The 72,089-nt window shown below is 37.9% G+C and overlaps 3 protein-coding genes and 1 long non-coding RNA gene across 6 annotated transcripts; 2 read left to right on the plus strand and 2 right to left on the minus strand.

Annotated features, from left to right (window-relative positions):
* The first annotated feature begins 4,081 nt into the window (after positions 1-4,081).
* Positions 4,082-9,796, plus strand: LOC137716306 (uncharacterized). 3 transcript variants are annotated; one of them, XR_015960755.1, is made up of 7 exons: positions 4,082-4,355; positions 4,435-4,489; positions 5,952-6,053; positions 6,158-6,348; positions 7,365-7,486; positions 8,147-8,280; positions 8,445-9,418. It is a non-coding gene; the product is annotated as an uncharacterized LOC137716306 (long non-coding RNA). The 3 variants fall into 3 exon arrangements; XR_015960754.1 differs by having other exon boundaries at positions 8,147-9,796; XR_015960756.1 differs by having other exon boundaries at positions 5,955-6,053; positions 8,147-9,796.
* Positions 8,208-9,290, minus strand: LOC148697956 (uncharacterized). The gene has a single exon (XM_088691047.1). It carries the CDS (start codon positions 9,288-9,290, stop codon positions 8,208-8,210), a length of 1,083 nt encoding a protein of 360 aa, XP_088547173.1.
* Positions 9,797-32,816: 23,020 nt separating the features above from the next.
* LOC148697957 (uncharacterized) lies at positions 32,817-34,279 on the minus strand. Its single transcript, XM_088690243.1, has one exon. The coding sequence runs from the start codon at positions 34,277-34,279 to the stop codon at positions 33,107-33,109; it is 1,173 nt and encodes a 390-aa protein (XP_088546369.1). The 3' UTR covers positions 32,817-33,106.
* A 7,196-nt stretch (positions 34,280-41,475) lies between these two features.
* Positions 41,476-45,663, plus strand: LOC148697958 (Holliday junction resolvase MOC1, chloroplastic-like). Its single transcript, XM_088691048.1, has 6 exons — positions 41,476-42,206; positions 42,565-42,670; positions 42,738-42,790; positions 43,764-43,895; positions 44,255-44,327; positions 45,255-45,663. The coding sequence occupies exons 1-6, from the start codon at positions 41,841-41,843 to the stop codon at positions 45,344-45,346; spliced, it is 822 nt and encodes a 273-aa protein (XP_088547174.1). The 5' UTR covers positions 41,476-41,840; the 3' UTR covers positions 45,347-45,663.
* The last annotated feature ends 26,426 nt before the right edge of the window (positions 45,664-72,089 follow it).

Consider the following 72,089-nt stretch of genomic DNA (forward strand, 5'->3'; position numbering starts at 1 on the left):
TCTCAAAGTCACGTAGAGAATCCTAATGGCTGGCTAATTTCTTTATACTACTACAAAATAAAATCCTTCCTAGAAAAGGTCTTCTAAAAACTGAGAAACAAAATAATAAAAGGATAACTTAAAATCATAATTCAAATCAAGGTAGGAAATCTGTCCAGCAAAGAAATCCTCACGTTCCCGGACCTTCAAGACTCCAAATCAGGCCCAAAAGAACTTATATTAAAGCTTGGGCGTTTCTGAGGTATGGATAGTGCAGACAAAGATCTAACAGCTGAGAAGGGACGAGCTCATGAGTAGAATCGATTTGTTGTGACTCGGTGCACTTAGAAAATTCTAAATTTTTTTATTCAGTTGGTACCTTTTGACCGAGAGAGGGAAACAGGGAGCAAGTGGGAAATAGGGGTTGCCCGTTGTGCGCATTGAAGAGGGAAAGAGAAAGGAAGAGAGGCAGAGAGAGAGAGAAAGCTGGCGTAAGGGAACAAATTTGAGGCAGATTGAAGCTAGGTTGTGGCGGCGACTTGGTAACCCCACAACTTTTTTTTGGTTGCTCAATGGATGTGTTTTAGACGGCGAAGGATGAGTATATTAGGGTTGTCTCCACGGGGAAAAAAGGGCAGAGAAAGGGAGGTGTTGAACAGTGTGTGCAAGCGCTCGATTTATTGTAGATTGAAGTTATGCTTGGATTGGAGTTGACATGGTTGGTTCATCCACAACCTCAGAAGAAACCCAGATATTGAAGGTGAGTCTTTGAATAATTCCAAAACCTATGTTATAATCCATTTCCATTCCAATGTGGTTTTTAAAATTTGAGATTTGAAGCTATGATGGTGGGTGGTTAGCACTGGATTTGGTTGAAATTATGAACTTGGATTTTAGATATATAGCTGTAAAAGTTGGGATGAGTTATGATAAGTTGAACTTGAGGAGGCTTTCTTGTGATTAGTAATTGTAATTTCACCTAAGACGAACATCACGCTTGGTTGCTTGGTTTTTCAAAAGGTGTTCACAAAACTTAATGAGTCTTGTAGGGGTGGGCAAATGGGTATAGGAACCGCAGGTCGAGGCAGGTAATCAAGGTTCGTGGTGGGTACGGGTCGATTCCAAATTTTTAATAAGAGAAACGGGGTGGGGCGGGGTGGGACAATGAAATTTTAGGGGCAGGCTGGTTCCTGAAGTATAGAAAAACATGTACCCGGATCGGCCCGTTTGCAATAGAATTATGCCTATGTATTGGGCTATTTTATTACCAAACAAGGCCTAAGCATTGGACTATTTACATCAATAAACAAAGGCCCAAACTCCACTATCAGACTCACGCCCATAGCCCATGCCTCTCAACGCCTAATACCAAACAGGGCCTAGAACCTTCCATCATCTTTACAACTTAATCAACAAGCAGCAGTTGTCTTCTTCCCCCAAACCGTAAACCTAGTAGCTTCAATGTTCTCAGAGACCCAATGGCAAGGCGTTTTATCCCAACTCTCAACTGCATCCTGATCGAGAAAATCATTCGCCTTCTAAAACCACCACCGGCATTCTTCCCCTCGAGTCCTCCACCAAGGTAAATTCTATGACATAATCTTCTTCTTTGCATAAATGTAATTAGGGTTTAGGGTTTTATCTTGATTTGAATTTTAAAGGTTACGACTTACGATTGGTCCAATCAGTGCAGCTAAACTCAGGGAAGGTGGTTGATGTGGGACAAGGAGCCAAAGACAAGGCCGGGAATCTGATGCCGTTGCAGACGTAGCCGTCGGTGACTAGGTGGTGTTGTAGTGGTTGTAGCAGTCGAGCTACTTGTTATCAACTAGCAGCGCCGTTGAGTTGTCACCAGGAGCGCCATCGAGTCGTCGAGGGTTAATCGGTCTCCATGAGCAACCTCTTTGTTGTTCTTTGGTTACCCTCGCTACTGTAGGACTCGTGGGTACCCGTGGGAACTGATCCATTTGAAAAAGGTCGGGGTAGGTCTGGATCTCATTTTGAACAATCCAAAACCCGCTCCACCCCACCCTGTGTTATTTACAAATAGGCTAGGTCTGGTCCCTTCAATTTTGGGCCCAGCCTGACCAGTGCCCACCCCTAGAGTCTTGCATGTTTATATTTGACCTGAACATCACAGACATATTGCATGTTAGATATACGTTTTCACTTGAACATCACGAGAAACATATGTATTAGGAAAACCTAACCTTCAAAGCATATATGTTGAAATTCATAAGTAATTGTTAATGTTGACGACTAAACCCTAGTCTTTCCCATAATTGTTTTATTCCAAAAACGTTTTTCTTGCTTTGCTATTGTTTTTCCCCAACTTTCAGATTAGTTTACTACAAATTTTAGTCTTTAAATTTCAGAATCTCAAATCTTTGCTAAAACCTGTTTTTAAATTATTAATTAAGGGTTAGTTTAATTACAATTATTTATTCAATCCTTGTAGAGAATAACCTTACACGAGCGATTATACTACAATTAGCTTGTACTCTTACAAGTATTTTAACCCATTTGTGCATGCACTAAAAGTCATATAATGTAGTACTACAATTTAAGATATTTCTCTACTTATAAGTAAGAGGTCTTAAGTTCAACTCTTGTTAATGGCAAATTCGATACCATACTATTATGGCCGCCAGTAATTTCACTTTATAAATATTCTCGTTCGGTACCATATGTTAAGATATTCTCATGTTTGTCGTAGTCGCGTCAAACCCATTATTCTAATGGATCTGTTGTCACACCCTAATTATCTTAACAGGTTACCTGACTCGACTTGACCCATTTATACCCATTAAGAACAATATATGCTTTATTAGACCTTATCCCTGTTTTGTTTTGTTTTCCCTTATTTTGCTAAATAAGGGCTCGTTTGGAAGTACTTTTGAAATAACTGAAAGCGTTTTTTATGAGAGTGCTTTTGGACCCAATCCTTAGTAAAAGTGCAAAGGAATTCTGAAAAAGCACTTAAAATGCTTCATACAAGGTGCACTTTAAGTGCTTTTGGAATCCAAATACACTTTCACCAAAAGTGTTTTCTGTCATTTTAAAAGCACTTCCAAACAAGTAGTAAATCTCTTATCAAATAAAAAATTTCATACGAAATTACTAAATATTAACATTTGAATTCGTAAGTTCAGTTTTATTCAACAATAAGACTATAATAACTCCGTTAAGCACTACAAGTTTATATCTACGTGCATAGATGTTACTTTCAAAACAAACCTCAAGAAACTAATAGCCTTGGGACCAAGGAAAATCTATTAATCTAGGGTAATAATTTAACAGTTATTTAATAAATGATTAATTTACCAAATTATTCCTTATTTCTTAAATATTGTATATTGTATTTAGTTTCTCGTTTTACGAACTAATAATCCTATATGTTTGTTTAACCAAGTAAACTTCATGAATCTACGGTAGGAAAAAAAGAAAAAACTTCATGAATCTACCTATTATTCTAGAAATAGATTATACATTGTTCAACGTAATACATTATTTCATTTTATGAGCATTTAACCAAGCAAAAACTTTATTTAAATAATCAAAAGCTATAGTAACACAACACATCAAACGTACAACATTGGCATTTGATCTCAAAGGTGTAAAGAAATCAGAAAATTATTATTTTATATATTATGTTGGATCTGTAAGAATTTTATATAATATAGCGAATTATTAAATTAGCACATTATCTCCAAGTCAAAACCTATCAAAAATATTATATAACCGAGTCATTTATTCATCGGGTATTAAATTATCAAAGTTCTGCTGTATATTACTACAAAATATCAAATGTTTAATGATGTAACACGTCCCTAATTTCCTCTTTAATTGTGTCCTCATAAATGTAAAATGACCAAAATCCTCCAAGAAGGGTAAATGTTGAATTTGCATTGACTTTCATTCTTGTGACACATATGAATTATTCTTTTGACATATTCTTGTAATGCTCGTAGATAGAAATGCATTAGAGCAAGGAAATCGGAATTTGGAGATAAAGTAAATAGTGACTTTTAATTTAACAGGTTACTCACGGCTAAACCTGAATTAATCCGTTATTTAAGGAATATTTAAGGGTTGACCAGACAACACACCCAACCACTTATTCTTTAACCTGAAACACATTATTTCCGTGTTGATTCGAGTTAGATTCACGGATCGGGTGTGAAATTGGCAAGTTAAGGCACCGTACACTTGAAACGACGAATGTGCCCCATCATGTGAAGTATCACTTGCAGTACTTTAACAACTCTATGGAATTTTCAATTTTGTGCTGCATGGAAATGTTTTGGTGACTGATCCAACTGCTTGGCGCAACTCATGATATCTGGTGTTTGGATTTCATATTTGACAATCAAAAGGTATAGATGTTGCTTCCTTTAATGGTCTTCTCTTTCTCTTCAGTACTCATCTTTTTAACTTTACTTTTGCTCTCAATAGGTGTTTGGAGCGGAGCTTCTTCTACGCAACAATGGAGGACGTGATCTTCACTGAGGTATACTACTAATACTATTATTGATTTGTGGTTACGAGCTTCTGAATTTGTAATCACAATTTAGCAGTATTCTTGTTGTAGTTGTTCAAATTAGATATTGGTGTGGCACGCCATGTGTTTGATGAAATGTCTCCGAGAAAATCTCGTACTGAAATCGAATTCAGGATGGATGAGAATAAAAAGTTCAAAACATAATAGAAACAAACAATCCAGTCATCAAACTTCACGGAAAATTAAAACATGGTTTAAGAATTCCAAAAATAAAACATCGAAAATGGCAGGTATCTCTCTAGATACTTGCAGGGGCAACTACCAACTACCAAGTCAAATGCCTACTTGATGCTTTTGATGATAGAAGAAATAGCCTCCGCCTTTATATCCAACTTAGTTGAAGGGCTGCCCTTTATTTCGGCACTGCTAGTAAGCGTTGTTGCTTGCTCACAAGCCATATCTTTTTTTTCTCGATCCTCACTCGAAGCCATTGTTATCTGAATTTGGGTAAGATGCTTCCAGTTTCTGCCCAGTTAAATGTTCTAGATTCCAGATGAATTGTGAATGAACCAAGGGGCATTCAGAGCCGATCAACCTAGATGCAGAGTCCAAGCTTCTCATCCTATTAGTTTGATCTTCTATCCTCTGGTGCTCTGACATATGAGCATCCAGGTTTTCAGAAAATACAAATTCACAGGGGCATTTAGGACATATGTAGTGAGCGTATTTGCTCTTGTTCAAATTCCTTTTTGTCCCTATTCCGTCAGTTGGGCTTGGATTGCAACCCACTTTTTTATCTTGCTGAGGAGCTAGGAGATTTACACTAGGATTGCTCCCTTTGTAGCTTCGTAGTTCAGACAAGTTTGATCTTTCCATGTAAAGATGAGGTTCATTCCAAGTGAAGAAGGAGAAGTTTGAGTCAGGATAAGATACGCTTACCGGTGTACGAGCAAATTCCTTATTGCCTCTAAACTCAATTGTATTGAGATTGATAGGATCTCTGAGCTGGTTATGAGATGAGGGATCATAAGAACAATACTGAGAAACCTCAGAAGCTGCAAAATGAACGAAGTCATTGAACGTTATTAAACATAGTCCCATGGATCTTGCTTTCTAAAAAATTAAAAAAAATATACATACACATAAAGTTAATTGGTTTCCAAGTTTTTAAGGGGTTGTTTGTTGTACTTCTTGGATTCTAGTTTTTGTTTTGAAACTAATGAGTATTACTTTCATTCATCATATTTTAAAATTAGTGAGTAATGAGTATTAAGAAAATTGTGGATTAATCCAAATAGAATGGGTTGGGCTTGATAGTTTTCCTTAAAATCGGTATATTCCCTTAACACCTATATTAGAGTCGGTATTTAATTCACTTCAAAAACAAAATTGGTACTTAATCTGAATTTGCTTGGTTTTTATTTCATCTACAAAAAATAATAATAATAAATAAATTATCTGACTGACAAAGAAGTTGAAAAGTGACATCTCTGAAAAATGCAATTCGACTGAAATTACCCGGAGAAAAAGATGGCTGCATAAACCAAAGAAGGCTATTCTCATTCTTTTGAAGGTGAATCGTTCGTGACCGATCTGCATTGACTTGAGTTCTTCTGGATGCTGCAACAAATTGACTCAGAGTAAGTTGGCTCATGCCTTGCATTGGCTGCTTTTCAGAGGGTGGACGGTCATTTGATCCTGAAGATCGAGAAGTAGTCACTGTTGTGGCAAAATGGACAGTGTGGTTTCTTTCCCTACAGTTTTCCGCGGGGTTTTCTGGAGGAGTGTCACTGCTGGTACATTGGAAATGCAAACCGAAGGGAATTGAAGCATAAACTGGTTTTTCCATGAAGAGAGAAGGACAAAAGGTAACTGCTATGAGGTAATTGCACTGAAAGATGAATGAATAACACACGAAGTAATTATATCATTGGGAGTCTTTAGATTGAGTTCAAATATCCAAGTCCAAATTCTAAAATGGAAAATTACCTTGAGCACATAAAATGAATCCGGCCATTTAACATATAACGTAATGAATTGAATACCTTTTCTCTACAAAGAAATTTATTTAATGTGCACAATTATATGGGAAGAAGTGTTTTGAAATGAGAAATATTTTCAAGGATCGGGGGTGTCAGCCTAAGTATTTTTTTTTTTTTTCAATTGTGTACATATTAAAGTTTTCCAGAAAAATTGTACCTGGTTATATATAATGAGCTCAAGAAGATTTGCTTTTGTGCAACTCCAATTGTCATACTCTGAATTTTACATTAGGAATGCGCTGCCAAGATCTGTCGTAGATAAGTAATGCACTGTCAACTTCTGGACTCTTAACTACAAAGTTAACTTCAGGTAACGCTTTTGGATGAGGCTTTGGGCCGTTACTGATGGTATCCAATTCCAACCCACCCCATTGCCCATATAGATTCACTGCCCATGGTCATGATGATGATTGCTTGACAATGAATGAAAGAGCACTGCCCTCTCGGCACAAGGAGGGGAGAAATGTGATGCCCCGAATCTTGTATTCGGTGATGCACTGGAAAGACCTAGGATATTGTTAGGCTTAAGAATCCAGAAGTTACTTTAGCTGGCAATTTTGGATGTGTCCTTGGATAGTTACATTGGAATTTATGGACCTTCTGCAGTTACACATTACATCTATTCTGAAGTCTGGAACTGTTATATAATGAAGAGTTTATCTCAGTTTTGCATGCTGATAATGTTGGAAATGAAAAAGCATGGTATATTTTATCCTAATTTCAGTATGCCTGCTGATCCTCGTTATGTTATACCTGCTTTATGCTTATTCTATCGAATGGGTGTTATAACTAATTCTTCTCTTACTACTAAGCCTTCAATATTTCAAATTTTCTTTGTGCAGGAGTCCCACTCTGACTCATTCAATAAACTCAATGTCGGTGACTGCAGAAGAGGTGAGGGTCATATCAGTGCTGCTGGTATCATTTGTGATAGTAATGAAGGATGGACCGCAGTGTTTTGCAGGTAATCTTGGGATGGGAGAGGTATTAACTGCCAATGCTTAGGGTTTGTTTTATAGCCTCCATTTAGCCTGGAATAAGGTTATTAAGAAGCTGAAAAATGAAAGAGCTTCAGCTATATATAGAAGTTACTTTGATGCTGCAAAGTTTAGAAGTATGTATAAAAGAAATAATGTAAATATTGACTGTGAAGATACATCAAATAATTATTAAAGAAGCCAAACTGAATTTCACCTCAAAATTTTCTGTAGTTCCTTCTAAAGATTGGTCAATAGATTGAGCTTGTTCGGAAGTGCTTTTAAAATGACTAGAAGCGTTTTTGGTGAAATTGATTTTGAGTTCCACAAGCACTTTAAGCGCTTTTTGGAAGAAGCACCAGATATATGCTTTTTGCAAGAAGCACTTATAGTGCTTTTCGAGGATCCATTTGGATTTTTACTAAGGATTGGGTTCAAGAACATTTTCACTAGAAGCACTTTCAGTTATCTGAAAAGCACAAACGACTTTTCATTTACAAGCAAGTCTTTTTTTTTATTTATTTTTTTTATTTTTTATTTTTTTTAATCTGTTTGATGTGTTGAAAGATTAGTTTCATTAATATGGTTCTACAGTTTACTTCATTATATAAACGACAATAATAACTTCTTTTTTTCTCCTTTGGCAGTTGAAGACAGAATGCAGGAGCTTGAAGTAGAAAATATTTTTTTGCTACAACACTGGATGGTTCACCCTGGATACCTTGCCCTGTAACCCATACAGAGCAAGAGCCTTGGCCTGAATTGTACTAGCGTTGTCTTGGTGAGTTGGTTAGATATCCTCTTCTCGGCTTTGCAGCTGGTTGATCTTCCTGACTTAAAGCTTAGTCTCCTTAGAAATGTTGGCTTTTTCAATATTTCAGAAGTTTGATCTTTCCTCTTTTTGTCTTCATCATCTGGTTTCCCAAACGACGCACTCAATAAAAGCCTTCTGATTTTCTGCCCCTTGGTTTGCTTTTTACAAGGCCCCCCACTTTCTTGAGCAATGTTATTCTTAGGCATCTCCATCTCCAATTTGGGGCGACTGGGTCTCTCAGAATGATCCAATTCCATTCCGATGAGTCTAACTTGTCTTGCAAACTCCAGTCCTCTGGGAAGAGCCAGCCTAGTTGGACTTTGTAGCAGACTTGGGGAGTTCACAGAAGGTGAGTGAATTGGTGTTTGCAGGCCAGTTTGTTTATTCTGTTGGTCATTCAAGTCAGATATGTCACGAGCCTCTGTCTCAGCTATCCCTCTCTTTTCCTCCTCCCTGACATGCTGCAGCGCCACCATGAACGGATCAAAATCATCATTCCACAACCTCCTATGCAAAACCCGCATTTTGATCCCTGAACTCGGTGACCTTGGGGTAGATGGGGTCGGGCTTTGGTTGGTATATCTATTCTGACCAAGACGGGGTGGAAGTTTGAGTGGAGGTGCAAGCGGCATAACTTTTCCCTCGCAGAAAAGGTCATCAGCAAATGCCATGGTCTGCCTTTGTTCGTGCTGCTTGCGATCAAACAAGTCTTTCACCTGCTGGCTAGTCAAATTATCAACCGAACCAAGATTGAAACTGTTACTGGTGTCGAATTCAAAGTCTCCGAGTTTGGAATTGGCATCATGATATGGTGTCATGGGTGGTGTTGGGTAGTCGTCATAAGTTGATGATATGGTCCTTCTCCTAGGACTAGTTGGGACACTAAAGAAGAAGACGTTGTTATTGGCAGAGCTGCAATATCTTCCAGGGGTAGCAGGTGCACTGACATGGGAGCAGAAATCATCTGGGATTTCCATTTCCGTTCAATTTCAGAGAGAGAGAGAGATTAATTTGGAATTGAGTGTAGAGATTCACTCCCGAATTGAAGGAAAGCCCGACTGACTGGGTTATATTTATAAACAAGGATTGATTTCCATCTTCCAAACTAATCTTCAAACATTCTTTTCTTGTTTTGAAAGGAGGACAACTGGCGGCGAACCACGGTTATCCACCTCTTCCAGGCCCGGAGAAGACTTGTTGGAAATTTCCCCCTCAGTGGCTATTATCAAGCAGATTCATAGCTTACAAAGTATCAAACTCAGGACCTCTCATTTTTTCTTTAGGAAGCTGATGTTCGCACTTGTCCACTGGGCCACTTGTCATGGTTTTTAAACATTAATTTAGCAACAGAATTAATATCAAATAACATATTTATTCTTGGTTCTTGTCTCTTCCTATCGTCAGTTAGGGGTCAAATAGGAGTCTTCTAAACAGAATTGTGAGCATAATTTTGTTTCTTTCTAATCAACCCTCCCTCATCCAAGTATTTGTCTTTTCTAATATTTACGAGTGTTTGTTTTATTTCAATTTTTTGGGTAGAAGTAGCTTTTGTTTTTCTTGAAGAAATATTTACTTGTTCTTAAATAATAATTATTATTGTGCGTAACAGTCAGAAAAGTGAATCAAGTGCCGCAACTTGGTATTCTATCCGGATCTTCTTTGTGAGGATTGCAGAATCACTTTATCGTGTCCATTCATTCATCATTCAGCTGTCAGAAATCATTTTAAATTTTTTTATTTAAAATTGAACACAAATAACACTTTACGAAAGCTGATTACACAATGTATAATAAATGGACACAATGAAGTGATCTTCATAATTCTCACAAAGAGAATCCAGAGAAGATCCTCATCCCAACCTTTGTACAATGATTTTATTTATAAGTCAAGTCACGGATTAGATTGTGGTTGAAATAAGCCCTTCTTAAGGTTCAAGATAACTAAAGAGGGAAAGCAAATGGATAGTACTTGGCAATATACATAGAGGTGACATCATTTTACCATCATTAGGCAAGACTTTGTGGGCCTTGAGACACCTTAATTTTCCTTAGTAAAGTTTTCGCACCAGGTCCTAAAACACCTTGAAAGAAAACAAGTGCCTTAAAGAGATATTCCAGTGAAATAATGGCACCAAATACAGATAAATGAATAACATAAAAAAACTATGACTTGGTTGAGTAATTCATGGTGTGGACTGCTACAAAAGTCTACCAAGCTTATGAGAAATATAAGCTTGTGAAGGTTTTTGGGCTGCTTGGGAGTAAGCCCACAACTTTAATCTCATGAGGTTTGGATCCAGTTAAACATGTCGGGTGAAGAAAAGCTTGTTTCACCAGCTTTGTCAGCGTGGCACAAATTTAGCATGATTTTTTTTCCGAATGCTTGAGTTATGAATTATTATATATTTTAGCGTGGCATGACTGTGGATTTGCATAGGTTCTTTTAATTGACCTTTCATCTTGCAATTTTCGCATTAGTGTGAGTTCAGTTTGCTACAAATATGTGCTGGTTGGGCTTCCACACGCAGTTGGACTTTTAATGAATTATTTGTGCCCTAACATTGGCGTTGGTCTCATTGATTATTTGGGGCATGAAAGGCTGAATTGTGCCAAAATATCAAACCTAGCCCACAAAACTTAAACGTGACATTTGGTGGGACTTCTCCTTTCTTGCATGTGATGACGACAACATTGTGATTGCTTTTTCTGGTTTCCCGTGCTTGTTCGCTCTCCCAAAGTCCCAAAGAATCTTTTAGCACGTTTACTAATCCGTTTGAGAGAAATTAAATTGAGGAGGAATTGGAATGAGGTAAAATTAAAATCAGATTCCTATTGAAATTGTTTACTAAAACTGTATGGAATCGGAGTGCAAATGATACATATTCTATATTAGCTATTTACCAATTCACATGAATTGGAATCAAAACTAGTTTGATTACTAAAATACCCTTGTACAAAACAGATTTAAAACCGATTCAACGGTTCAAAGGGTAACAAATATGGGATGGTGGACCTTACAAGATTGGAGTTAAGAGTTGAAAATTGAAGTGGTAGAGACTAACACATAAATTAAACCCTATAAATTATGCAATCGTAGTATGATTAAGTAGGGATCGTTCTAAGCCGGGGATTAGGAGGGATGCTAATCAACACAAATTAAACTTAAAAACTAAAAACTAAACTAGACAAACACAAAATAAGAACTGAGGGGGATTTTTGGACGAATTTTAACAAAAATAAAGTAAATTGCAACAAACAAATTAAGTCTTGTACTAGATATAAGTGAAAGGCTAGCTAGAAGATTATTCTCCACACATGAAACATATGCTTACAAATTGATTTCCAGTTATTATTCCTATAAACCATGAATAACAATGCCCTAAATTAATCGTGAACAGCACTAATTAACTCTCAGATTTTCCTAATTTCATTGAATTGGACTCAGCGACGCAATCAAATTATTCTTATCAAGTTCCCTATATGAACAACATGATAGAGATGCATATCAAAGATCATTCAGTTCTATGAAAATCATAAGTATTGACAAGTCATTCATAACTATGAAAAGCATGATACTCCTGCCAGGAATTTACTTAACACAATCATGACTAGTGACTTTTACTACTTGTGAATATAAGTTCATAACAATTAGGTAAAATTCCCTTATACTCTAGAATCAAATCCCTGCATGCATACTAAGTAGGCCTCCTTAAAAAACATACAAGAATAAGTTCTTTATAAAATAGATAAGTAAATCGCATTCATGCTTTATGAAACAATAACTGGAGGAAATCAATTCATATAGAACATATGTCCATGGCTTCGAATTCACCTCTTACTAAAATGAACTTAGCCACTCATGTTCATTGTATTTGAAAAGCAATATAAAATAACCATTGAAACTAAGAAAGGATAGAAAGAACTTTGGAAATCTCTAAGGCTTGATTGCAATTTGCAGCACAAGACTTGGGTGTATCTCTGCACGACACAAGCTCTCCTTTTCCTAATTGCAGGTCACAACACACTTGATTTCTTCTTTGAATGCTCCTATAACCTGCGCCCCCCCCCCCCCTAAATGTTGCGGCACAATACAATTTATAAGGCAAGGGTGCGACTAAAACCAAGGAGGAAAATGATTGATGTGTTTAGATGGATTAGTACTCCTAAATTCAGATGAGAAGGATTTAGAATAGGATAAGGACTCATTTTGCAGCTGGAGATAAGTTTAGATAATGTTGGATTAAATAGGATAATGTTTGGATAATATGGGATACGAGAAAATAAAACTGGATAAGATAGGATAAGATTGGATAAGGTTAGATAAGGTTGGATAAGATAATGTTTTTCCTTGTCTTCCAAGCTTCAATTCTGATTTCTCTAGATCTTAAGCACATGTTTAACACATGTTAAACACCTTTTAAACCTCAAAAACGTCCATCCCACTTGTTCTCCATGCATGCTATCCACTCCAAATCCAAAACTGCTCCAAATTGCTTCTTTTGTCCATTTATTGTCATCTTCACCAATTGAACCTACAATAATGCGAAAATAAACTAAATCATTATAATAAATGGAAATTAACTAAGTAAATGCAAAGAAATAAGATGACAAAGTATCATAAATATGCTCCTATCAAAAATTCTCTGAGGGGAGAAAACCCATTTGCCAGAGCTGTGATTGGAGGGCTGTGAAGTGAGACTTGGCATTTGTACGTAGCAAAGTAGCTTAGAGAAGCAAAAGGGTGAATAGTGCCTTGTGATGGTAGGTGATGAGAATTAATCCAATGGTTTAATGGGTGTTGACGTTGATGTTTCGACTGGAATCTAAAACCTGAAGGTGTTGTGTTACTGGAGACGAGGGAAAGAGATAAGGGTATATTGGGTAGAAAAAATTGATTATGGGTTAAGGGCTTTCTTATGGAATCCAAATACCACCTATTCGTTGGTAATCTGATTCCAAGCAAATCAGGGATCTGATTCCCTATTTTTGGTGGACCCCACATACAATTTCATTTCCCTAAGTGTTAGTAAACACATGAATCACTTGGAAGGAATGCAATTCCCATTCCTCTCACTCCATTCCCCTTACGTAAACACGCCCTTTGTGTATTCTTGATTGATTGAAGAGTGTATTAATGCTTTCTCTTCGCCTCTTTTTTTAACAATACTCTTATTGGGCATTTCTATGGTGCTCACTTTGCATGCAGACGAGAATTCACAGTTGTGAGCTGACCAGTTCACGTGTAGAACCAGGTTTTTGTGATACGGTGTAATTCATACCTTTTTTTTTTTGTTCATTGGGTATGTTTTTGTCGAAGAGGGAGGGAGAATTGAGAGTTTATTTGCGGCTTAGAAAAGGAAAAAGAGATAGAGAGGGTTGGTGTGAGGAGTTGAATGAGGTAAATTGAAGCTTCGTTTCGATTGTGATCCAGTGATCTTATACCTTTAATTATTTATTGGGTTCACTAGCTATTTTTTTGTTGGAGAGAAGGATAGCTGAGGGTTGTATTTGTGAGCATATAGGTAGAGAGGGAGCTGGGGAAGTGTGTGAGTGCTCAATTTTAGGTGGATTGAAGATCAGTTTAGACTGGAGTTGACAAGCATGGTTCGTCCACAACCTTTGAAGAAACCTAGATTATGAAGGCATGTTTTGTGGTGTTAGTTCATCCAAATCCCACATCTGCAAAGATGTTGTGTTAAGAAACCATGTGGTTAGAGCTCTGTCACCGTTGCATTCGTCTTGGCAGCAGTTGGTTTAATCATTTGGTTGAAGTGTTGCGGGATGTACATTTCCCTTACATTTCCATTCCATTTTTTAGTCTGGAAACCAACTTCGAGTACATGTGTAAGATATTTGTAATTATGGATTTTTGAATGCATAATGCTTGGGGGTTACCACTAGACTTCGTTAAAATCTTGAAATTCGATTTTAGATGTATACGCTTAAAACTTGTGCTAAGTTTTGATAATTTAAAGATTTGTAGCAGGTAGTTATTAAATTGTAATTTGATGGGGGATGAGTTAAAAATAGATGAAATTATCAAGGAAGGAGAGGATGTAGATGCAAGAGATCAATTTGGTGCAAGAAGGAATGTAGACAATGAGTTGAAACCCAAATTGAAAGTGGAGTTTTATTCATTGAATGAATGATATATTTTTTCCAACAATTATTACTTGTATCTGGGTTTGGGATTCTGTAGCAAAGCAGCAAAAAGTGCAATGATGGTAATTGTTTGGTAAGGAAAGAATTTGTTTGTTGCAAACAAGGCAAAAAGATGGTGGATGCCAATCTCAAACCCAATCGGAAAGGTAGGAGGGGAGATGCTAGAAGTGACCACAAGGCAATAATTGGTTGTATAAGAGAATTGGTTGTGATAAATTTGTTGTAAAAGTTTTCAACAAAGGACACAACCACCTTATGGAAAATGCCTCGCATTTATTTAGATCTCATCATCGAGTTTCGGAGGCAAAGGAGATGATGATTGAACAATGTGCGCTGATGAATATTTTCAAAAGTAAACAAGTGGTTTTATTGGAGCTGAAAAGTGAAGGGATTGGAAATATTGATTATATCTCCAAGAATATGTATAATATTGAACAGCAATTGCGAGCTCATCTAATCAGGTATGATGCAGAAATTTTGAGGATGAGAAAGAGAAAAATGAGCCATTCTATTTCAAGATGGAGATTGACGAAGCCGGAACACTTGGCAATTTCTTTTGGGCGGATGCTAAGTCATGACATGGTTATGGCCATTTTGGTGATGTGATTGTTTTTGACACCACGTTCAACACCAATGTGTACAAGATGATGTTTGCTCCTTTGTTAGAAGTTAATAACCATGGTCACACCACAGTATTGAGTTGTGCATTTTCCTGAAAAATGAAAAAAGTAAGAACTTTGAGTGGTTATTTGAAGAATTCCTTAAAGCTATGTCGGTTGATTCATCGAAAGTCATAATTAAGGATCAAGATAAAGTCATAGCAAAGACGATTGGCAGCAAACTACCAACAATCTTTATTTGGTATTGCATATGGATATTATAAAAAAATGCAATAACAAGGGTTAGGTTGAGGGCATTTTCAATGATTTGCATGAGTGTATATGAGATATTGAACGTAAAGAAGAATTTAAGGCAAAGTGGAAAGCATTGGTAGAACAACTTGAATTGGTTGATAAATCTTGGCTTGATGACATTTATTTCTTGCGTGAAAATTAAGTTCTGGCATTTTGCAAGCAGGTTTTTTCTGTCGGAATGTCGAGCAATCAACGCATGGAGAATTCTCATTCCTTTTTGAAGTAGTATGTGCATAGAAATCACTTTTTGATTGAATTTGTCCTTTGTTTTAATCGAGCTCTTGGGAGACAGCGTTAGAAAGAGGTGGTTGATGACCATAATGGAAAAAATTATGCCCATTCTGTGTGGCTTCGCATCCCAATGGAAGCTCAAATTGCCAAATTGTACACCTGGTTTATGTTTGAAAATTTTCAAATGGAAGAATTGTAGAGTGTGACTTGGTTCTTACGGGAGAAGTCAGCATGTGAGAATAAAGAGGTGAATGAAGTACTTAAGAGGGCTGCATGGGTGACAAAGATGAAAGGTTAGTGATTGATACGGTCTCGGATTATGCTAAATAAAGCTGCAAAGAGATGAAGTTTTAGGGAGTTTCTTGTTGGCACATATTGGCCTATTTAAGAATGAAACAACTAGAACTCCTACCTTCACATTACATACTGAAAAGGTGGTGTCAATGATGCGAACCAATTAAGCACACAAATTAAAACCCTCTTTTGACAATTGTAGTAAAGATGCAAGTAGGGATCGTTCTAGACCGGGGATTAGGAGGGATTACTAAATCACTTGGAAACTGACTCAAAAACGTAAAACAAACGTTAAAAACACTAAACTAGACTCAAAGAATGCAAAACTAAACAATAAAACACTAAAACAAATCAAAAGACTCAAAGAATACAAAACACTTATAAACACAAACTAAGACACTTTCTAACTAAATTAGACACTAAAGTAAAGGGGGATTGAGGGTTTGACGAAATTAAACTAAATGCACAGATTGTAATTTAAAGACAGAATGTAAATATGAATGTGATGAAGATATGGATGAATGCTAGCTAGAAGGTTCTTCTCCACACATGTTACACTTGCATACAAGATGATTTTCAGTTGGTCTTTCGATCAATTATGAAACTCAACACCCCGGGTTAATTAGGTCCGCTTAAATTAACCGTCAAGTTTTCCTTAAGTTAATGAATTGGATGGGTTAGCGCAACGCAATTCAAAACATTCTCCAAAAGTCCTTTACGTGAAAAGCACAATAAAGATACAATCAAAGATCATTAAGCATCATGAAAACTATAAGTGTTGACGAGGCATTCGTTACTATGATGAACATGAAACTAGTGCCAAGAATTCATTTAACGCGATTGTTTATAAGCAACCTCCACTACTTGTGAATATAAGTTCATAACTATTAGGTGAAACTCACTTATATTCTAGCGCCATATTCATGCATGAAAATTAAGCGTGCACTCTCAATCAACATACATAAATAAGTTATCGATCAAGCAGTTAAACAAATTGAATTCACCATTCATGAAATTCCAACCAAAAGTAATCAATTCATATTGCAAGCATAAACATGGTTTCGAATCACCCCCTAGCTAAATAGGGGGTTTAGCCTCTCATGTTCACAAAAAGAGAAATACAATTGAATTTAAACATAAAGCACAAAGGATTGATTACACCTAGAACGCACAACGAATCCACTTGAATTTCTGCGCGTCGAAGCTCCTCTTTCCTCTTCTCCTTGCTGCGGGAGAGAGTGTTTAGGGAATTGCTGGATAGTTTTCTGGGTTAGGGATGGATTTAGGGAGGTTGGGTGGTGCGGCAAGGTTGGTAGATGGTGTGTGAAGGTGTGGAAGGTGGCTGGGAAGGTGGAGATAGCTGCGGCAGTGATGGGGGAAGGCTGGAATTGGTTGTGGCTGATGGTTTTTGGGTGATGGAATGCACAGGTTTTTGGGAGAGAATTGGATAGAATGGGTGATGGTGGCTGCGTGAAACAATATGTGTATGAATGGAATGAAATTAGGGTGAATATGCTACGGCTTAGGGTCAAAATTAGGTTTAATCATCCTGGAATGCACGGCAAAGGTGAATAATATTGTATGGTGGCTGCGGCCATATTTTTTATTTTATTAGGGTCAATGGTAAATGGGGGGTGGGGGGGGGGGGCACGGCTTATGGTGGAAAAATGGGAGAGAACGGCTTATGGGATTTTTGGGTGAATATTAGGGTGAATGAATATGGAATGAAAGGTGAATCAATATGAATTAAGGTGCGGCTGCAAGGTTGTAGAACTAGGGTTATTAGGGTTTAGGGTTTAAATGCATAAAATGAGACAAAACTACCCCCCCCTTGCACGGCAAGGGAAGGGAATTGGGCTAGGGCCTTGGTCTTGTGTACTAAAGTGTATACAAGGCCTACAAAGTGGCTAGAAAATACGGACGTTTAAGTTTAGGAAAGTTTACCAAAACGGGAAACTTAGGGTTAACTTTCCTACTTCAAGTAGGAAACCTTGTTTGAGTAGGATTCCTCGTTTTGGTAAGAATTCATCGTTGGAGTAGGAATTCGTCGTTTCTTCAAATCTTCAACTCATTCATTCCTCTTTCGCTCCAAAAGACTCCAATTTGCATCTTCTTGCACACTTTGGCCTTATAATCTGAAAATACACAAAAGTAGCCTTAAACACTAAAATAGCTAAGTAAACACAACATAAATGCACGAGAACAAGCTAATTAAGTCGCATGAATATGCTCCTATCAAATTCCCCCACACTTAACTTTTGCTAGTCCTCGAGCAAAACAAAACAACTAAAGTAAACAAGACAAAACAAAACAAACGAAACATAACCTAAACCTTCCAACGTTGCCTCAGGGATTTCCAATAAAACATGACATGTCAAAGATCATTACTCACATAGCTTTTAGTCTTCCTTCCCCTCAAGCACATACTTAATCATAGTCATAGTTCACTAGTTCGCATTTAATCAATTAAAACACATTTTGAATGTAGTAACATGCCTTAGAGAATTCCCTCAATTCCTCACTAGTTATTCACTAAATTTTCACTCAGATTTTCTGACTACACACCCTACACTAGTTATATGTGAGAAGATTGATGTAAACATGAAAGACTAGTACTCACATACGTTATAACAAAGAAAGCAATTTCTGGAGTAATTAACCGTGTTTAGATATGATCTCATGAATGGAACGCTACTACATAGATGCGAGAACCAGTGACACCATATGCTCATACCAAATTCAAACTCCACAATTGAAATGCAGAACACTCAAGATAGAAGTCAAGGGTTGTAACGAGGCTTGGGGTGTTGGCTAACAAGGAAAGATAGGGATAAACAAAAGTTCCTTAAGCAATAGCAAGCAAAGTAATGAAATTGAGACTTAGAATTCACTTAGAATGCAGAAATCAACTTTTAGACATAAAGGGGAGATTCAACAACTCTTAGGGCCTAATTCATTGTTTTGGGCCCTTACTTCAACAAACAATACTTTTCAACTCTTTTTTTTTCACTTTTTTTTTTCTTTTCTTTTTTTTTTTTTTCCTTCTTTTCTTTTTGTTTTTCTTTTTTTTTTTTGTTTTTTTTTTCTTTCTAGCCGTGCCTATGACACATAACTCACATCCATCATCCTTCCCCCACACTTATTTTCTGCAACACATTAATCAAAAGGAATTCATTCATGCTTACTATGCTTCAAGAACAAGGGTACAGATGGTCCTAATCTAGGCTAGGTGAGGATAATGTGGGTTAACAAAGAACATGGGCTAACACGGCTCAATGGGGTTAAACTTAAACACAAAATGAGTGAAGGGCACATGGCTGTTTGGCTTTGATGGTGGTCACTACACAACTTCATCTTGAATATGTGTTATGCAAATCAATGACATGCTTTGAATGAAATGGGCATGAGTTCTAGCATTTGGAACTAAGTGATGAAACGCCTTCTAAGTAGTAACCAAGCAAAGAATAATGAGATCATGCAACGACTTCAGAAAACAATAATGCACAGATTTTAACTCTCCAAATAACGTTTAGGCTCAAGTCTCAAAGGGATGTAGCTTTTGTTTAAGTTCCTTCCTTCAAGCATGCTACAAAAACTAATTTTTTCTTTTGTGATTACATGTGAATTCGTAAACTATAACTACAAACAAGCATAAACCAAAGAGTATATCAAACGTCCATCCATGTTTGTAACTTCTTTTAACCATCATGCACTTAAAAACCAAATCCTCATCATTGTGTTGGAAGGTGACCTACGACACAAACAAACACACAAAAACAACTCTTTTTGGGTTTTTCAAAACAATTTTTCAAATTTTTATGGTATTTTCGGATTTTTAAGTCAACACACTCTAAAAAAGCTTAAAAACACTTAAAAATAGTGGGAAACAAGTTTAGACATGTTAGGTGGTAATACCCTACGAATTTCATGCAAAAATATCTCAAAACAGAATGTTACCCCCCCCCCACACTTAAACTCAACATTGTCCTCAATGTTTTAGACACAATTAAACACAATACACATAACATAAAGTAAGCAACAAAGGAAAGGGTTTAGGGACGCAAATCTGAGTGTGGAGCGATTCCCAATTTTTTCCTTTGTTGATTGCATGGGTTGCCTCCCACGTAGCGCTTTCTTTTACGTCTTGCAGCCAGACGACGTTATGCTCATTCCCCATTGGAGCCCACGGCATGCAATGGGATCTCCTCCACAACATGCTCAACAAAGTTCTAGTAGTAGGGTTTCATCCTATGGCCATTCACCTTGAATTTTTGTCCAGTTTTCAAACTTTGTATTTGGACTGCACCATGCACAAAAACATTAGTGATAACAAATGGACCAACCCACTTAGAACGTAACTTACCAGGGAATAATCGAAGACGGGAATTGAATAACAACACTTTCTGCCCGATTGAGAAGGTTTTGCCTCGAATCATCTTGTCATGGACGGCCTTGGTCTTCTCCTTGTAAATCCGGGCATTCTCATACGCTTCATGCCTAATCTCTTCAAGCTCGCTCAATTGTAGCTTCCTATGGTTTCCCGCCGCGTCCACATCCATATTGAAGGTCTTGACCGCCCAATGTGCCTTATGCTCAAGCTCTACGGGTAGATGGCACGGCTTGCCATAGACTAGCCGAAATAGGGACATACCAATGGGCGTTTTGTAAGCCGTTCGATAGGCCCACAGTGCATCCTCCAAACGCAAGCTCCAATCCTTTCTATTCGGCCCAACAGTCTTTTCTAGGATTTGCTTGATTTCTCGATTTGAAACTTCGGCTTGCCACTAGTTTGGGGGTGATAAGGTGTGGAAACCTTATGCAACACGTTGTACTTCTTGAGCAACGCCGCAATGGTACGGTTGCAGAAATGAGATCCACCATCGCTTATGAGTACTCGAGGCATCCCAAATCTAGAGAAAATGTTAGATTTTACAAAATCTGCAACAACTCTAGAATCGTTAGTTCGGGTGGCTTTAGCTTCCACCCACTTTGACACATAATCAACGGCAAGTAAAATGTACGTAAAACCAAAAGACATAGGGAACGGACCCATAAAATCAATACCCCAAACATCAAAGATTTCAACAACAAGGATTGGGGTTTGTGGCATCTGGTCTCTTTGGCCTAAACTTCCGGTCTTTTGAAATCTATCACATGTTAAGCAAAAAGCCCTAGCATCTCTAAACAATGTAGGCCAATAAAAACCACTTTCAAGAACCTTAAACGCTGTGCGTTGTGTGCCAAAGTGTCCACCACATGCATATGTATGGCAAAAACTCAAAATGGAATTAAATTCAGATTCATGAACACAACGACGCACAATCTGATCCGGGCCTATTTTCCACAAATAAGGGTCGTCCCACACATAAAAACGTGCATCTTTTTTTAATTTATCACGTTGCGCCTTGCTTAAGGTGTTAGGAACTTGCTTAGACACCAAAAAATTAACCAAATCGGCATACCAAGGGGTACTTACCTCAACTGACAGAAGTTGTTCATCCGGAAATGTTTCCAAAATTGGCAATGCTTCCTCATGCACCATTCGACTTAGGTGGTCAGCCACCACGTTCTCCACGCCCTTCTTATCCCGAATCTCAATGTCAAACTCTTGTAGAAGCAACATCCATCGAATGAGTCTAGGCTTGGCCTCCTTTTTCGTGAGCAAATACTTGAGAGCTGCATGATCAGTAAAAATAATAACTTTAGTACCAAGTAAGTATGATCGAAACTTATCTAATGCAAATACCACAGCAAATAATTCTTTTTCAGTGGTTGAGTAATTTAATTGAGCATCATTTAGTGTCCTAGATGCATAATAAATAACATGAGGTTGTTTGTTCTTTCGCTGCCCCAAAACAGCACCAATCGCATAGTCCGAAGCATCGCACATCAACTCGAATGGAAGGCTCCAATCTGGAGGTGTGATAATGGGAGCCGAAGTGAGAGCCTCCTTGAAGTGGTTGAATGCTTTCTCACACGCCTCGTTGAACTCGAAAACCACCTCCTTTTGAAGCAATCGGCATAGTGGCTGCGCAATCTTGGAGAAATCCTTTATGAAGTGCCTATAAAAACCTGCATGACCAAGAAACGAACGAACCTCTCTAACCGAAGTTGGAGAGGGTAAGTGACGAACAAGGTCTACCTTAGATTTATCTACTTCAATACCTTTTTCAGAAATAATATGTCCTAAAACAATACCTTGCTTAACCATGAAGTGACACTTCTCCCAATTTAACACAAGGTTTGTTTCAACACAACGGTTCAAAATCACACTAAGATTATTCAAACAACCATCAAATGAGTTACCAAAAACACTGAAATCATCCATAAAAACCTCAATAATTTTCTCAACATAATCTGAAAATATGCTCATCATGCATCTTTGAAATGTGGCAGGTGCATTACATAAACCAAATGGCATACGACGATAAGCAAATGTACCAAAGGGGCATGTAAACGTAGTCTTTTCTTAATCATCCGGGGCAATAACAATTTGATTATAACCAGAATATCCATCAAGAAAACAATAAAATGAATGACCCGCTAACCTTTCCAACATTTGATCTAGGAACGGCAATGGGAAGTGGTCCTTCCTCGTGGTGGCATTTATCTTCCTATAATTAGTGCATACGCGCCAACCAGTTTGGATTCGAGTGGGTACCAGCTCATTCTCCGCATTTTCTACCACTGTCACTCCAGATTTCTTCGACACACATTGGATAGGTGACACCCACTTACTATCCGAGATTGGATAAATGACTCCACAATCAAGGAGTTTGATTATCTCCTTCTTCACTACTTCCATCATCGGAGGGTTAAGACGGCGTTGAGCCTCTCTAGTTGGTTTGGCCCCCTCCTCAAGAAATATATGATGCATGCATGTGGCGGGACTAATACCTTTGATATCGGCCAACGTCCAACCTAGGGCAGATTTGAACTCCTTCAAAACACGCACTAGTTTCTCCTCTTCTTGTGCCGTGAGTGATGAAGAAATAATGGCCGGTAGTGTCTCCTCTTCCCCCAAGAAAATGTACTTCAAATGGCTTGGTAATGGTTTGAGATCAAGGATGGGTGCCTGAATTATGGATGGAAGCAACTTATTAGTCGAAATGGGAATTGACTCAAAGTTAGAAAACTTACTCTCGTGCTTAGGCAATGACTCCAGGGCAGCAACCAACTCAAGGCACTCCTCACTAGGAGGCACGGCATGGAGTAAAGAGTGTGTGCCGTGGGCTAACATCAATCCCTCTTGCACGGTTTTGAGTTCCATGCTTCTTGAAATGACGTTTTCAAGTGCATCGGCGTTCAAATCTTCAAAGTGTCCATGCGCCAATGAGTCAACTATATCAATGGAGAAACATGAATGATCCTCACTAAGATACTTAATAGAATCAGAAAGACTAAAATTAACAACTTCCCCATCAAATTCCATGGACAACGTTCCATTAAACACATCAATCTTTGTCCGAGCCGTCTTCATGAATGGCCGGCCAAGTAGGATTGGCAATGTAGGGGCATGGTCAGATTCATCCATCTCCAACACATAGAAGTCCGCCGGAAAGATTAAATGATTTACCTGCACTAACACATCTTCCAAAACACCCTTGGGATAGGCGTTAGATCTATCGGCCAATTGTATGATTACACCATCATTTTTCAATACTCCTAGGTTCATAGATGCATAAATTGAATATGGCATAACATTTATAGAGGCACCTAAGTCTAGCATGGCAGATTCAAATTTAGTATTTCCAATGACACAAGGAATGGTAAAACTACCCAGATCTTTGCATTTGGGGGGGTAGTTTGCGTTGCAAGATGGCGGAGACATTTTCACCTACCTTTACCACTTCTTTGGTCGACATCCTCTTCCTTGTGGTGCAAAGCTCCTTGAGAAACTTGGCGTACCTCGGGACTTGCTTGATTGCATCCAAAAGGGGTATGTTTACTTAAACTTTCCGGAATCTCTCAAGGATGTCCTTTTCAGCCTCCTCCTTCTTTGTTTGCATGAACCTACTAGGAAAAGGAACATTCGAAGGAAAAACATTAGTAGGAACTGAATTTGACACATTTTTACCTTTATTGGCCGAATTGGACACTTTTGGATCATTTGAAGCTTGCGGCAAAGGTGTTTCCACCTTTGCCTTGGGTTGCCTTGATTCCTCCTCTTCAATTCTTCGGTTTTCATCCTCTTCAGGGCTTAATGGTGATGGTGTAGGACCTGCCCCGACTTCTTTTCCACTTCTCAAGAGTATGGCCTTTGCACTTTTGAAGCCTCCCTTGGGGTTTGGAATGGTAGAACTAGGGAGTTGGCCTTGCTCACGAAACTTCCCTACAAAATCTGCAATCTGCCCAATTTGTTTCTCCAATTGTTCCACCCTCTTATCTTGGTTTTGCATGGCTTTGGCTTGATTTTCTTGCCCCTGAGACAAATTCGTTAGTAACTTAAGAAGTGTATCATTATCTAAAGTGTTACCTGAACTTGTTTGGGCAGATTGTAGAGGTGCTTGTGTGGGGACGTATGGCTTGTTGTAGAAGCCCGGGGGTTGTTGCCTAAAGCCTCCTTGTTGTGGTGGTTGTTGGGGCTCCCTCCATTTGAAGTTCGGGTGGTCTCTCCATCCTGGATTATAAGTGTTCGAGTACGGATCGTCCCTTGGTTGGTTCTGGCCCTGAAATCCAATGGCATTAGCGCTTTCCCATCCACCATTTTCAATGAGTTGTGGGCACTTCTCAGAAGCATGTCCTTGGATAGAACACACTCCGCATACAATCGGTCCTTGTACCCTCATTCCTTCGGCCATCTGAGACACAATGAAAGTAAGATTAGCTAATTGTGAATGAATATCGGGTGTGGAACTTACCTCATGAACTTATTGCCGTGGGGGTCCTCTTTGGCCTATGATGCGAACTAATTAAGCACTCAAATTAAAACCCTCTTGTGACAATTGTAGTAAAGATGCAAGTAGGGATCGTTCTAGACCGGGGATTAGGAGGGATTGCTAAACACTTGGAAACTGACTTAAAAACTCAAAAACAAGGTTTAAAACACTAAACTCGACTCAAAGAATGCAAAACTAAAAGTTAAAACACTTAAACAAACCTAAAACCCAAAACAGCAACTAGAAGACTCAAAACTGCCTAAAAACCACTTTCTGGGCAGTTTTGAGCACCTACACTAATTTGGACGAAATTGGGTGAAAACTTGAATCAAAATACTTAGAAACATAAATCAAAACACTTTCTAACTAATCTAAGACTTCAAATTAAAAGGGGATTTGTTTTAGACGAAAATTTAACATAAAACAGAAACTTTAAACTAAACAGATTGTAGAATGTTTTTGGATAAAAAGGATGGATAAAAGGCTAGTTAGGAGGTTCTTCTCCACACATGTCACACTTGCAAACAAAACGATTTTCAGTTGTTCTTCCAATAAATTATAAATACTCAACGCCCCAGATTAACCGTGAATTGCACTAATTAACCCTCAGTTTTTCCACAAGTTATTAAGTTGGATGATTGCATACGACAACTCAAAACATTCCCTACAAGTTCCCTACATGAATTGCATAATAGAGATACAAGCAAGAATCATTAAGTTCTATGAAAAACATAAGCATTGACGAAGCATTCGTTACTATGAATTGCATGAAACTTATGCTAAGAATTCATTCAACGCGATCATTTTCAAGCGACCTTCACTACTTGTGATTATAAGATTGTAACTATTAGGTGAAACTCCCTCATAATCTAGCATCATATCCATGCATGAAAACTAAGCGTGCACTCTCAATCAACATACACAAATAAGTTATCAATCAAATAGATGAACGAATTGAATCCACAACTTATGAAATAACAACTGAATGTAATCAAATCATATTGCAAGCATGTACATGGTTTCGAATTCCCCCCTAACCAAGGGGGTTTAGTTCCTCATACTCACAACACAAAGAATATCAAAATTAAACATGGAATTCAACGGAAAGACAACACCTAAAACGTTCCAGCAATCCTCAATAGAATGGCATGAACGTCCCAAGCTTTTTCTCCTCCTCTTGTCTGCGGCATAAGAACTAGGACAGGTTCTAGGGGTTATTTAGATGGATGAGTAGGTAAGGAATGATATGGTAGTGTTTAGGGGACATGGGGGTTGCGGCAAAGTGTGAAAATATGGCAGATTGGTGGTGGAAGGCTGCGGCAAAGAGGGCTGAATATATTTTGACGAATTTCTGATTTTGTGGAGAGGGTTATATCTGCGGCAAGGTGGTAAAACATATATATATAGGCAGCCAAACCCTAAAGAAATCAGGTTAGACAAATGGGCTAGGGTTTGGGTGCGGCAAGGGTTTGGAAATCCACCAGAAAATAGGGTTTCTAGAACATTAGGTGCGGCATGGGCTTAGGGTAGATGGATTAGGGTTTAACTTGGCAAAAATTAAATGATTAGGCCCTAGGGTGCAGCTGATTAAGTGGGCTTGGATTAGGGTTTAGGTCATCTAAAAGCCCAAAGCCAAGAATAGAAACTCACGAAAATGGAAACCTCCAAGAATAGAAACTTCCAACTTTAGAAACTTTGGTTGCCAATTCCGACTTCTTTGCTCTTCACTTTCATTTCTTCATTTCTTAAGCTCCTTTGACCTTCAACCTCGTCCATTCCTCGTGCTCCATTTGCATACACCACATTCCAGCTCAGTTTTGCTCCAAAAGCTCCAAATTGCATCATTTCATGTAATATGTCCTTTAAACCTGAAAACACATGAAAGTAGCTTAAAAGACTACTTTAACGAAGAAAACATAACAAAAATACATAAGAACTAGCTAACTAAGGCGCATAAATATGCTCCTATCAAATTCCCCCACACTTAGCTTTTGCTAGTCCTCGAGCAAAACAAACAAAAGAAAGAAAACAAAATGAAACAAACTAACCAAAACAAAACCTAAACCTTCCAACGTTTGCCTCAGGGATTTCCAATGCACATGACATGTTAAAGATCATTATCCCCACAGATTTGAGTCCTCTTTACACAAGCACATACTTGATTAAAGCCATTACTCACTTGTTCACAAGTAATCAATTAAAACACATTTTGAATGTAGTAACATGCCTTAGAGAATTCCCTCAATTCCTCACTAGTTATGCACTCAATTTTCACTCAGATTTTTTGACTACACTCCCTACACTAGTTATATGTGAGAAGATTGATGTAAACATGACAGACTAGTACTCACATATGTTATAACAAAGAACGCAATTTCTGGAGTAATTAAACGTGTTTAGATATGATCTCATGAATGGACTGCTACTACTTAGATGCGAGAACCAGTGACACCATATTCTCATACCAAATTCAAACTCCACAAATTGACACACATAACACTCAAGATAGAAGTTAAGGGTTGTAATGGGGCTTGGGGTGTTGGTTAACAAGGAAAGGATAGGGAAAACAAACGTTCTTCAAGCAATAGTAAGCAAAGCAATGAAATTGAGACTTAGAATTCACTTAGATTGCAGAAATTAACTTTAAAACACAAGGGAAAGATTTAGACAACTCCTTAGGGCCGAATTCATTGTTTTGGACCCTTACTTCAACAAACAATACTTTGGAACTCTTTTTCTCAACTTTTCAACTTTTTCTTCATTTTTTTTTTCTTTTTCCACGTTTTTTTTTTTTTTTTTTTTTTTTTTTTTTTTTTTCCGTGCCTATAGCACACAATTCCTCATGAAAAACACTTCCCCCACACTTGTTTTCTGCCAACATAAATCAAAAGGACTTCAATTTGAATCATGCTTTGCTATGCTTCAAGAACAAGAGTATGGATAGTCCTAATCTAGGCTAGGTGAGGAACACATGAGTTAACAAATAATGAAGGCTAACAAGGCTCAATGGGGTTAAAAACCTACAAAACATAAGGACATAGGGCACACGGCTTTTTGGCTAAGGTGGTGGTCACTACACAACTTCATCTTGAATGTGTGTTATGCAAATCAATAACATGCTTTGAATGAAATGGGCATGAGTTCTAGCATTTGGAACTAAATGATGAAACGCCTTCTAAGTAGCAACCAAGCAACGAATAATGAGATCATGCAACGACTTTAGAAAACAAAGAATGCACAGATTTTAACTCTCCAAATAAATGTTTAGGCTCAAGTCTCACAGGGATGTAGCGTTAGTTTGAGTTCATTCCTTCAAGCATGTTACAAAAACTGATTTTTATCATTTGTGATTACATGTGCATTCGTAAATTATAACTACAACCAAGCATAAACCAAAGAGTATATCAAACGTCCATCCATGTTTGTAACGTTCTTTAACCATCATGCAATTAAAAACCAAATCCTCATCATTGCGTTGGAAGGTGACCTACGACACAAACAAACACACAAAAACAACTCTTTTTGGGTTTTTCAAAACAATTTTTCAAATTTTTATGGTATTTTCGGATTTTTAAGTCAACACACACTAAAACACTCTAAAATAGCTTAAAAACACATAAAAACAGTGGGAAACAAGTTTAGACATGTTAGGTGGTAATACCCTACGAATTTCATGCAAAACTATCTCAAAACAGAATGTTACCCCCCCCCCCCCCACACTTAAACTAAACATTGTCCTCAATGTTTTAGACACAAATAAACACATTACACATAACATAAAGTAAGCAACAAAGGAAAGGGTTTAGGGACGCAAATCTGAGTGTGGAGCGCTTTCTAGGTCTTCCTTTGTTGAATGCATGGGTTGCCTCCTAAGTAGCGCTTGCTTTTACGTCGTACAGCCGAACGAAGACCTCATTCACTCCTTACTAGGGCCCACGGCTTCCAAGGGTATGTCATCCACGGCATGCTCCACAAAGGTGTCATAATAGGGCTTCAAACGATGCCCGTTCACCTTGAATTCATGTCCCGTTTTCAAGCTTTGGATTTGGACTGCACCATGAACAAAAACATTAGTAATAACAAATGGTCCAATCCACTTAGAACGTAACTTACCGGGAAACAAACGTAATCGGGAATTGAACAATAACACTTTCTGCCCAATTGAGAATGATTTCCCACGGATCATGTTGTCATGGAAAGCTTTGGTCTTTTGCTTGTAAATGCTTGCATTATCATACGCCTCGTGCCTTATCTCATCAAGCTCATTTAATTGCCATCTTCTTTGACTTCCCGCTTCATCGAGGTTCATGTTAAACTTCTTGATGGCCCAAAGTGCTTTGTGCTCCAATTCAACGGGAAGATGGCACGCCTTGCCATAGACAAGTCGAAAGGGGGACATCCCAATGGGGGTTTTGTACGCCGTACGATACGCCCAAAGTGCATCATCTAACCGTAAGCTCCAATCCTTCCTTGTTGGCCCAACGGTCTTCTCAAGTATTTGCTTGATCTCTCGGTTGGAAACCTCGGCTTGGCCATTCGTTTGAGGATGGTAAGGTGTAGAAACCTTATGGGTGACATGGTATTTCCTCAATAACGCTTCAATGGTCCGATTGCAAAAGTGTGACCCTCCATCACTAATGATCACTCGTGGCATTCCAAACCTTGCAAAAATGTTAGTTCTAATAAAATCTGCAACCACCTTAGAATCATTAGTCCGGGTGGCCTTGGCTTCCACCCATTTTGACACATAATCAACCGCAAGCAAAATATACATGAAACCATACGCTGAAGGGAAGGGACCCATAAAATCAATACCCCAAACATCAAAAATTTCAACATTTAGGATAGAAACCTGCGGCATTTGGTCCTTTGCACTAATGCCACCCATTCTTTGGCATTTATCACATGTTAAGCAAAACGTTCTAGCATCCTTAAAAATACTAGGCCAATAAAATCCACATTGTAACACTTTGAGGGCCGTGCGTTGTGTGCCAAAGTGCCCTCCACATGCATATGTATGACAAAAACTCAAAATTGAATGACATTCAGAATCATGCACACAACGACGTATAATCTGATCGGGACAAAATTTCCATAAGTATGGATCATCCCACACATAAAACCGTGCATCATGCCTAAGTTTGTCACGTAGGTGCCTATTGAACTCACTTGGAATACGTTTGGACACCAAAAAATTAACTATATCAGCATACCACGGTGTACTAACCTTTATGGACAGCAATTGTTCATCGGGGAATATCTCTGCAATGGGTAGGGACTCCTCATTATGCACCATGCGGCTTAGGTGGTCAGCCACCACATTCTCCACGCCCTTCTTATCTCGAATCTCAATGTCAAACTCTTGTAGAAGCAACAGCCATCGAATTAGTCTAGGCTTGGCCTCTTTTTTTGTGAGCAAATACTTGAGAGCTGCATGATCAGTAAAAATAATAACTTTAGTCCCAAGTAAGTATGACCGAAACTTATCTAATGCAAATACCACAGCAAGTAATTCTTTTTCAGTTGTTGAGTAATTTAATTGAGCATCATTTAATGTTCTAGAAGCATAATAAATAACATGAGGTTGTTTGTCCTTCCGCTGCCCCAAAACAGCACCAATCGCATAGTCCGAAGCATCGCACATCAACTCGAATGGAAAGCTCCAATCTGGAGGTGTGATAATGGGAGCCGAAGTGAGAGCCTCCTTGAGGTGCTTGAATGCCGTGGAGCATGCATCATCAAACTCAAACGCCACCTCTTTTTGCAGCAATCGGCATAGTGGCTGTGCAATCTTCGAGAAATCCTTTATGAACCGCCTATAAAAACCTGCGTGACCAAGAAACGAACGAACCTCTCTAACCGAAGTTGGAGCGGGTAAGTGACGAACAAGGTCTACCTTAGATTTATCTACTTCAATGCCTTTTTCAGAAATAATATGTCCTAAAACAATACCTTGTTTAACCATGAAGTGACATTTTTCCCAATTAAGCACAAGATTTGTTTCAACACAACGGTTCAAAATCAAACTAAGATTACTCAAACAACCATCAAATGAATTACCAAACACACTGAAATCATCCATAAAAACCTCAATAATTTTCTCAACATAATCTGAAAATATGCTCATCATGCATCTTTGAAATGTAGCAGGTGCATTACATAAACCAAATGGCATGCGACGATAAGCAAATGTACCAAAGGGGCATGTAAAAGTGGTCTTTTCTTGATCATCCGGGGCAATAACAATTTGATTATAACCAGAGTATCCATCAAGAAAACAATAAAATGAATGACCCGCTAACCTTTCCAACATTTGATCTAGGAACGGCAATGGGAAGTGGTCCTTCCTCGTGGTGGCGTTTATCTTCCTATAATCAGTGCATACGCGCCAACCGGTTTGGACTCGAGTGGGCACTAACTCATTCTCTGCGTTCTCCACAACCGTCACTCCAGATTTCTTCGGCACGCATTGGATCGGTGAAACCCACTTACTATCCGAGATAGGATAGATAACTCCACAATCTAACAGCTTGATTATCTCCTTCTTCACAACTTCCATCATCAGAGGGTTAAGACGGCGTTGAGCCTCTCTAGTTGGTTTGGCCCCCTCCTCAAGAAATATATGATACATGCATGTGGCGGGACTAATACCTTTGATATCGGCCAATGTCCAACCTAGGGCAGATTTGAATTCCTTCAAAACACGCACTAGTTTCTCCTCTTCTTGTGCCGTGAGTGATGAAGAAATGATGGCCGGTAATGTCTCCTTTTCCCCCAAGAAAATGTACTTCAAATGGCCCGGTAATGGTTTGAGATCAAGGGTAGGTGCCTGAACTATAGATGGAAGCAATTTGTTAGTCGAAATGGGAATGGACTCACGGTTAGTATACTTACCATCAAGCTTAGGTGAGGACTCAAGGGCAGCCACAACTTCAAGTAATTCCTCACTAGGGAGCACGGCATGGGATGACTCTTGTATGCCGTGGGCATGCATGCAATCTGCCCCCTTTGTTTTGAGTTCCATGCCTCGTGTAATGACTTTTTCAAGCGCATCGTCATTCAAATCTTCCATATATCCCTGCGCCAAAGAGTCAATTACATCAATGGAGAAACATGAGTGATCCTCACTAGGATACTTAATAGAATCCGAAAGACTAAAATTAACAACTTCCCCATCGAATTCCATGGACAAAGTTCCACTATACACGTCAATCTTCGTCCGGGCCGTCTTCATGAATGGCCTTCCAAGTAGAATGGGCAGCGAAGGAGCATGGTCCGATTCATCCATTTCGAGGACATTGAAATCCGCCGGGAAGACCAAATGATTAACCTGCACAAGAACATCTTCCAAAACTCCCTTTGGATAGGCGTTAGATCTATCGGCCAATTGTATTATTACCCCATCATTTTTCAATGCTCCTAAGTTCATAGATGCATAAATGGAATATGGCATAACATTTATAGAAGCACCTAAATCAAGCATGGCAGATTCAAATCTAGTATTCCCAATGACACAAGGAATGTTAAAGCTACCTGGATCCTTGCATTTGGGAGGTAGTTTGCGTTGCAAGATGGCGGACACATTTTCACCTACCTTTACCACTTCCTTAGTCGACATCCTCTTCCTAGTGGTACACAACTCCTTCAAGAACTTAGCATACCTCGGAACTTGCTTGATTGCATCTAACAAAGGTATGTTAACTTGAACTTTCCTAAAGGTTTCAAGGATATCCTTTTCTACCTCTTCTTTCTTCGTTTGCATGAACCTACTAGGAAAAGGCACATTTGAAGGGAAAACATTAGTATGAACCGAATTTGACACATTCTTACCTTTGTGGGACAAATTGGGCAGATTTGGGACCATAGGGACTTGCGGCAAAGGTGGAATCACCTTTGCCGTGGGCAACCTTGTTTCCTCCTCTTCCATTTGCAAAATTTCATCCTCGTTATGACCTATTTTTGATGTAGGACCTGCCCCAACTTCCTTACCACTTCTTAGGGTGATTGCTTTGGCTGATTCGAAACCTCCCTTCGGATTTGGAATGGTGGAACTAGGGAGTTGTCCGGGATCTCGAAACTTACCTACAAACTCGGCAATCTGCCCAATTTGTTTCTCAAGTTGATCCACCCTCTTATCTTGGTTTTGCATAGCCTTCGCTTGATCTTCCTGCCCATTAGACAACTTAGTTAGTATCTTAAGGAGTGCATCATTGTCAAGAGACGTACCTGAGGCACTTGGGCCGGATTGGGCTTGATTTTGGGGTGGGCCGTAGGTTTTGGGAAAGAACCCCGGGGGTTGTTGCCTAAAGCCTCCTTAGTTCTGAGGTTGCTGGGAATCCCTCCACTTGAAATTTGGGTGGTCTCGCCACCCCGGATTATACGTGTTGGAGTATGGATCATGTCTTGACTGATTTTGGCTTTGAAACCCAATGGCATTCGCACTCTCCCATCCGCCATTCTCGATGAGTTGAGGACACTTTTCGGAGGCATGTCCTTGGATAGAACATACGCCACATACCACCGGTCCTTGCATTTTCATTCCCTCGGCCATCTGTGACACAATGGAAGTAAGATTAGCTAACTGTGAATGAAAATCAGGTGCGGAACTTACCTCATGAACTTGTTGTCGTGGGGGTCCTCTTTGGCCTACTCCTTCATACTGTTGAGCGTTCAATGCTCGGTTAGCGATCAAGACATTGGCATCCCTGGGCGTCTTGTCCACCAACGCTCCACCCGTCGAAGCATCAAGCATTTGACATTCTAGAGGTAGGAGACCCTCGTAGAAATATTGCAAGAGCAACTCCTCCTTCATCTGATGCTGTGGACAAGAAGCAACAAGTGATTTAAATCGTTCATAATACGTAGGAAAAGACTCACCTTCTTCTTGCTGGATTCCGCTTATCTTTTTGCGTAGGAGGATGATGCGAGAAGTTGGAAAGAACTTCTCCAAGTACGCTCTCTTCATACTCTCCCAAGAAGTGACAGTGCCGGGAGCTAACTCATATAACCAATCATTGGCTTTATCCATCAAAGAGAATGGAAAAGCCTTCATCTTCAAGATATTTCCGTCAACAATGACGGGAGTCATACTAGAGCAAACTACTTCAAATTCTTTCAAATGTTTGTTAGGATCTTCCATGGACAAGCCATGGTATTTAGGAATATGATGAAGCAAACTTGACTTTAATTCAAACTCATCCGTCTTACCTTGGGTAGCCATGGGGTATTGAATGCACAAAGGTGCGGCATTATCCAAACCTGAAGCGGAAAGCTCCTTGAGTGTACGGTTGTCCACCGCCATGCCTTGGACTTCTTCAAATATCCCTGCCGTGGCTTCCTCCTCCTCTTCTTGTATGTTTTCTTCAAGGTCAGATTCAGAATTTGGTGGATGGTGTTCTTGCTTGTTTCTAGCTCTTCTCAACTTCCTCTCAAAATCGTCGTCAAAATCCAAGATGTTCGCACGAATCGGTTGAGAGCTTCTAGTCATACATTAGTACCTAAGAAACAAGAAACAAAATTAGGTCAGAAACTTAAACAAAGTCAGAAACAAAGTAAAATAAAAGAAACAAAAACAATCCAAGGGATTAGCAAAATTGCTAATCCCCGGCAACGGCGCCAAAAATTTGATGCGAACTAATTAAGCACTCAAATTAAAACCCTCTTGTGACAATTGTAGTAAAGATGCAAGTAGGGATCGTTCTAGACCGGGGATTAGGAGGGATTGCTAAACACTTGGAAACTGACTTAAAAACTCAAAAACAAGGTTTAAAACACTAAACTCGACTCAAAGAATGCAAAACTAAAAGTTAAAACACTTAAACAAACCTAAAACCCAAAACAGCAACTAGAAGACTCAAAACTGCCTAAAAACCACTTTCTGGGCAGTTTTGAGCACCTACACTAATTTGGACGAAATTGGGTGAAAACTTGAATCAAAATACTTAGAAACATAAATCAAAACACTTTCTAACTAATCTAAGACTTCAAATTAAAAGGGGATTTGTTTTGGACGAAAATTTAACATAAAACAGAAACTTTAAACTAAACAGATTGTAGAATGTTTTTGGATAAAAAGGATGGATAAAAGGCTAGTTAGGAGGTTCTTCTCCACACATGTCACACTTGCAAACAAAATGATTTTCAGTTGTTCTTCCAATAAATTATAAATACTCAACGCCCCAGATTAACCGTGAATTGCACTAATTAACCCTCAGTTTTTCCACAAGTTATTAAGTTGGATGATTGCATACGACAACTCAAAACATTCCCTACAAGTTCCCTACATGAATTGCATAATAGAGATACAAGCAAGAATCATTAAGTTCTATGAAAAACATAAGCATTGACGAAGCATTCGTTACTATGAATTGCATGAAACTTATGCTAAGAATTCATTCAACGCGATCGTTTTCAAGCGACCTTCACTACTTGTGATTATAAGATTGTAACTATTAGGTGAAACTCCCTCATAATCTAGCATCATATCCATGCATGAAAACTAAGCGTGCACTCTCAATCAACATACACAAATAAGTTATCAATCAAATAGATGAACGAATTGAATCCACAACTTATGAAATAACAACTGAATGTAATCAAATCATATTGCAAGCATGTACATGGTTTCGAATTCCCCCCTAACCAAGGAGGTTTAGTTCCTCATACTCACAACACAAAGAATATCAAAATTAAACATGGAATTCAACGGAAAGACAACACCTAAAACGTTCCAGCAATCCTCAATAGAATGGCATGAACGTCCCAAGCTTTTTCTCCTCCTCTTGTCTGCGGCACAAGAACTAGGATAGGTTCTAGGGGTTATTTAGATGGATGAGTAGGTAAGGAATGATATGGTAGTGTTTAGGGGACATGGGGGTTGCGGCAAAGTGTGAAAATATGGCAGATTGGTGGTGGAAGGCTGCGGCAAAGGGGGCTGAATATATTTTGACGAATTTCTGATTTTGTGGAGAGGGTTATATCTGCGGCAAGGTGGTAAAACATATATATATAGGCAGCCAAACCCTAAAGAAATCAGGTTAGACAAATGGGCTAGGGTTTGGGTGCGGCAAGGGTTTGGAAATCCACCAGAAAATAGGGTTTCTAGAACATTAGGTGCGGCATGGGCTTAGGGTAGATGGATTAGGGTTTAACTTGGCAGAAATTAAATGATTAGGCCCTAGGGTGCGGCTGATTAAGTGGGCTTGGATTAGGGTTTAGGTCATCTAAAAGCCCAAAGCCAAGAATAGAAACTCACGAAAATGGAAACCTCCAAGAATAGAAACTTCCAACTTTAGAAACTTTGGTTGCCAATTCCGACTTCTTTGCTCTTCACTTTCATTTCTTCATTTCTTAAGCTCCTTTGACCTTCAACCTCGTCCATTCCTCGTGCTCCATTTGCATACACCACATTCCAGCTCAGTTTTGCTCCAAAAGCTCCAAATTGCATCATTTCATGTAATATGTCCTTTAAACCTGAAAACACATGAAAGTAGCTTAAAAGACTACTTTAACGAAGAAAACATAACAAAAATACATAAGAACTAGCTAACTAAGGCGCATAAATATGCTCCTATCAGCCTACTCCTTCGTATTGTTGAGCGTTCAACGCTCGGTTAGCAATCAACACCTTGGCATCCCTGGGTGTCTTGTCCACCAATGCTCCACCCGCCGAGGCATCGAGCATTTGACGTTCGATAGGTAGAAGCCCCTCGTAGAAGTATTGTAGAAGCAACTCCTCCTTCATCTGATGCTGTGGACAAGAAGCAACAAGTGATTTAAATCGTTCATAATACGTAGGGAAAGACTCACCTTCTTCTTGCTGTATTCCACTTATCCTTTTTCGTAAAAGGATGATTCGAGAAGTTAGGAAAAACTTCTCCAGAAAAGCCCTCTTCATGCTCTCCCATGATGTGACGGTTCCGGGAGCTAAGTCGTACAACCAATCCTTGGCTTTGTCCATCAAAGAAAATGGGAAAGCCTTCATCTTCAATATGCTTCCGTCGACGTTGACGGGAGTCATGCTTGAACACACCACCTCAAATTCCTTCAAGTGCTTGTTCGGATCCTCCATGGACAACCCATGGTACTTCGGAATATGGTGGAGCAAACTGGACTTCAACTCGAACTCGTCGGTCTTCCCTTCGGCAGGTGGGAGATATTGGATACACAAGGGTGCGGCATTATCCAATCCCGAGGCCGAAAGCTCCTTGAGTGTCCGGGTGTCTACGGCTATGGCTTGTGGTTCTTCAAATAGCCTTGCCGTGGGTTCCTCAAATACACCTGTCGTGGCCTCTTCTTCTTCAAGGTCAGATTCCGGACGTTGTGGACTTGGTTCGTGTGGCTTCCTCTTCCGTCTCAAAGTCCTCTCAAAATCGCTGTCAAAATTCGAGATATGCTCACGAATCGGTTGAGAACTTCGAGTCATGCACTAGTACCTAAAACAAGGAAAACAAAACAAGGTCAGAATTCTTAACAAAAACTAAATTAAACAGAAAGTAACAATCCAAGGGATTAGCAAAGTTGCTAATCACCAGCAACGGCGCCAAAAATTTGATGCGAACTAATTAAGCACACAAATTAAAACCCTCTTTTGACAATTGTAGTAAAGATGCAAGTAGGGATCGTTCTAGACCGGGGATTAGGAGGGATTACTAAATCACTTGGAAACTGACTCAAAAACGTAAAACAAACGTTAAAAACACTAAACTAGACTCAAAGAATGCAAAACTAAACAATAAAACACTAAAACAAATCAAAAGACTCAAAGAATACAAAACACTTATAAACACAAACTAAGACACTTTCTAACTAAATTAGACACTAAAGTAAAGGGGGATTGAGGGTTTGACGAAATTAAACTAAATGCACAGATTGTAATTTAAAGACAGAATGTAAATATGAATGTGATGAAGATATGGATGAATGCTAGCTAGAAGGTTCTTCTCCACACATGTTACACTTGCATACAAGATGATTTTCAGTTGGTCTTTCGATCAATTATGAAACTCAACACCCCGGGTTAATTAGGTCCGCTTAAATTAACCGTCAAGTTTTCCTTAAGTTAATGAATTGGATGGGTTAGCGCAATGCAATTCAAAACATTCTCCAAAAGTCCTTTACGTGAAAAGCACAATAAAGATACAATCAAAGATCATTAAGCATCATGAAAACTATAAGTGTTGACGAGGCATTCGTTACTATGATGAGCATGAAACTAGTGCCAAGAATTCATTTAACGCGATTGTTTATAAGCAACCTCCACTACTTGTGAATATAAGTTCATAACTATTAGGTGAAACTCACTTATATTCTAGCATCATATTCATGCATGAAAATTAAGCGTGCACTCTCAATCAACATACATAAATAAGTTATCGATCAAGCAGTTAAACAAATTGAATTCACCATTCATGAAATTCCAACCAAAAGTAATCAATTCATATTGCAAGCATAAACATGGTTTCGAATCACCCCCTAGCTAAATAGGGGTTTAGCCTCTCATGTTCACAAAAAGAGAAATACAATTGAATTTAAACATAAAGCACAAAGGATTGATTACACCTAGAACGCACAACGAATCCACTTGAATTTCTACGCATTGAAGCTCCTCTTTCCTCTTCTCCTTGCTGCGGCAGAGAGTGTTTAGGGAATTGCTGGATAGTTTTCTGGGTTAGGGATGGATTTAGGGAGGTTGGGTGGTGCGGCAAGGTTGGTAGATGGTGTGTGAATGTGTGGAAGGTGGCTGGGAAGGTGGAGATAGCTGCGGCAGTGATGGGGGAAGGCTGGAATTGGTTGCGGCTGATGGTTTTTGGGTGATGGAATGCACGGGTTTTTGGGAGAGAATTGGATAGAATGGGTGATGGTGGCTGCGTGAAACAATATGTGTATGAATGGAATGAAATTAGGGTGAATATGCTACGGCTTAGGGTCAAAATTAGGTTTAATCATCCTGGAATGCACGGTAAAGGTGAATAATATTATATGGTGGCTGCGGCCAGATTTTTTATTTTATTAGGGTCAATGGTAAATGGGGGGGGGGGGGAGCCACGGACGTTTAAGTTTAGGAAAGTTTACCAAAACGGGAAACTTAGGGTTAACTTTCCTACTTCAAGTAGGAAACCTTGTTTGAGTAGGATTCCTCGTTTTGGTAAGAATTCATCGTTGGAGTAGGAATTCGTCGTTTCTTCAAATCTTCAACTCATTCATTCCTCTTTCGCTCCAAAAGACTCCAATTTGCATCTTCTTGCACACTTTGGCCTTATAATCTGAAAATACACAAAAGTAGCCTTAAACACTAAAATAGCTAAGTAAACACAACATAAATGCACGAGAACAAGCTAATTAAGTCGCATGAATATGCTCCTATCAGTCAACCGCCAAATATGGTATTATTTTGGACAGTGAAGGCAAAGAAGTCGGCAAAGATGCTGACAATACATTGTGTTTAAAAGAGCTCAGTTTGCCCGATGAATAATTTCATTGAGCATGTACATTATGTTTGATTTATTTTTTTTGTTATATTACTTGCAGTCTTGCCCAATGAAATGGTCGTCGGGCAAACAATTTTTTAGCTTTTATTTCTACAAATATACCGTTAACTAACGAACAAATTTTCGTCAAGCAAGTTATATTCGTCGGGCCAAGTTGGTCAACGCACTTCGCTCAACAAAACTAATTGTTAGTAGTTTCGTTGATGGATTTTAATTTTTTGTTGAGCAAACTTTTTGCATAGCGAGCTTTGCCTGAGGAAAACTTATTTGGCCTGATGAAATCCTTTTGTCTGGAAAGGGTTTTTTTATTTTTTTATGTAGTGGTATAAGAGACTAAAAGTTACATGAGATAAGGGTCGGATCATGTGGAAGATGACTTTTCGTCGATATCTCTTTCTCCTTGTTGTTTATCCCTTGCCCTGATTATCTTTCGAAAACTAAATGTCTTTAAATAAACTATTTCTTGTAGGGGTTATTTATGTATGTTGATTTATGACTAATAAATGCTAGTCATAAATCAAGTAGATGTCATTTCACATACTTGCTATCCAAATTGATTTACTTGGAGTGTTTGATTGATTTACTTCTTTGATATTATGAGTGTTATGATGAGAATTTGTTTACTATTATGCTAGTATTATATTTATGTAGTTTTTGACTATATAAGTGATTTAAAAATGGAGGTTAGCATGTGCAAAGGATTTTGACAAGATAAACTTGATCCACTCACACCATGTTTTGTTGACCCCTCAGGACATAGCGAGAACAAGAAAATTTCTAGGAGTGACGAGTGGGCTTGGCAGTGAGGCTTCCACCTACAGACTTGGGTGATGAATCCTTTACTGCATTTTTATCTAGTTTGTAATAATTGCATGATCATACTTCTGATTATGCATGACACTGCACTATGTTGTGTAAACTAGTTTATGAACTATTGTCTGAACATTGTAGAGTAATACTCAACGACCGTCTTAAAATTCTGGATTCTCATGTGTGCCCACTTATAACGGGTTCTTGGGAGAATCACCATTTTCTAGTGATTATATATGTTTCTCAATGAATTCTAGAAAGCTAGTGGGTCTTCAACTGTTAGATACTTGCTCTTCAATCCTTCATGGATGTGGCGGTGAATAAAGATTATGGCTTTCACCTGATCTTAGGAGGATGTAGTGCTTCCCTCCTTGATGGTGTCTCCAAGATTTCCTGCCTCTAGATGGATCTTGGCATCCACAACCTAGGTAAGGTAGTTTTTCCTAGTGATATTAAGGGCAACAAAATCAAGCTTTGACAAGTTCACCATTTTCCCTTTTTGAAAGAAAAATGAGATGTGTAAGAACTCGTAATAATATAAATTCTTAAGGAATGTAATGTTAGAACTTCTGGTTCTTACAAAATTTTCATTTTGAATTTCAGGCCAAAATGATAAACACTCGAAACTTTAGGCTTGAGATTTACATAATTTAGACATTAAATAAAAAATTATTAGGTAGTTAGTAATACTCTAGTACATAGACACTGCCATTAGTATTGTGCACTACTACTAGAAAGAAAGAAAATTAATGAGGAAGTCGATTCTACTACACCACTCTCATTAAGATAATATAGTGTAGAATAGGCGATTATACCGCACAATTTAAGTAAAACTAAATATGCAATGCAGGATGAGCGACTATACCACACCATCTAAAATTGTAGTAAAATTAAATATTTAGTTCAAGATGGGCAATTATACCAAACCATCTAAAATTGCAGTGCATAATTAGTATTAAGGAGCTACGCCAAATAAGAAATAAAAAATATAAGTAATTATTAAATTGAGGACTAGGAAAATGCATGGTGCTAGCAGCTCTTGGTGAGGAAACACAAGGCAAGTGAGGCAGATAAGGAAGATGAACAATAATATCGTATGGGAAACATTTTTTGGCAAAGGAAGTCAAAACTAGTTAGGGTTAAAGCGCTGTGCTGTAAATGTGTTATAAATAGGTAAAAGTGATAGATATAACATTTGCTAGAAATAGAAGTGGAACAAGTGCATGTATCACACTGTTTATTTTCGTAGTTGTATCATACAAAAGATACAGGTAAAGAGAGGGGAAGAAAATTGGGATTGTTACTTTTACTCTTGAACTTGTGTGTTGTTTAATCATACAATGCATGCTCTTTATATAAAGCCATTTAATTTAAGTGCAGAAGTCTACAAGAAAAATTAATGCAGGTTGAAAACCATGTCTTTCAACAAAAAATTCTGACTATACAACTATTTTTTGATTAAACCATGTGAACATTCAATTCCCATAACTTTTACAACATTTTATTCTCAAACACAAATGTGTTTAATTCTGTTCGAGGCTAGAAATAAAGAGACCTTCAAAATTTCCCCCAAAAAAGAAAAGAAAAGAAGTTTTCGACTTGGACATAAACCGGAGGAGGTGGGCGGGGGCGGGGGTGCCTCTGCCTGATAGGATGATGCGAATGAATTGGACCAATTTGTTGGTGGAGTGAAGTGGGAGTGGGTGAGAATTTGAAATCTGAAATCTTGAAATCTGAAATTGGATTTTGATGGAAGCTTTCCACCCCCAACTTCATCCCCAACACATGATAAGACTTCCTCTCTCCTTCTCTTCCAAACTCAACCTCAATCGGTGTTTTTCGCTTTACTCTCACTCGACGACACCCTTCTCCTCTGCCTCCGCTTCCGGGGATGGGGTTAAGGCCGCCACCGCCGCCAAGGTCTCCGACGCTGCTCAGCTCAAACACAACTGGTTGGCCTCTCTCTCGTGCCCTTTTCCTCACGCCCCTGATTCCTTGGATTCGACCCGTACCAATTCGGATTCCAGTTGGGTCATTGGGGTCGACCCGGATGTTTCTGGTGCTTTGGCCCTCTTGAAAGCGGATGATGATGACCCAGCTTCTTCTTCTGCTCAGGTTAACTAACTGACTGCCTTCCTGCTTCAAATGTTCTTTTTTTTTTCTTTTTTTTCAAATTGCACCCCTATTTTCCTTTTAATTTTTAGCAACAGTTAGTTAGTTAGTTAGTTAGTTAGTTAGTTATTCAGTTTAATGGCATCATTGTTTGTCATTCTGGGTCTCAAGTGTTTCAGTTTGTTTCGATTCGAGGAAAGATTCTTTGCAGTTTAAGATAAATTGTTTTATACACTTAAGAGATTCCTACATGAGTTTGATAAATCTGGGTACAATGCCATGATATTTTCCTTACTAATCCTGCTTTGGATTTTTGTCCCTGTCAACTTATGCAATCTCCTTTTGTTTTCTGATTTCTCAGGTATATGACTCTCCACATTTGAAAGTGCTGGTTGGTAAAAGAGTTCGCAGGCGTTTAGATGCAAAATCTATTGTTCAGTTGCTCGGCAGTTTTGATGCTCCTCCCGGTATGCTCTCTTCTTCCTTTCATTCTTTCACTTTATCCTCAATCCTAACTGCGCTTTCGTGTTTAAGGTACGGTTGCATATGTGGAGCAGTCGACCCCCTTTCCACAAGATGGAAAGCAGGTTAGTGTGATATCTCTCGGTAGACTATTCCTTGGTCTCATTATGCTATTTTATAAACTATTTTACATCTGGTTCCTTCGTTTTTATAAATTGTGCGTATGACTGGCACCATTGTCATCCCCAGTAATACGAAAAATTGGAAAAAATCAGGGCCGTTAAAATACTTATCTTTATTTCAGCATAAGAGGTTACTAGCAGGCTGGTTAGTCTTTAATAGTAGAGTCTGCAGTGCTTGCATATGTGTTGATCCTGAAAATAAGTTAAATAACAGACAAGGCTGTCGTACTAAGCAGTTTGTGTGATGAACACTTTTGGCGAGATTCAAATCATTCGATCTGTAATTTGATATCTTGAATCAGATTACCGTCATAGAGATACAAAGCTGACCCATCCCTGTGGTGCACCAGCTCTGATACCATGTTAGATAACCATTTGACTCCAAAAACTTAAGTTTTTAGGGAATAGGCCAACAATGCATATCAGCTAAGTAACTGCCCATCCTCAAGCCAACACATAGAGGGAGAGAGAAAGAGAGAAATGTGCAGGTACAGCCCCACTCTGCACCTTGCAAACTGCGCTTACAAGTTGGAAGTTGGGATCAGAACCCATGTTAAACCGACGGGTGCCCTTGGGAAACTAATTTACAAAGAAAGGTTTCATGTACACTACATATTCCTTGAAAATGTGAGACTATGCTAAAGTAAATTTCCGTCAAGTTTTACAAACTGATTTTCGGTTCCAGTAAATTGTGTAAGAGAATATTTCTCCATATTTTCCAGTTTATCTCATGACATTTATCGTTTATAATTAGCGATAGAGAAGCCTTCCGGCCAATTATTTTAGCTGTAAGCCTAGACTACTGTTATAATTTCCATTTTGCTTGACTGATTGCCTTGAAAGTGAATAGGAAAAAGAAAACAGAAATCTGTTTGAATTCTTTTGATTCTAGCTGAGAGCCTTTTCCTGGATGAAGGGATGGTGGAGTGGAGGTTTCGGGTATGGACTATGGATTGGGATCTTAGTTGCGATGGGGTTTTCTGTTGTTCCAGTGTCATCTGTTTCGTGGAAGAGCAAATTTGAAATCAGCGGAAGTATGTATACAAAGGTTAGTTGGTCTCAACTATATGTGCTTTCACAGCCTATTTACAGCATTTTAATTTCAGAATTTATCATAATTTTTTTGTTGAATAGAAACAATAGGCTAGGCCAATGGTTCGATTCCCTTCATCTGTATAAAAAATAAAAAAAATAAAAAAAACAAAAAACTAGGACAACTTTATTGTATTTGACATTGCTTAACTAATTTTTAAGAATATGTCCTGTGAATTGTTCCATTGCTTAAATTTCAAACGCTAAGTTTTGATGATATCCGGACGGTTGGAATTGCATTCATTTCATCATTGAGTTCTATGTTGGAAAGGAAAAAAGATGGTATTAATTCTATTCTATGTATTGACTTGATAGGATGATAGCCGGAGGGTTGCGTCTGCATTATTTCCATCATTGAAGTCCATGTTGGAAAGGAAAAAAGATCACGGTACTAAATCTATCTTCTTAATTATATATACATACATACACACATACATACATACATATGTATGTGTGTGTGTGTAATATGTATATATTGTTTCTACTATTTTATGCCAATAAATGATAAATAAAGAAAATTCTCAAAATTGAGAAAGACAGATGGAAGGAAAGAAAAAACTCAGGGTATATATGACTAGAAGCTCCTAGTCTACTTTTACCTAATCTAGGAATAGAGGAATGTTGGAAGTGCATGTTTCAAAGGGCGTCTCTATAGTCTATAGGTTTGAGCTTCTGTTATGTAGAAGACATGTTTGCTCATATCACCTGTCTTTTCCTCTGTGGTATATATGCTTGTGCTAATCCTTGCAAAAGCTTATCTTCCTATCTTATGATCCTTTTAGTGCCTACAGTTTTTGCCGCGTAGTATTACGGTCTAGTGGTATTCTTCTTCACTTGTAAGTGAGAGGTCTTAGGTTTGATTCTCGCCAAAGGCGAATTTAAACCACATTATTACTAGCCTATTGTGATGCTTAGCCCAGTTCCCCCCTTAGTATAGATAATATCATTTGTTCACAAAAAAAAAAAAAAAAAAAAAAGGCCTGCTGTTTTCATCTCTTGACTTTCTTTTGGATGTGTCCCCTTGGGAGATTTTCATATCAATTTGGAGCAAATTCAATATAAACTCAACCTTCCTAATTGTCTCTCGTAAGTGACTTTACTTAAAGTCATTTTCTCGACAATTTCATTGCTACATGAATCTTATATGAGCGAGGGAGCTAATGCTGTAATCATATGAAAAAGGATCAAATGTTGTAGTAAATCAAGTTCAATGTTCTAAAATGTTCTCTCTCTTCTTTCTTTATTGTTGAAATATCATCATACATGCATTGTTTCATTGAATTCTAAGATTGTCGTGAATTTTCCTGATATTTAGGGAGGGCCGATGCCCTACTCATTGCCGCATACGGAAAGGGGATGGAGATTAAGTCAGACTTATCATCCAACCCAGAGGTATTTGTAACTTGAAATTTGCAGATTGCCCCCGATTGCTTGTTATAAACCAAAGAGAGGAATGATGAATGCAGCAAGCAGCAGTTTGAAAGATTTTCTAAGATTTAGATCATTGGTGCGACCATTTATCAGAGGTTAGTGTTAGCTTTTAGTACGAAGAATCTTTTTATTATTATTACTTGAGAATGTAATTTCCTAGAGTGTATAGTTAGTGAACCGTTGAAGTTTTTCCTTGCTTGGGATCCCCCTCTAAAAAGTGCCTTCAAACTTGGGGCGTGCTTATGAAACGGTAATGGAATAGCAAGAAACGGAATTGCACTGTGTTCGAAACATTCATGCGTTTGCTTTTCATTCTGATTCATGTGTTTTAGTAAACAACTTATATGGATAAATACGATTTCTATTCCGATCCCAAGAAATTTTAGCAAACAATTTCAACATGATCTGATTCTGACTCTAACTCATTCAAACTCCCTCAATTCAATTTCCCACGTTCTGATTACGGATTGGTAAATGAGCCGTTAATGTTGATGGGGATTGATTGATCAGAGATCGCAACAAAAATAAAATAGTCAAATAACATAACTTTGCTGCAAAACCTGCTGCAGTGTTCCAGTTATACCTGTCAATTGGAGAAAGCGAGCTACTGAACTAACGCATTCCAGAAATACCTTTCGATGCAACTTTCCCCTGCCATTTTACATTTTCACTAAACATTATCAGAGCTATAACTATCCTATGCCTTCTAACGGTGGAGTGAAAAATTACTTAAGGATCAAGAATGCACTATAAACGAAAAACCCATATGAATAACACTCTCAGAAATTCTAAAGGAGTTAGATGTCGTATCCCGAAACATTTTGTGGATCTTTATCAAGCCTCGCTCAAAAGAAAGAATGCCAAGACTAATTTCATCGACCAAGCTGATCCGTTAGATATACCCGACCTATTGTCTGATTTATCAGGTCAATTGGAACAACCCATCTAGATGTTTTCGACTTTATTGTGGAAAGGAGGAATTAAGTTTATAAGTTTACTCAAATCAATTTTATTCTTTGTAATATTGTTTCATTATCTAAACTTGTTGTTTGAAGCTTGTAATTTTATTTCAATAAAAGTAGCATTGTAGTTTCCTTTTATTAAGAATACCTTGTTTTTAACTCAGATTGTCTTACTCATTAGTTATACGATAGTTCGAGATAAAAAATATTTCTCAAGCTTGATACTTCACAAAAACAAAAGTAAAGATAATATTTGGCCAATTAGACGTAATTGAGGGTTCCGAAAAAGCCCAGGTCATGTTACCAACTGGAACAATATTGTCCATATAAAATGCATTATGCGCTACTTGCTTCACAAGAAATTTGTTGAACTTTAAAGATATATGTTTGAATGGACTATATTGAAACAAAATATGCAAATAATATGGAATATATATGCATACCTCAAATGATATCCAGAAGCGCACATTGGAGAAGTTGCATGGTTGAATTGTATTACACATACATAAAGACAATTGAAACACATAATGTCATGAACCAAAAGTTCATTGATCCAAAAATTTACATTCTTTGACATGATTGTTTGGGTCATATAAGATCCACCATGATGCGTAGGATCTTTACCAACTTTAATGGACATCCATTACTGAACAAACATATTGCTATATCAAATGATAACCATCCAAGGCTTCTTCTCAAGGGAAGTTAGTAATTAGACCATCTCAATCAAAGATTGATACTAGATTCCCATCATTTTTTCAAAGAATTCAAGGCAATATTTATGAGCTCATTCAACCACCTTGTGGACCATTTTGATATTCCATGGTTTTGATTAGACTTGACAATTTCTTACATGACCAATTAAAACAACACGAAAATAATGGATTGACGTAGTCAAAAAGGAAAGTGATGTAAAAATGTGGATAAATTTAAACCAAAGCTAGAAATTATTTAAGCTAATAAAGAGAGTGCACAATAGTGGGAAAAACCCATAAAACATAAGTAGTCAGAGCATAAATGACAGTACGACATAAGTAGATCAGCTGAATCTAGTTAAGGTACTTATTACACAATTGGAAATAAGCTCCTGCATTTATTTAGGAGAATGTCAAAATTGCCAAAGATCCCTTGTACGCCACAGATGATTCAACTGACTACGTCCTGGAAAGGTGAAAAACAGAAGTTGTGAGTGGGGAAAAACAAAGGTTTATGAAACACATTTATTTTTTGAACATACTAATCCATCGCCGTAAAACAAGTATAGTTTCCAGAAAATCATATTACGTATAAGTATGAAATCAAAGGTAATTCAACAATAATTCAAGAAACACACAAATCATAATATCTCAACCCTGGCATAAGAAAATCAATTGCTCATCAATCTATGCTAACACACGAGTTCATGCAGAGAAATTCTGACATGAATAGGATTGGGTGTAATCATAATATACGCTCTAGTACTACAATCACATGAAGTCTGTCCTTAGGCATATCACATACGAGTCCTAACTACCTATTGCAACATAGGACATGACTAGCACTACAATGGATCCAAAGTGAACGTGTGGTGCAAAGTGAACATACACATGAAGCCTGGCCCTGGCCTTGGCCCGGGGCGAGTACTACACCGGCGCAAGCATGCATGATGAGCAGGTAAAATGTATAAGAACATGCCATGACAATTTATAAATCTCAACCACATAATAGCACTTTTAAAATGAAATAAAACATGGCATGATAGGCACAATATTAATCCAAAAGCATTTGTGGAAACCATAAAACTTTATACATAATATACATAATATATATATATAAACAAATGCCCACTTACTAATACATAGACGGATCGTAGCCTCTTAGCCTTGCTTGACCTTATATCTCCTCGGGATAATTCTCTCCTATATGTGAAACAACTATAGTAATTAATTAATTAAACATACACGAAAAGGCTAGGAAAATCCTGCACAATTTGTTCAAACGGAGGGTTTAAATATACGAAAACATTCTACACAACGTCACGAACTTGTACAAGTCGACCACGCGCCTCCATGAAGAGGCACGCGCCCTCACGCGCCTCCACGCGCTCTCATGTACCTCCACACGCTGCCAGCTTGCAGCCACACGCAGGACATGCGCCTGCACGCTCTGGCAGGCCCTAGTAGAATATTCCGTCAGAATTGACAGAATATTCTGCTAAGTCTAACGGTGTTACCTTAATGGCGTCAGTAACGGCGTGAGAATATTTCATCAACTTTAATGGAATATTCTCTTTCTTCTCCAATTTTACAGTCACCTCTCCAATTTTACAGTCATCGTTGCCGCTGTCCGCCACCGCCATTTGGTTCACCAAAATCTGAAAAAGTTGGCCAGATTTTTGTAAAAACTTTAAAACTTTATATATTCCTCATTTCTCAACCATTTTCGAGTACTTTATATGGAAATGAAGCTTGGGAAGAAAAGAACAAGTTTGTACCTTTTGAAAGTCCAAAAGTGGATGAAAATGGATTGAAAATGCCTTGAAGAGCTCGGCCCTAATTCCCACATTCCAAAGCCACGTGCCTACACATTGGTTTGACTTCAAACTTAGGCTAGGGACCTCAGGGAGTTGTGTAGTTGCTTCTGAACCTTCCAAAACCTTGTAACTCGAACGGAAAGTCGCCGAAGTACCTACACCCAAGTTGGAGGTCCAAGTTGGAAGCTCAAAACTCGGTTATTCTTGAATCGACTCGTACGAATGGGTTCGTGGGGATGAGAGGAGTACGATAGTGGTGATTTGAAGTCCGATCTATGGTGTTTAATGATGGTGTTTATGTTGTAGAGAGGAGAGAGACACGACATGGGAGAGAGAAAGAGAGGATAAGAGAGAGAGAGAGAGATAGTTTTTGATTCGATAAGAGAGAGAGGGTTTCTGATTAGGTGAGAAAAGTAAGGGAAGAAAATTGATTGGTTGGTGAGGTAAGGTCACTCATAAAACATTGTTCACTAACAATGATTAATTCATACACACGTGTACAATTTTACCCATTGTTAACATACTTTAACTAAGTGTAACTTCTTCGTTACAAATCCGATTTGGGTCTAACTCGTGCTCACGCATTCGTAACAAGTACTATTTAATTATGATAATAGGAAAAATAAATTAAAAACCGAATAACAACGTCCACATTAGGTTCCACTTTGCCAACAATGGCATAATCTTCATTTTACACACTCAGGAAGGAAATTACATGGAAAATTAGGGATGGGTCGTCATAACCTACCATCCTTAAGAAACTTTTGTCCTCAAAATTTCAACACCACTGAAGATTATAGTTAAAGAACAAATATGGATAATGATCTCGCATATGCTTATTCGTCTCCCAAGTAGCTTCCTCAACATAATGGTTTCTCCATAAGACTTTTACCAATTAAACGGTTTTGTTTCTACGAACTTTTTCTTTCCAATCAAGAATCGTCACTGGAACCTCATCATAAGTCAAATCTGGGTTAATCTCTAACGGCTGAGGATGAATCACATGTGACGAATCAGAGAAGTATCTCCGTAGCATGAACACTAGAACACATTGTGCACTCTTGACAATTATGGCAGTAGATCAAGTCAGTAGGCAACTTCACCAACTTGCTTAATAATCTTATATGGTCCTATATAATGATGTGAAAATTAACTTGACACACAAATTAAAACCCTATGATTGTAGTATATGAAAGTAGGGATCGTTTTAGGCCAGAGATTAACTAGGAATGCTAATCAACACAAATAAGACTTAAAAACACTACATTAGACTCTATAGACTCAAAACTGACTCAAAATACTCAAAACAACAACAAACAATAAAAAAGACTCAATTCTAGACCTAACAAGTGATTTTGACGAAAATAAGATTTAACTTGACTCAAAAGACTAAAAGAAGACAAATTTTGACTCAAATAACAAGACTCAATGGAAGAGGGATTGTTTTTGACGAAATTAAAACTTAAAACAGAAACTTTGCATAAAACACTTTGTAAAAACGAATTTGGTGAATTGAAAAGGGTGAAAGGCTAGTTAGAGGGTCCTTCTCTACAAATGACATATGCATACAAACCAATTTCCAGTTATTATTCCTTTAGACTATGAATGACAATGCCCCAAATTAATCGTGAAAAGCACAAATTAACTTTCAGATTTTCCTTAACTTATTAAATTGGATGGCATACGCATTGCAACCAAATTATCCTTATCAAGTTCCCTAACTATGAAAAGCATGATAGAAAGACATATCAAAGGTCATTAAGTTCTTTGAAAACCATAAGCATTGACGAGGCATTCGTAACTATGAAAAGCATGATACTCATACCAAGGATTTACGTAACACAATCATGACTAGTGACTTCCACTACTTGTGAATATAAGTTCATAACTATTAGGTGAAAGTCCCTTATACTCTATCATCAAATTCATGCATGCAAATTAAGTGTTAACCCTCAATCAACATACATAACCAAGTTTTGATAACTTAGATAAGCAAATCACATTCAAGACTCAAGAAACAATAACTAAACGTAATCAATTCATATAAAACATATAATCATGGCTTCGAATTCACCTCCAACTATAAAGAAATTAGTTCCTCATGTTCATCATAATTGAAAACCAAATTAAAATAAATATTGAACTAAAACTAAGGATAGAAAGAACCCATAAGCACTCCACACTCCAATGGCAGGCAAGACACTCCCTTGGATGGTGGCAAGCACGGCATAAGTACTCTTCTCATTCCTTATTTGCTGCGGCACTAGGGTGATTTAGGTGTATGTGGTGTGAATTATGGTGTTTGATGGTTGAATGAATAAGTGAATGGATGGATGAATGGGTGCGGCATAAACATGTATATATATAGGATGCACGACAAACCCTAGGGAAATCAGATTAGGGTTTGGTAGAAATCAGGTGGGAAAAGGACTAGGGTGCACCAAAATCTGAAGGGAAAAGGATTGCTCAATTCTCTAAGGAAAATGATTGTAGGTTCTATAGCTTCTAGAAGAGGGAGAGGCGCTACCTTTCTAGGGATTCTAGAAAGGGTGGTGTGGCATGTATTTAGGGACATATAGGGTTTTCTAAAAAGGGTATTATGGCAGATTTCTAGAAGAATAAGCGCTAAGGGGTGCGACACCAATGTAGGAACAGATAAGACCTCTAGAAATCAGGTATTAGGTCTCCTTGCAGCTAGAAATAAGGTAGAACAAGATTAGGTTACGATAAGGTTTGGATAAGATAAGGTTGTTTCAATAATGTTCCATGTTTCTTGCTCTTTCCTTATCTTCTTTGTCTTGAACTTGTTTCTCCAGATTTGTAGCATGTTCCTAGCCTCTTTTGACTTCAAATTCGTCCATCCACCTTGCTCCATATGCAAGTTATCCATTCCATGCCCAAAACTGCTTCAAATAGCTCCAAAATGCACTTTCTTGCTTCTTTTGCCATTTAAACCTACCAACACACGAAAATTGCTTAAAACACTATAATAAATGGAAACTAACTATGTAAATGCAAGAAAACAAGCTAACTAAGTCGTATAAATATGCTCCTATCATATAATGAGGACTTAGCTTTCCTTTCTTCTCGAAATGTACAATACCTTTCCATGGTGACATCTTTAAGAATACCCAATCTCCAACAACATATACCCAGTCTATCGAATTTCTGTCTACTATACTCTTTTGTCGATCTTGTGATGCCTACTGTCTTTTATCACTTGAATATTTGACAACTCTAGAAACCAAAAGTTTGGACAACCAACTTAGTGGGTAGTTTTCACGAACATGTAGGAAATGCGCTGACTTGGTAAGTTAATCTACAATCACCCAAATACCATTATAGCCATTATGCGTGCAAGGCAGCTTGTGCACGAAATCCATAGTGATATCCTCCCATTTCCACTAAGGTATAGGAAGTGGTTGTAGTAGCCCGAATGGTTTCTTTCTTTCCACTTTGACCTGTTGACAGACGGACAACGACTCACGTACTTAGCAATTTTGTCTTTTCATTATTGGTCAATAGTAGAAAGGTCAGATAGTACGATACATTTTATTACTCCCGGGATGCATCGCATAAGCTGAGATATGTGCTTCATCGATAATTTTTTTTCTTTAGTTTTTCCACATTCGGTACATACATTTAATCGCCTTGCATGAGTATACCATCAGGTCTTCGAATTCTGAGATCTCCCCTATTGCTGTTCAACATTACTTGCTTTAACTCTTGGTATTCTGAGTCATTCATCTAAGCCTCGAGAACACGATCCAATAAAACTAGTCTGACTTGAAAGTTGGCTAGGAGGATTCCTTGGTGATCCACTCCCAAAACGGCTCCAGTAGATCTTAGGTCGGTCAAAAGAGGAACATGACATGCATAAAGAAGATTAAGTCGACCGTGAGATTTCCTGTTAAGAGCATTTGCTACAGTATTTGCACAACTAATGTGATATTCAATAGTGCAATCATAGTCTCTGATCAATTCCATCCATCTACGCTGCCAAAGATTAAGATCTTTTTTAATAAAGATATACTTAAGGCTTTTATTGTTAGTGAAGATTCGACACGTTTCCCCATAGAAATTGTGCTGCCAAACTTTTAGAGCGAAAACAATAGCTGCCAATTCAAGATCATGAGTAGGGTAGTTCATTTTATGGGGTTTTAATTGTTGTGAAGCATATGTGATCACCTTTCCATGTTGCATCAACACACAACCCAAACCATTTAGAGAGGCGTCACTATAAAACTCGAAATTCCCACTGTTATCGGGAAGTGCCAGAACAGGTGCATGAGTGAAACAGTACTTCACCTATCGAAAACTCCATTCATAATCATCATTCTAGTCGAATTTAACTCATTTCCTAGTCAACCTTGTTAGAGGCAGTGCTATGGTTGAGAAATCTTTCACAAAGTGTTGATAATAGCCAGCAAGACCAAGAAAACTCCGTACTTTAGTGACAGTCTGAGGTTGCTGATAGGAGCATATTTATGCGACTTTGTTAGTTTAATTCCTTGCATTTAGTGAGTTAGTTTCTAGTTATTTTAGTAATTTAAGCTATTTTCGTGTGTTTGTAGGTTCACTTGGCTAAAGTTGCAAGAAAAGGCAATTTGGAACATTTTGGAGTAGTTTTGGGCTTGGAATGGTTAGCACATGCTTAGAGCAAGGTGGATGGATGAAATTGAAGTTCAAGAAGGGCTAAGAATATGCTAAAGAGTTGAAGAAATTAATTCAAGACTTGGAAGACAAGGAATCAGCTACAAAGAAGGAAACATGAGTCAAACTACCTTATTTTGACTTAGTCAATCCTAATCTTTTCCTACTTATGTTCTAGCTACCAAGATGATCCCTAATTATATTGGGACACTTAAATATATGTTCTAGAAGGCCTAATTCTACACCTAAAGGGATGTCGCACCTTTCCTTCCCCTTTCCCTTCTTTGCTGCAAAAACCTCTTCCTTTCATTTCCCTTTTTCTTGCCATGCAAGCCTTTCCCTTTTCTTTCTTGGATTCTAATTTTAATTACCCTTTTTCCTTGAGGATTTGGAGAGCAAATCTTTCCCAAAACAATTAATTATGGCTGTGCCTTTCTCTCCTAAAATAAAAGCAATCTGCCACACAAATCATTCAGACAATCCCTAACCATTCACCCATTCAATCATTCATTCATCCATTCATCTCTTCCACACACACATCTGCACTATCCATCTATCTCATACCATAACCGAATTTCATCCCCAAACACCTTGTGCCGCAACTTTTCAAGGAAAAATGAGAGAAGACCCCTTAGAGTCGTGCCTGTCATTCAAGATTGGATTGTTGAAACGTTTTTAGGTGTATTCAATGTTTAATTTAAGTTTTCTTTGTTTGATTGCGAACATGAGGAACTAATTTCGTTTTGGCTAGAGGAGAATTCAAAGCCATGAACATATATGTGATATGAATCGATTTCATCCAATTATTGTTTTGTAAAACATGAATGTGATTTGCTTAACTGCTTGATTGATAACTTATTCTTGTATTTTGATTAAGGATGCATACTTAGTTTGCATGCATGAATTTGATGCTAAAATATAAGGGATTTTCACCTAATCGTTATGAACTTATATTTGCAAGTAGTGGAGGTCGCTAGTCACGATCGTGTTAAGTAAAATCCATGGAAGGAGTATCATGTTGTTCATAGTTACGAATGCCTTGTCAATGCTTATGATTTTCACAAAGCTTAATGATCATTGATTGTATCTCTATTATGCTGTTCATGTAGGGAACTATTGAAGAATAATTTGGTTGCCGATGTATGATAGGAGCATATTTATGCTACTTAGCTATGTTGTTTCCTTGCATTTAGTTAGTTAATTACTACTTATTATAGTCTTTTAAGCTATTTTCGTATGTTTGTAGGTCCTAATGGCAAAAGGAGCAAGAAAGTGCATTTTGGAGCCATTTGGAGCAGTTTTTGGGCATCAATTGGATAGCTTATGAGTGGAGCAAGGTGGATGGATGAAATTGAAGTCAAGAGAGGCTAGGAAATGCTACAAATCTGGAGAAAGAAGTTCAAATACAAAGAAGATAAGGAAAGAGCAAGAAATACGGAACATTATCCAACCTTATCTTATCCTATCCTAACGAACCTTATCCTTTCCTAAACCTAGCATTATCCTATCTTATCTTATCCAAATCAGTTTGTGCCTTAATTCTAGCTATTTAGAAGGGATTAGTTATACATTTAAACACATAACTCAGATTCTAGAAGCCTAATCCCTTGTGTACCACATATATGCCATTCCTTGGTGGATTGGGAGTTTTAATCCCTCTCCTACAAAGGTGCCGCACCCCTTAGCCTTTGTGCTTCTAGAAATCTGCCCTAACATCTTGTCCTCCTAGGATTGTGCAATCCTTTTCCCTTCAAAAATTGTGTATTCCCTAGCCCTATAAATACAAGTGTTTGTCGCACCATTCATACCCATTCACTCATTCACTCATTCATACATTCAGCCATCAAACACTATAATTCACACCTCATCACCCTAGTGCCGCAAGCAAGGAAGGAAGGACAAGATGACTTGTGCAATCTGCCATCCAAGGGAGTGTCGTGTATGCCATTGGAGTGTGGAGCGTTTCTTGGTTCTTTCTATCCTTAGTTTTAGTTCAATGTTTATGTTAATTTGGTTTTCAATTATCATGAACATGTGGAACTAATTTCTTTTTAGTTAGAGGTGAATTCGAGGCCATGATTATATGTTTTATATGAATTGATTACATATAGTTATTGTTTCTTAAGCCTTGAATGTGATTTGCTTATCTGAAGTTATCAAAACTTGTTTATGTATGTTGATTGGGGGTTGACACTTAATTTGCATGCATGAATTTGATGCTAGAGTATAAGGAGTTTCACCTAATCGTTATGAACTTATATTCACAAGTAGTTGAAGTCACTAGTCATCATTGTGTTAAGTAAATCCTTGGTATGAGTATCATGCTTTTCATAGTTACGAATGCCTTGTCAATGCTTATGGTTTTCAAAGAACTTAATGACCTTTGATATGATTTTCTATCATGCTTTTCATAGTTAGGGAACTTGAGAAGGATACTTTGGTTGTGATGTGTATCCCATCCAATTCAATAAATTAAGGAAAATCTGAAAGTTAATTTGTGCTATCACGGTTAATTTGGGGCATTGTCATTCATAGTCTAAAGGAATAATAACTGGAAATTGGTTTGGATGCATATGTCATGTGTGGAGAAGGACCCTCTAACTAGCCTTTCACCCATTTAATTCACCCAAATTTGTTTTTACAAAGTGTTTTATGCAAAGTTTCCGTTTTAAAGTTTTAAATTCGTCAAAAACAATCCCCATTTCATTTAGTCTTGTTATTTGAGTCAAAATCTGTTTTCTTTTAGTCTTTTGAGTCAAGTTAAGTTTTATTTTCGTGAAAATCACTTGTTAGGTCTAAAAGTGAGTCTTTTTGAGTGTGTGTTGATGTTTTTGAGTGTTTTAAGTTAGGTTTGAGTCTATAGAGTCTAGTTAAGTGTTTTTGAGTCTTATTGGTGTTGATTAGCATCCCTAGTTAATCCCCGGTCTAGAACGATCTCTATTTGCATATATACTACAATTGTCACAAATAGGGTTTAATTTGTGTGTCAAGTTAATTTTCACATCAATGCGTATTGCATCTAATTCAATGACTTAAGGAAAATCTGACGGTTAATTAGTGCTGTTCACGGTTAATCTGGGGCGTTGTCATTCATGGTTTATTGGAATAATAATTGGAAATCGCTTTGTATGCAAGTGTGTCATGTGTGGAGAATGACCCTCTAGCTAGCCAATCACCCATCAATTCACCCAAATTCATATCAATTTACTTTGTTTCTACAATCTGTTTGTTTAAGCTTTAAATTCGTCAAAAACTCAATTCCTTTTACTTTGTTATGTCAAATTAGTTAGAATCTGTCCAAATTTGTGTTTTTGAGTGTTTTGAGTCAAAATCAATTCAATTTTCGTCCAAAGTAAGTCCTAGTGTCTAGTTTGAGTCTAATTGATTACTTTGTGTTGTTTTGAGTATTTTAAGTTTGTTTTGAGTTCTTTGAGTCTAGTTAAGTGTTTTCAAGCCTGGTTTTGTATTTCTGAGTCAGTTTTAAGTAGATTAGGAATCCCTCCTAATCCCCGGCCTAGAACGATCCCTAATTACATCTTTACTACAATTGTCAATAAGAAGGTTTAATTTGAGTGCTAGTTTATAACACATCAGTTGCTCCCAATTTTCCATTGCTGCTATTTTCTGAAGATCCACGAGAATATCGTGAGCTGATATCACGTGTCTCAAGAATGACACTTGATCCAGCCAGAATTGGCATTTACTGAATTTAGCATACAGTTGATTCTCCGTTAGCTTCTTTAAAACCAAACATAAATGTGTAGCATGGTCAGGCTCACTCTTATAATACACCAGAATGTTATTGATGAAGACAATTACTAACCTATCAAGGTACGAAAGGAATACCCGATTCATCAAGTCCATAAAAGTTGTTGGAGCATTTGTTAACCCAAATGGCATTATAAGAAACTCGTAATGACCATATCGAGTTCGAAAGGCTGTTTTCAAAACATCATCACTTCTAATTTTTAACTGTTAATAACTGGACCTTAGATCGATTTTTGAGAAAACATAAGCATCATTTCTAATTTTAATCATCACTGGATTCAGCTGTCTATAATCGATACATAGCCTCAACATTCCATCTTTCTTCCTCACGAACAAGACTAGAGCTCCCCAAAAGGGAGTGCTTGGCTAAATAAACCCCATATCAACAAGTTCTTGTAACGGGGTTTTTAATTCTCTCAACTCTATAAGAGCCATACGATAAGGTGATAGAGAAATAGGGTCAGTACCTAGAATTAGGTTGATAGTGAACTCCACTTCACAATTCGGTAGTAAGCCAGGTAAATCATCATGAAAAACATCAGAAAAATGTTTAACTACTCAAACATCTTCCACACGCACAGGAATATCTTCAGTCATCACTACATCAGCTAGGTAGCCTTGGCAACCCTTTCTTAACATTTGCTTCGCCCTCATGGTAGAGATTATTTTGTGTTTCAGGCCAATTCGTTCGCCGACAAAAGTTACAATAGGCATGTCTGGTCGATGGAAAGTAACAATATTTTGGCGACAATTCAACATGGCATAATTATAATCTAACTAATTTATGCCCAAGATAACATCGAAGTCAACAATATCTAAGGGAATGATATTAGCTGGCATTACTACATTCTCAGTAAAAATAGGACATCCTTGATACTCCCAACTAACATAAACTACATTCTCAGTAAAAATAGGACATCCTTGATACTCCCAACTAACATAGCAAATTTCGTTTTTAGACATTGAGAACTCCAAATCATAACCAAGGGGAGTAGGGTGAGGTTGAGTCTTTTAAGCAAACATATGGGAAATAATTGAGTGAGTATCACCCAAGTCAATTAAAATTTTAGCAAAGTGGCCTAGAACATTCAACGTACCCATGATTAAGGATTACTCTGAGCATCCTATATGGTGATGCTGTTGACGTGACCTTGCACTTGCTGTATGCCTCAAGAACCTCTATTTGTCTAATTCTGATTACCACGTCCTTGACTACCTTGGCCCTGGTTGGTTTGGTTTGTTTGCCTGCCCAAGCCGCACTGTTAGAAGTTACATCAAGATTCTGATACTGTCCTCCAATACCACTGTGCTCCACCATCCTGATATGGTGTATAACCTCCATGGTACTACCAATAGCCGTCTTGCTAATATAAAATGTCAGGTAAGTACTGGTACGCTCATCCCGGATACCAGGATATGTGGCCCTGGTAGTGGAAAACACCACTATAACCTATCTACTAGTAGGCATTAGGTCCTGCAAGTATATTTTGCTGTGGAGGAAATGCAGCTGGTAGTGTAGAAAACAAATTTTTCTGATTCTGAGGACATTGATTAGACCTATGCCCCTCCTAATCGCATGTGTAGCATCCATTATTTCCCCTTTTACATTCACCGTAGTAACGATTATTGCACCTGTGACATATCTGAACACCGAAATTGTTGGAGTTCCTTTGATTCTGAAAACATGAATTGCTAATGGATTTGCCATCCCTTCGAGGTGTATTGGAATTTGAACCCCTGTTAGACGATCCAGAACTGTTACCGCTTTTCTTGAAATATTGAGTCTTTCGAGGACCAAAAGATTACAGCTCCTTGTTATTATTCTTCTGAGTGTTATTATTTTCCTCTTCATCATCATCGTCATTAGGGCCATTTTCGAAATCTTCAACACGAAGCAAAATCTCAGACAATTCTTGATAAGTGGAGCATGGAGTAGGCACCGCCAAAGAATGAAATTGCTTATGAGTCCCTTTCTCAAACTGATGAAGCATTTCTCTGGGATTTTCAGCAATAGCAGAACAATAACGAGATAAATTAGTGAACTTCTGGTGATACTTTGTTACTGACATTTTACCTTGTTTCAACTCTATAAACTTGTCTCTTTTTTTATCCATGTATTGAAGAGGTGTGAATCTAGCATCAAACAGGCGCTTGAAAACATCCCAACTTATGGCATCTTGTGCAGATAATGGGCATGATTTATAAGCCCACCATGACTCCGCTCCTTTATGAAAGAACCACGTAGCTATTTCAACCAATCGTTTTGTTGGAAAATTCCCTTGTCACTGCATAACGCGAAAAGTCTTTTCAGCATGCTCAATCTTAGCTACCTCGAGTCCCTCATTGCCAAAGAAATTATTTATTTGAAGATGAGATGTGGTCTTCATGGTAGTCCTTTGGGGATGACGAATTGTTGTCTGAATGGCAGTGGCGATAGCCTCATCGAGTCGTCTAAAATTAGGAAAGTTTGCCTTAGGTGGAACAGGTGGCGCTCAATGAGGTGGCATGATTCTGACATAAGAGATCAAAAAGTTATAACACATATGAAGAATGCGCGACAGCCAAACCTATGCTCTAATACCATATTGACACACCCTAACTGGAGTAGAGGCATGCTGGCCGACACCCGAAGGTGACGTAGCCAAAAAGAAAAGTGATGTAAAAATGTGGATAAATTTAAACTAAAGCTAGAATTTATTTAAGCTAATAAAGAGAGTGCGCAGTAGTGGGAAGAACCCATAAAACCTAAGTAGTCAGAGCATAGATGACAGTACGACATAAGTAGAGCAATTGAATCTAGTTAAGGTGCTTATTACACAACCGGAAATAAGCTCCTACATTTATTTAGCAGAATGTCAGAATCGCCAAAGATCCTTCGTACGCCACAGAGGATTCAATTAACTAAGTTCTAGAGGGGCAAAAAACAGAAGGTGTAAGTGGGCAAAAACAAAGGTTTATGAAACATATTTATTTTCTGAACATACTTATGAAACATATTTATTTTCTGAACATACTAACCCCTCACCATAAAACAAGTATAGTTTCTAGAAAATCATACTACGTATAAGTATGAAATCAAAGGTAATTCAACAATAATTCAAGAAACACATAAATCATAATATCTCAACCATGGTATAAGAAAATCCAGTGCTCATCAATTTATGCTAACACATGAGTTTATGCAAAGAAATTATGACATGAACAAGACTGGGTGTAATCATAATATACGCTCTAGTACTACAATCATGTAAAGACTGGCGCTAGTGATATGTTTATACTAGCACTCAAATTAAACCCTCTTGTTGACAATTGTAGTAAAGATGCAAGTAGGGATCGTTCTAGGCCGGGGATTATGAGGGATTGCTAATCTACTCTAAACTGACTTAAAAACACAAAACTAAAATTAAAAACAGAAAACTAGACTATAAGACTCTTAACTAGACTTATATGACTCAAAACAGCACAAAACAATCAAATAGACTCAAAACAGACACTAGGACTTACTTTTGACGAAAATTGAATTGATTTTGACTCAAAACACTCAAAAACAAAAATTAGTATAGATTCTAACTAATTTGACACAACAAAGTAAAAGGGATTGGGTTTTTGACGAATTTAAAGTAAAAACAAGTAAATTTAAGACTTTAAACAAGTTTGGACGAAATTAAGTGAATTGATGGGTGATAAGCTAGCTAGAAGGTCCTTCTCCACACATGACACACTTGCATACAAATTGATTTCCAGTTGCTTTTTCAATAAACCATGAACCTCAACACCCCAGATTAACCGTGAACAGCACTAATTAACCCTCAGATTTTCCTTAAGTCATTGAATTGGATGGAATACGCATCGGCAACCAAATTATTCTTCAATAGTTCCCTACATGAATGGCATAATAGAGATACAATCAAAGATCATTAAGCTTTGTGAAAATCATAAGCATTGACAAGGCATTCGTAACTATGAACATCATGATACTCCTGCCATGAATTTACTTAACACGATTGTGACTAGCAACCTCCAGCACTTGTGAATATAAGTTTGTAATGATTATGTGAAACTCCCTTATATTCTAGAATCAAATTCATGCATGCAAACTAAGTGTGCACCCTCAATCAACAGACAAGAATAAGCTATCAATCAAGCAGTTAAGTAAATTGCATTCACGATTTATGAAATCACAACTAGAGGTAATCAATTCATATTGCAAATATAATCATGGTTTCAAACTCTCCTCTAGCTAAAACAAGTTTAGCTCTTCATGTTCGCAAAACAAAGATAATTAAACTTAAACATTGAAACAAAAGATTGAATACACCTAGAAACGCTCCAACAATCCAAGCTTGAATGGCAAGCATGTCCCAAGGTCCTCCTTCTTCTTCTTTGATGTGGCACAAGGTGTGGGTGAGGGTTTGAGTGATGAATTGTATGAAAGAATGGCTGAAAGTATGATTGGTGAGTGAATGGGTTTGGCAAGGCTCTTTATTTATATGGGAAAGAAGGGCATGACTGGCAATTAATTTGGGAAAGGTTTAAGACTTCAAATCCTCCAAGAAAAGGGTAACAAATTAGAATCCCAAGAGGAAAAGGGAAGGGATTTGCGGCAGCACCTAGGGAGAGAAGGAAAGTGGCTTCTTTGCACGGCAAGGAAAGGGAAAGGGAGAATTGGTGCGGCATCCATCTTTGATTGGGATTAGGGCCTCTAGAACTTATATTTAAGTGTCCTAAATTAATCAGGAACCCCCTTTGCAGCTGGAAATTAAGTAGGAAAAGATTAAGATTGACTAAGTCAAAATAAGGAAGTTTGACTCATGTTTCCTTCTTTCTTGCTGATTCATTTTCTTCCAAGTCTTGAATTAATTCCTTCCATCTCTTTAGTAGATTCTTAGCCTTTCTTCAACTTCCATTCCGTCCATCCACCTTGCTCCATGCATGTATTATCCATTCCAAACCCAAAACTGCTCCAAAATGCTCCAAATTGCACTTTCTTGCCACTTTAGCCAATTGGACCTACAAACACATGAAAATAGCTTAAATCACTATAATAAATAGAAACTAACTAAGTAAATGCAAGGAAATAGGCTAACAAAGTCGCATAAATATGCTCCTATCAGCTAGGCGCATCATGTACGAGTTTTAGTTGCCTATTGCAACCTAGGACAGGACTGACACCTATAATGGATCCAAAGTGAGCGTGCGGTGTGATGTGAACATACACGTGAAGCTTGGCCCTTACCTGAGGCGAGAACTACACCGGTGCAAGCATGCATAATGAGCAGTTAAAAAATATATATAGTTCCTCACGTATAATTAATTTGTGTGTTAGTTTATATTGCATCAAATTTTGGCGCCGTTGACGAGGATTAGCAAAATTGCTAATCTCTCATTTGTTTCTGTTTTGCTTTTCTTTGTTTTCTAATTTTGTTTTGTTTTCCTTGTTTTAGGTACTAGTGCATTACTCGATGTTCTCAACCTATTCGTGCACATATATTAGAGTTTGACGACGATTTTGAACGAACTTTGAGAAGGAAAAGGAAGCAACCAGAACCAAATACATTTAGTTCTAGCTCTGAAGTCAAATTTGAAGAAGAAGAAGAGGAAGAACAAGACATGGCAATGGACAATCGAACAATCAAGGAACTTTCAGCCTTAGGGTTGGACAATGTTGTGCCTATTTGCATTTAATACCCTAGGGCAGCTCCGGACAAGACTGATAAGTTTGAATTGAAGTCTAGCTTGCTGCATCATATTCCCAAATACCATGGGCTGTCCATGGAAGATCCGAACAAGCATTTGAAGGAATTTGAAGTAGTATGGTTGAGTATGGCACCCATTAATCTGGATGGTAATATTTTGAAGATGAAAACCTTTCCATTCTCTCTTTTGGAAAAGGCTAAAGCTTGGCTCTATGAACTAGCACCTGGAACCGTTACTTATTGGGAAAGCATGAAGAGAGTATTCTTAGAGAAAATTTTCCTAACTTCAAGAGTCATTCTTTTGAGGAAAATGATTAGTGGAATTCAGCAAAGCCAAGGAGAATCCTTTCCAGCTTATTATGAGCGGTTCAAGACTTTAGTTGCATCTTGTCCACAACATCAAATGAAGGAAGAGCTTCTAATTTAATATTTCTACGAATGACTCATTCCACTTGAATGACAAATGCTAGATGCCTCGGCAAGAGGTGCTTTGGTTGACAAAACCCCAGTTGCTACTAAGATCCTAATAGTCAATCGAGCCTTGAATGCACAACAATACAAGGGACTTAGACAAAGGCCCCTCATGGCAAACCCAAGTGAATGAGGTAAGTACAATTTTCGAACTTTAATCCCAAATAGCTAATCTCACTGTTCTTTTGTCACAGTTTGTTGAAGGATTAAAAGTGTAAGGAACAAATACTTATGGTGTGTGCTCTATACAAGAACACGCCTTTGAACAATACCCTCAATTGATGGAGAATAGGGGAAGGAAAAGTGCCAACACCATTGGGTATCAAGGCCAAAATCAACCCAAATATGATCCATACGCCAACACTTACAATTCGGGATGGATAGATCACCCAAACATGAAGTGGAGAGAGCCTCAACAAACTCAACAACAAGGAGGATTTCGACCACCACCCCCTGGGATGCTTCCAAGGCCATATGCACCAACACAGCCCCAATCACATTCGGGCCAACCAAATTCAGGTATGTCTTCGGATAATGATAAAGTTATTCAATTACTCATCACTTTGACGCAAGGAATGCAAAATTAAGCCAAAAAGGTAGATGAATTGGAGAAGCAAATGGGGCAAATGGTGGAATTCATGGGCCAATTCAGAGAGCAAGGCAAATTGCCTAGTTTAACCATTGTGAATCCAAGGGGAGGATTTGAAACCGCCAATGTTATCACTTTGAGAAGTGTCAAGGAAATTGGAACCAACCTACAACCATCCAAATCAAGCCAAAAGGAAGATGAAAAGCTGCTACAGAAAGAAGAAGAACAAGACAAGGCCACGACAAGGGTGAAGCAACCCTTGCCACAGCCCTCTAAGCACCCTATGTTGTCCAATTCAACTAAGGTAGGTCCAAATTCAATTGTTTCTAACGTTATTCCACCTAATGTGCCTTTCCCTCGCAGATTTATACAATCCACCAACGAAGATGATGAAAAAGACATTCTAGAGACGTTTAGGAAGGTGCACGTCAATATCCCTCTCCTTGATGCTATAAAGAAAATCCCGAAGTACGCTAAGTTTTTGAAGAGGATTTGTACAACAAGGAAACAAATTCGGGAGAAAGAGGCGGTACATGTAAGTGAGAATGTCTTTGCAATGTTGCAAAGAAAGTTGTCACCTAAATGCAAAGATCCAGGTAGCTTCACTATCACTTATGTAATTGGTAATACAAGGTTTGAACATGCTATGCTAGATTTAGGTGCATCAATTAATGTCATGCCATATTCTATTTATGCATCTATAAATCTAAGAGAGCTTAAAAAGATGGTGTTATTATTCAATTAGCCGATCGATCTAATGCATACCCGAAAGGAGTTCTGGAAGATGTTTTAGTGCAGGTAGACCACTTGATTTTTCCTGTAGATTTCTATGTGCTTTACATGGAGGACTCAACCTATTCTCCACCATCGCCAATCTTATTTAGACGACCTTTCATGAAAACAGCCCACACCAAGATTAACGTGGCCAATGGAGCCTTAACTATAGAGTTTGGTGGCGATATGATTAACTTTAAAGTTTTCGAATCTATTGAGAATCCTAATGATGTTTGTTCTTGTTTTGCCATTGATGTAATTAAAAATATAGAGCAGGAACGCTCAGCACCAATTAAGAAGGATGCATTTCGAACCACTAACGAAGAAGGAATTGGAATAGAGCACAAAGAACATGCCACTGCCCTCAAAACACCCAATCTTGCCGAAAGCACCCCTAGTGATTTTGTTGACAATGCTGCTACTTTTGAGCCTTCATCGCAATATATTGGTGAGCCACCTATTCCAATTCCAATTCCCATTTCAACTAATAGGTTGTTACCTTTTTTGGTGCAGGTTCCCAATCGAATCCAAGGTGGTGAGAGAGTTTACATGGACTTTAGGAAGCTCAACGCCACAATCAGGAAGGATCATTATCCCCTTCCATTCATTGAGCCTTATTATGAGTATTTTGAGGAGCATGTTGTGGAGGATATACCCCTCCATGCCATGGACCCTAATGGAGCTTAAAAGGAGGTATCGTCCAGCTGGAAGACGTTAAAGCAAGCGCTTCTTGGGAGGCAACCCATGCATTCAAATAAAGAAGACCTAGGAATCTCCGACTCCAAAACCAGATTTGCATTCTTTAACCCTACTCTTTATTGCTTTTAATTTGCCATAATTGTCATGTTTGTTAGTTGTGTTGTTTGATTGTTTGCATGTGAGTCTATGTTTAAAACATTGACGACAATGTTTGGTTTAAGTGTGAGGGGGTAAACAAATGATTTTTCATTAATTTTCGTGGGATGTTATCACTTATCACTTCTAATGTTGTTTCTCACTGTTTTGAAGTGTTTTTATTGTGTTTTGAAGTGTTTTTAATGTGTGTTTAAGTAGAAAATCTGAAAATATTGAAAAAAATTGAAAAAAAAGTTTTGAAAAAACCCAAAAGGAGTTGTTTTTGTGTGTTTATTTGTGTCTTAGGGTACCTTCCAACACAACGATGAGGATTTGGTTTTTAATTGCATGACTGTTAAAGAAAGTTACAAACATGGATGGAAGTTTGATATGCTCTTTGGTTTATGCTTAGTTGTAGTTATCATTTACGAATTCACATGTAATCACAAAGAAAAAAATCAGTTTTTGTAACATGCTTGAAGGAAGAAACTCAAACTAACACTACAACCCTGAGAGACTTGAGCCTAAACTTTGTTTAGAGAGTTATTAAGTTATGTTTTGTTTTCTAAAGTCATTGCATGATCTCATTATTTCTTTGCTTGATTGCTACTTAGAATGCGTTTATCATTATAGATCCAAATACTAGAACTCATGCCCGTTTCATTCAAAGCATAAAATTAAGTGCATAACAAATAACAAGATGAAGTTGTTTAGTTTAAACCAGAGCCAAAAAGCCTTACCCTTACATATGTATTGTAGGTTTAATCCTTTTGAGCCTTAGTTAGCCTAATTTTCTTTGTTAGCCACATTATCCTTACCTAGCCTAGAATAGGACTATCCATACCTTTGTTCTTAAAGGATAGTGGAGCATGACTTAGAGAGAATTCCTTTTGGATCTACAATTTGCAGAAAAACAAGTGTGGGGGAAGTTTTTCGTTAGAAACCTATGAGGATGTAGGTTTTGTGTGCCAAAGAAAGAAAGAATAGGGCACGAAAAAAAAACGTGAAAAAGAAAGAAAAAAGAACAAGAAGTTGAGAAAAGAAAGAAAAAGAGTTGAGAAATAAGTGAGATTGAACTCACAAGTATTGGTTGTTGAAGAAAGGGTCCAAAAGTTTGAATCCGGCTCTAAGTGTTGTGTGAAGCTTCTCTCTGTGTTTAAAGTTGATTTCTACATTCAAAAGTCCATTCTAAGTGTTTATTTCATTACTTTGCTAGCCATTACCTTAGCCCCGTTACAACCCTTAGACTTCGATCTTGATTGTTATGTGTTTCAATATGTGGAGTTTAAAATTGGTACGAGCATATGGTATCTCTGGTTCTCGTGTCTAAGTAGTGGCATTTCGTTCATGAGATCATATGCATGTTGTATTAATAATTCCAGAAAGTGCCTTCTTTGATTATACATATGTGAGTGCTAGTCTACATGTTTACATCAATCTTCTCACATATACTTAGTATAGGGAGTGTAGTCAGAAAATCTGTGTGAAAATAGAGAGTATATCCAATGAGGAATTGAGAGATTCTCTAAGGCATGTTACTACTGTTAAAATGTTGTTTTAATTGATTAAATACGAGTTAGTGAGTGGTGACTACGGTTAAGTGTATACTTAAGAGTAAGGATAGCTAAAATCTGTGGGAGTATTGATTTTTAACATGTCATGTTGCATTGAAAATCCCTGAGGCAATTGTTGGAAAGTTTAGGTTGTGTTTTGTTTGTTTTGTTTTTCTTGGGGACTAGCAAAAGCTAAGTGTGGGGGAATTAACTATAGTGGTAAGTATTCCCGCCTATCACGCAGGTGACTTGGGTTCGATCCCCAACAACGGCGCCAAAATTTGATGTGAAATTAACTAACACACAAGTTAAACCCTATTAAGATAGCTATAGTATATGAAAGTAAGGATCGTTCTAGGCCGGGGATTAACTAGGGATGCTAATCTACATAAATGTGATGCAAAAACACAAAACTAGCCTTAGAAACACTCAACTAGACACTATAAAGGGGGGATTGATTTGGACAGATTTGAACACGTTTCTAACTAATCTAACACACTTAATTAAAGGGGGGGGGGATTGATTTGGATGAAATTAAAGTAAAAACAAACAAATTTAAAGACTCTAAACAATTTGGACAAAATTGGGTGTTTAAATGGATGAATGGCAAGCTAGAGGGTTCATCTCCACATATGACACATATGCATACAAATCGATTTCTAGCTATTATTCCTATAAACCATGAATGACAATGCCCCAAATTAACCGTGAACTATACAAATTAACGCTCAGATTTTCCTAATTTCATTGAATTGGATGGATAACATATCGGCAACCAAATTATTCTTCAATAGTTCCCTACATGAACATCATAATAGAGATACAGTCAAAGATCATTAAGCTTCGTGAAAATCATAAGCCTTGACATGACATTCGTAACTATGAACTGCATGATACTCCTGCCATGGATTTACTTAACAAGATTGTGACTACCAACCTCCACTACTTGTAAATATAATTTTAGCATCAAATTCATGCATGTAAACTAAGTATGCATCCTTAATCAACATACAATAATAAGTTACCAATCAAACAGATAAGTAAATCATATTCATGTTTTATGAAACAATAACTAGCAGAAATCAATTCATATCACATATATGTTCATGGCTTTGAATCCACCTCTAGCTAAAATGAGTTTAGCTCCTCATGTTTGCACTTAAATAAAGATAAATGAAATTAAACATTGAAAACAAAAGATAGAATACACCTAGAAATGTTCCAGCAATCCAAGCTTGAATGGCAGGGCACGGCTCCAAGGGTCTCCTTTCTTTCTTCTTGCAAAGCTGCGACACAAGGGTGATTTCTGTGATCGATGGATGTGTGGTGTGAATTATGGTGAGAGATGGGTGGTGAATGAAGGTTTTGGTACACTCTATTTATAGGGTGAAGGGAAGGCACGACATAGGCTAAAAATGAGAGGAATTAGGACTTCAAATCAACAAGGAAAAATGACACTTATCATTCAGATTCCAGGGAACACAAGGAATGGTCCTTGCGGTAGATTCTAGAACTTCTAGAAGGGATAGGTGCGGCACCAATGTAGGAGAAGGATAGGGCTTCTAGAAACCTGATATTCAGGTGTTCTAAAGTCATTTGGATGTCCTCCTTGCAGCAGGAATTAAGGTAGCAAAAGATTAGGATAGGATAAGATAAGATAAGGTTGGATAAGGTTTGGATAAGATAAGGTAATTTGGATAATGTTTCCTTCTTCTTAGCTGATTCCTTATCTTCCAAGTCTTCAATTTAATTCTTCCAAATGTTAAGCACATTCCTACCCTCTTTTGAACTTCATATTCGTCCATCCACCTTGCTTCATATGCAAGTTATCCATTCCAGCCCAAAATTGCTCTAAAATGCAGCAAAATGCACTTTCTTGCCTCTTTTGCCATTTAAACCTACAAACACACGAAAATAGCTTAAATCACTATAATAAATAGAAACTAACTTACTAAATGCAAAGAAACAAGCTAACAAAGTCGCATAAATATGCTCCTATCACCTGGCTTGGGGTGAGTACTACACCGGTGCAAGCATGCATGATGAGCAGTTAAAATATGTGTGTGTGTGTGTGTGTGTATAAAAGCCCACTCATTGATACGTAGACGAATCATAGCCTCCTAGCCTTGCTTGACCTTGTACTTCCTCGGGATAATTCTCTCCTATATGTGAAACAACTATAGTAATTAATTAATTAAACATACACGAAAAGGCTAGGAAAATCCCGCATAGTTTGATAAAATGGAGGGTTTAAATATACAAAAATATTATACACGACATCACAGACCCGTACAAGTCGACCACGTGCCGCTACAAAGCGGCACGCGCCTTCATGCGCTGCCAGCTTGCGGCCACACATGTGGCCACGCGCAGGCACGCACTGGCAAATCCCAGTGGAATATTCCATCATAATTGTAAGAATATTCTGTTAAGTCTAACGATATTACCTTAACGGTGTCAATAATGGCATGAGAATATTCCATCAACTTTAATGGAATATTCTCCTTATTTTCCAATTTCTCGATCGCCGCCGCTGTCTGGTTCATCGAAATCTAGAAAATTTGGCTGGATTTTTGTAAAAACTTTAAAACTTCATATCTTCCTCATTTCTCAACCATTTTCGACGTACTTTATATGGAAATGAAGCTGGTGAAGAGAAGAACAAGTTCGTACTTTTTGAAAGTCAAAAAGTGGATGCAAATGGACTGAAAATGCCTCGAAGATCTCGGCCCTAATTCCCACGTCCCAAAGCCGCATGTCTACACATTGGTTTAACTTTAAACTTAGGCTAGGGACCTCAGGGAGTTGTGTAGTTGCTTCTAAACCTTCCAAAACCTTGTAACTCGAATGGAAATTCGCTGAAGAACCTACATCCGAGTCGGAGGTCCGAGTTGGAAGCTCAAAACCCTTTTTTTTTAATCGGCTCGTAAGAATGGACTCATGGGGATGAGAGGAGTTTGATGGTGATGATTTGAAGTCCAATCTATCATGTTTGGTGATGGTGTTTGTGTTGCAAAGAGGAGAGAGACACGGCGTGAGAGAGAAGAAGAAGAAGAGAGAAAGAGTTTCTGATTGGACAAGAGATAGAGGGTTTCTGATTGGGTGAGAAAAGTAAGGGAAGAAAATTGATTGGTTGGTGAGGCAAGGGCACCAATAAGGGACCGGTTTTTAAAGAGGGAAAGGGTCCAATTTACACAATTTAAAACTACAAAATATCTAGCTCATCCTATCCAAAACACTGTTCACTAACACTGATTAATTCACACACACGTGTACAATTTTACCCATTGTTAACGTACTTTAATTGTATGATCTATTTTAAAAGTGTTGCGAGTATGAAAAGCAGTGTAAAAATGTTTAGTAAATTTAAATGTAAAAGTGAAATATTTGTATGTAGTGACAAAAATGGACATAGTGGTAGGATGGTGACAGTAATAGCAGTGGCGAGAGTAGTGGCGGTGATGATAGCACAATGGTGAGCGTGTGATGTTGGTGCCAATAATAGAATGTGGTGGTTGGGGTGTAGATGTAACAATGATAATAGGGTAGTTAAGTTGGAGTCAATGAAGGGACATGTCCAAAATTTAGGGAAGCCACAAAGAGACCACATATAATTTTCGATGCATAAGATTTGGACTCTGTTTTTTTTTTTTTTTTTTTTTTTAGAGTGAAATAGGATATCAATCATTGTGAGCCTCATGATTGTAAAGCTTCATACAATATGTAGGTTCACCTACTTTCTTGTCCGTATAATATGATTGATCATGGGATGCATGTTATAATTGAAACCGCTCATTTTCTAAATTACAAATTAAAATAATTTATGCAAAAAATGCTCAAAATTAAAATTATCTTTCGATTATAATAAGGGACAAGGTGGACAATGATGTCCTTAAATCTTTTTTTTTTTTGGGGGTCCGTTAATTGTCTTTCTCGTTTCTTTTCGTGTCCTATTCCGTTCATTGTTTTTGACGAGACTCTTCTTAATGCCAAGTGCCTCTTAAAAAAAATGACAATGGAATTTGTCAATATCTAGCTTTTAGACTAGTGCCATCTTTTCGTCAGTTGCTTAGAAAAGCGTGTCTTCATATTTTCCAAATTTAGAGTAATTAACTATCGTTGAAATAAATCAATTTTCTTTTAATGATACGTGACACTAAGTGATATCAAATTTAACAAATAAAACACCTGCAACATTCAATACTGAGTAGCATTGAAACGAAAACTTAGAAATAAAACCATATTTATGATTGAAAAACGAAATAAAAAATAGACTAGGAATTGGCAATAGCGTGGGGAATTAATGGAACCGTGTAAGAGGAGAGAACAAGCAATAAAAATTAATAAAACAAATTGACCAACTTCCAACTTCCAACATTCAACTACCTATCGAGTTCAGACCTGCAGTGCCGTGATTTCCTCTGGCCACCCTTTACCTGCATTTTGGTATTGACAAGTGCCCCTTCGTTTGACACCAATTTAACAAGGTTAACTGCCACTTAGTACTACACTCTTTTTTTCTTGAAATGGCTTAAAATTTCCGGTAAGATTTTTATCGAGGCTTATTTTGCACACTATTCTCAAACTTTGTATGTTTCCCTTAATCAATGAATATCGTACTTGGTCATTTTGCTAGAATATTAATTGACTCGGGTTCTACTAATTTGGTTATTTCCCATATGTTTGCTCTAAAGCCTCAACATCCCCCCACTCCCCTCGGTTATGAGTTGGAGTTCTCGATGCCTAGGGGTGAAATTTGCTATGTTAGTTGAGAGTATTGAGGATATCCCATTCTTATTGAGGATGTCGTAATGCTAGCTAATCTTGTTCCCTTGGACATCGTTGATTTCGATGTTACCTTGGGCATGGATTAGTTGGATTACAATTGTGCCATGTTGAATTGTAGT

The sequence above is a fragment of the Pyrus communis genome, chromosome 3 (genome assembly GCF_041283825.1).
Source record: "Pyrus communis isolate YQ-2024b chromosome 3, ASM4128382v1, whole genome shotgun sequence".
Classification (NCBI taxonomy): domain Eukaryota; kingdom Viridiplantae; phylum Streptophyta; class Magnoliopsida; order Rosales; family Rosaceae; genus Pyrus; species Pyrus communis.

Coding starts and splice junctions, on each gene's coding strand:
- LOC148697957 (XM_088690243.1), bottom strand. CDS start 34,279: ATGACTAGAAGCTCTCAACCGATTCGTGCGAACATCTTGGATTTTGAC.
- LOC148697958 (XM_088691048.1), top strand. CDS start 41,841: ATGGAAGCTTTCCACCCCCAACTTCATCCCCAACACATGATAAGACTT. Junction 42,671..42,737: donor CAGTTTTGATGCTCCTCCCG/GTATGCTCTCTT, acceptor TTCGTGTTTAAG/GTACGGTTGCATATGTGGAG. Junction 44,328..45,254: donor GGAAAGGAAAAAAGATCACG/GTACTAAATCTA, acceptor CCTGATATTTAG/GGAGGGCCGATGCCCTACTC.
- LOC148697956 (XM_088691047.1), bottom strand. CDS start 9,290: ATGGAAATCCCAGATGATTTCTGCTCCCATGTCAGTGCACCTGCTACC.